This window comes from Chlamydotis macqueenii, chromosome 5 (genome assembly GCF_036417535.1).
Source record: "Chlamydotis macqueenii isolate bChlMac1 chromosome 5, bChlMac1.mat, whole genome shotgun sequence".
NCBI classification, from domain to species: domain Eukaryota; kingdom Metazoa; phylum Chordata; class Aves; order Otidiformes; family Otididae; genus Chlamydotis; species Chlamydotis macqueenii.
In genome coordinates, this window is record NC_141560.1 from 18328889 (window position 1) to 18389836 (window position 60948).

The following is a 60948-nucleotide window of genomic DNA, read 5'->3' on the forward strand; positions in this document are numbered from 1 at the left end:
AAAATCCTGTCTCAGGAAAACAAAGAATATCATCCACATTTTGACAGAAAATTACTGAAACTTTAAAAGGCCAGAATTTTTGCATGTAGAAATATTAGTGGAAACAATAAAGTACTGATGAAATTTTAAAATCTTAACAAAAGCATTTTTGTAAGTCTGAGAAGCTTTTTTTAATATCAGCTTATTTGAAAAATCATGAGATTTCAATATTTTCCTGATTAGAAAGGAAATAAAATATTTGGCCTGGTATCTGCTGGTATCTGACTTGTAGCAAATATCATTACTTTGAAATCACCTACACTATCTAGGGATAGTTGTGTTGGTTTACTCATAGCTTCTTCTGTAAAGTCTTGTATTCAGGATTTAGCCAAGAAACTGAGCTAGAATCAGTTTTCATGGCCTTTCTACAGATTCCTGGGTTGTATAAAAAGTGCAATTGCAAGTCATCTTGAGCTGAATGCAACTGTGCCTTGGCTGCGCAAATGTCTTCACTTTCAGCTTTCTCAGACTGTACGGAGAAGGTAAGAAGTAAAGGAGAAGTAACAAAATTATTTTCTCTAACTTAAATTCTGGTACTTGGCCAGACACCCAACCAGTATTAGAGTAAGAACTGCTCGAGGAAAATTGTGTTTGAATTGGACTATAAAGGAGACATTCCAAACCACCACCAAGGCTTGAAAGGCTTAATGAATGCCTGAAATAACCAGAGCATTTTTTTTCCTTAAATATAGCCATATAACAATATACAGCTTAAATTTCAGGTTCTAAGAATGAAGTATCCAGTTACAATGCTTCCAATCCACTTCCAACTTAAGCATTTCAGGTCCATTAGAAGTCTATAATTTCCTTATTTTGTCACAGTTACTGAAGTCAACCAAAGGACAGGCTGGGAAGTCAAAGGGAAGGATAATTTGAAATTGCAGAACAATTTTGATGCCTGTGAGTCCATGGCAAAACCTGGTAAATTCAGTTAAACCAGGAATCATGATCTTTAAAGGTCTTTGCATAATAACAGAAGCCAGAACTCTTTCTGAGTATTACTCTAAGAAAAGCATTCCTTTTCCTTCATACTGCTACTTTTCTGGTGTCCATGCCTTCACGATAGTTTGTGGTGGATTTTCTATGGAATTATTTTGCAATATTATCAGGAATCTTTTCCCCCTTGCCACTTCACCTGCCTACAAAAAGGATAGGCTGAACTAATTGACAAGTCTGTGTGCAGGAATCCCCAAGAAGTCACTTCCTGGGAAAACTGAGAACAGTGTTTGTAATGTGAGGAAGAAAGGGCACTACACATGTGATAAACCAGATGCTGATACATGCTGATTGATAAGGGAAGGCTTTCAAGGCAGTATAAGACGGGAAGGGGAAGGATAGTAAATATCACTGAGAATGTATTTGGCTTGAGGAGGGAACCAAGCTGTGCAGGACCTTGCAAGTACAGAGAATAGTCCTACAGCAGGGGACATGGGAAAGCAGAGATTTCAAACTAGTGATGGGTATGAGAAGAATGGCAGGTGAGAACATAACCTAAGCACAAATCATTTGGGTGTGCTGAAAGGAATCAGGAAAAATGTAGTAAAGAGAGAAAGAGGGCAGCTGCATGAGTGAAGGAGGGAGATGAATATGATTGGATTCATGGTTTCCTAGGTGAGAAGGTCAGGGATGGGATTTTAGTGCTGGTCCACAGGATATATAAAAGGTAACAGGAAAGCATAAATCATAATTCCAATTATTTTGAATTATGAGAAGTGAGAAGCACAGAGGAAAGCAGGAAAGGATAGAGACTGCAGCTTTACTGACTGGAATTAGTTTTGTTTTCCTTTATCTCTAGTTGCCCTAGAATTCTCTCATGCCTGCAAAGCACTGTGAGATCTTTAGGTGACCAGAGCTCTAGGGTGGCAGTGTCTCCAGTTTCAGGGGACCTCAACAAATGTCCATTGGCAGCTGGAAATGCTATTGTCCCTATATGCATTAAATTGAATAGCTATGGTACCATGTATTTGAAATACTAGAGAATGTCTTGAAATCAGTGAGCCTCAAACACCTATGGAGGCTAACAAAAATCAGAAAACCCCAAAAGTCTAATAGGCAACAAATGGAAGTGAGGAAAAAATAAGGTCCACAAATTTTCTGTGCACTACTGCAAGAATGTGAAGAATGCATCTGACACCTCCTGCTGCTCTTTATATACTATGTTCACCAAATGAGTCGGGGGTTAGGTTGTTTATCCAGCTTACCTTCCAGTACTGGACTCCCTAGAGTATGACCCCACACAGCTTTCCTAGCATCCTGAGCCAGCTGCTGACTCAAAGATACATGTCCATGGCTACTGAAATGTTTCAGTCAGTATGAACAGCACCTACAGCTGCCGGCAAGGAATTTGGGCTTGTTTCGTAATGGGTCTCAAGACTCCAGCACTGATGGTGCTCAGTCAGATTGAGCTGGAGCCTATGAATGATGACTCGGGTACGGACCCTGAACGACACGCTGGGTTTTTATTCTCTTTCTTGTTAAGCTTCACTTTATATATTTGGACAATCTCTCACAGTCAGCAGCTTGCTCTACTGACCCTTGAGCATTGTACTAGAGACAGGATTCCAAACAATCCCAAACGCCTCTGTCAGTGGTGAATGTAATCTGTCACCTAATGGGAGACAGTGTGCAGTGCCTCACAGGAATTCGTTAGGGGAAAAGTTAGAACAAAAGAAATTAAATGAACTAATTCTCTTTCCCTGTCTCTCTATGAAACCATAAACTACATTATGTGTATTTAATACATCTGGGGAAAATAAAAAATTTGAAATATTCTTGAAGTGGGTTTGTTTTTTTTTTTTTAATCTTAAAGGTATTGATGAAGCACCAAGAATGTTAAAAATAAAAGACTATTCAGGAAATATACTCCAGACTACTGTATATAATCCAGACTCTATGTTCTTAAACATATATGTAAGTTTATAATTTCAAATTTAAATAAGTATTATTAACAAAAATTAGTATAAACCACAGTTCCAGTACTAAACACCATTTGCCTTTGAGGCACTTTCAATATGAATTGAAATATCTTTTAAACAACACATTTATAATTTCGGCCCACATCTAGATGAGATAAATTGGGGTTTATATTTTATGCATCATGTAATCTTTTTAGGTGGTAGTCCCAGTGACAATGAAGAAACTTTTGATGAGTCTTTTGTGTATGAACCTGTCTTTGTTTTGGCTGGGATGGAGCTAATTTTCCTCTCAGTAGCTGATGTGTTTTGGATTTCATATGTGAAGAATGTTGAGAAACAAACTGATGTTGTTAGTTGTTGCTAAAGGGACCAAGGACACCCTCCAGCTTCCCAGGTTTCACTAATGTACAGGTGCAGGAAGCTGGGAGGGATACAGACAGAAAAGTTGACGCAAACTGACCAAAGAGTATTCCATGCCATAAACGTCATGCTCAGTACTTAAATCGGGGGTGGGCTGGTGAGCTGGCTCTCTTTTTCCTCTTGCTGTTCAGAATCATTCTGGGATTGTTTATAGGTGTTTTTTTTTCATTCTGTGATTGCTGCTCAGGACAGGCTGTACCAGTCATCAGATGGTGAGAAATTGTGCACCATTCAGGGGGGGTTTTTTTGTTTGTTTTGGGTTTTTTTTAGTTTAAAAAAAAAATTATTATTCTTACTATTGTTTTTTTCTATTACTATCATCATTTATATATATTATTATCTTTTTCTTTGCTGTCCTAGTAAACTGTATTTATCTCAACCTACAAGTTTTCTTTTCTTCCCGATTCTCTCCCCCATCCCTAGGGGAGGGGGAGGGTGATGGAGCAGCTGTGTGGTACTCAATTGCTGTAGCTAAACCACGACAGAACCTTTGGAATAAGTTGCTTTAGACATCTTGTTAAAAATCTTGCCTTTTTCAACTAACCAGTTTATTCTATACACTGTCACCTAGATTTTTTTGCCTTGGAAATATGACTTATTAATCTGTGTGATTATATTGACATACAAATTTTAGAAGAATAAGTATGCCTTATTTGAGTGAATTGAATTATACTAGTTGATTTCAAATCCCCTAAACATCTCTATGGAAGCTGTCTTCTCCTCATGCACTGGCTTATGGGAATCATAGTCTGGGCCCACATCCCCTGTTTAGAGCTGGGCTGCGATGATAAGACTATATCTCCTGCACTGGAATGCGGGCCTGCTGCCCAAACTAGGAAACAGCACTTTTATTTTGATCTGACTCATGAGGAAACCTTTCTTATTGATCAAGAAGAAACAAGATATGTAAAGAAAACCGTGACCCAGCTTTCGGTCTGCTTCATAGCAGACTTTTTGTGAGCACCAGAATGCAAAAAATACCCACCACTAGACAAAATTGCTAGTCAACTGAAGGTCCTTATTTAAATCTTGCTTAATTGCTTTTAAAAGCAGCATAGGTACTTTCCTTCCTAGCCTTACTTTTGCTCGATTTTATATTCAAAATTCAGCAGTTCTTATGGAACTGATTGAAAATGGTGTCAAATGTTTCTGTTCAGCAAAGCCTACCTCTTTTTTCTGCAAAACAAATAATCTATCAATGACAATGTTGATTTATTTTAAAAGGCTTTTCCATTTCAAAGTATCAACTATTCCTGGACTTTCCCATTGTCACCTGTCTGATGAAATTTCAGGTACCATAAATAGACTCTAGTTGACACCATTTATAGTAACTCTATGTCATTGTGTCACTATAATTGAGTGTTATTTAAAAATAACAATCATACCATTTCACATGAAAAATAAAAGAGTTACATCAAAAACTTGACTTGCGCAAGTCCAGTCTCAACTCTTTCGTTGAACAGTGTTGTGATCACAAGTGTTGCCACTTGTAGAATCAGTTTCCCTTGTATATTGTGCTATATAGCTTTCTAAACATGGTAAGCTGAACCCATTTTGGTCAAATTTGAACGCCATCCAGACTGCACCTGCCAGTTACAAAGAGATCTGGAACCGCTGCAGCTCTAGTGTCATCCCTAGTGCCTGTCATGGCTCTTGACCTACCTACTCTTAGCGTGTATCTCTACGAGGAGACAGTCAGCACGAGGATGGCACATTAACTCTCACTCAGTCTCCAGCCCTCTGCCTACCTGCAGAGAAGTTTCCACTAAAAGGTTCTGCTGGCCTGTGATCGTTGTGACCTCACAGAGGTTTGCACACAGAGGACCTTATATAATAACTATATATTATTGTTAAGATTATGTTTATTGATAATTAGAACACAGCCAGAAAGTGTTTTTAAAAGGTTATTATCATTATCTTTGTTGTTCAGTTGGAAAACGATAACACACCAAGATTCATACTGGGGTTTGGGGCTTCATGATTCAAGGTTTTATAAAAAAAAAAAATAGATGTAGATACAGCTCTTAGCCTAAAACACCTGTAGTCAAAGAAAACACAAAAAAGGTTGAATAAGGAACTAATGAAATGTATATAATTCTAGCTCAGCTTTTTTATTATTTACAAAATACTATGTTGCTGTAACCCAATTGATACCTACTGTGCAAAACCATCTTTGTTGATATTCTGTCACTTAAATTGCTTTCCTGTAGTGACCTTCCACCTTGCAACCTAGCAATTTTGTTCTGAAATACTGAAGCAGGACAAAATTTCTGCTGAACTTCCAGCTTGTTTGCATCTGAGAGAAAAAAATCAGACTCTTCTACCTCTGTGCTGAGAATGACTTAGGTTCTGTATTAGAAATTATAAATTCAATGAATTAAAACTTTGATATGAAATTTTAGTAATAATTGACCAACAGATATTTAAAATGTTTTCTGTTTCAGATTTATGTTGATGATGCTGTGACCTTTTCTGAAAAACATTTTATCTGGATATTGGCAATTGCATTATTAGTGGGCATTATCTTTGTAGCATCTCTGAGACAAAATTATGATGGAATCATAAAGAACAAAGAAACATTAATTTAGGGGGAACTACAAAGGATCACCATTACAAACTTCAAATACTCCTAGGTGGAGAAGCAGTCTTTTCAAATTATGTACAGGAAGATACCCAAAAGATAAATTATTTCCCTGCATGTTTATTGAACCTCTTACACATGCTTTATGTTAAAAGTAGCTCCTGATTTGATAACATATTACTAATATTCAGAAGTTTTTGTTTTCACATATGTAACTTCTCCATTAGAATTTGAGTTATCTTTTCCAAATTGTTTTTGAAATTTCCAGAAAGTATACATTTACAAGATATTTTATGCAGAAGATTTCAGAAAATGTAAAGAATTCTGTCCTCACTGTACTGTTTTATTCAGTATTAAACACTAATAAACAGGAAGAACTAAGATACATTCTTGTAGATTGTCTCATTATTTTCTCAGCTTCCATCACCAATGAAAACTGTAAACCTCATAAATAAATCCTGCACGTTAATTAGTCTAGACAATTGTGAGTTAATATTTAATAACTATTAAGTAATTTCTACAGTGGCAAGCTGTGGTGATGATTAATGAAACGGTGTGCGCTTACACTCTCTTTGGTAGCAATGTCCAAGTGTATTCTTAGTTGCATTTATTTAGGTCTATTTGTTAGCCCTGTTTATCCTGAACTACTCCTGGTCCTGTTGGCATGCATCAGCCAGCGCACGGTAGAGGCCTCAGGGCCCTGCAGCACGTGTAACTGCATTCACACTACACTTCTGTGCACTGGGGTGTGAAAGCTTCCCTACCTCCTCCGCACCTCGCTGCTACAGACCCTGCTAGCACACACACTTCTCCCTCCTGCACATCTGCTGAAAATCCCCACATGCCGCTAATGCCGTTGCCCAGCAGTCACAGAAAGTCTCTGACTGACGAGCCCTGCTTTGAGGCTACCCGCACTCTCTGCAAGAGAGCCTGGTAGTACAGTAGTACACTGGACTAGCACGTTGGACTTCAGCATCCGTGTCACCTTGCAGGGGAGCATTCTGCCACTTTCTTCAATGAGGTATGAAGAAAGACCTCTGGTTTGGACCTCTTTGTTTCTTGTTTTGACCATCCCACCCACTAGCTGGACTTTTTGCTCCTCAGTTCTTGTACTGGAGAAGACATTAAACAACTGACCCTTGCTGACCTTCTTCATGCCTTTCAAGATGTTACAGACGTCTGCCACATCCTCTCTCTGACAGGAGCCAGAAAGGAGCCAACATGTATGGAAAATCAGGGGGCTAGGATGGGAACATACAATCAGGAGAATTTCAGTGTGACTATTGAGGCACACTCATTCCAAAACAATTTAAGTTGTTATTTCTAGGTGACAGTAAGAGCAAAAACTCCAGTTTTCCATTTGGTCTACCTAGCTTCATTTTTGGCTACAGAAGAGATGCAATGCGGATGTTTCCCTCCCTAAATGCCTAACCTCTGTTACTGCAGAGCTCACCCACAGATCACAGAGCCTGGGTGTCAGGTTCTCACCTCTGCTTGGTAGCTTCATCTGCAAAATGGAAGATACTAGAGCAAACTTAGATAATTAGTAAAGTAATCTCTCTAGCAGTTGGATGTGCTCCCAATCTGCCTGCTATTCCTATTACTTAGTTGCAACTTGTGCCACAATTGTTCCTGCTCTGTGCAAGTCTCGAATTATTTGCATTTTTTAAGGCCATCATTGTCACGAACACTGAAGTGACTCATAACTTTTAAAACCAAAAAATAAGCCCATATTTGAGTTGCTGTCAGTACCATGGCTAATTCTAAAGCACTTCCTTCAAAAACCTCATCTTCCTCCTTTTTTTTCCAGAACATTTTTTCAAGTTTCTGACATTTTTTTACATTTTATTATGTACAGAAGTGTTGTTAGCTTCACCAGCTTTTTTTGTCCAGGAACCTGATCCTAAATTTACACAGGTCGAGTCCAGTCATCCCAGATGACTGCTGTAATTAAAGTATCAACCTACGGAGACTCTGTGTGAGTGTGTAGGGATAGGTGCCTATCTGTCTGCGTCCACGCGCTGCTGTCTTGCTCTGGCTCTGACAATGTCCCTTCTCCCCTTTTGGTCTTTCAGGGAGAAAATCACTTCAAATCCACCTATATTTCTTATTTACACAGACTGGAAACAGCTTTAATGTTTCTCACACACACCCCAGGATGTGTCTAAAGTAATCAGGGTTTTCTTTTAATAAGAGTATTGCATTGGTTAGTAATTTTTTTAGGTGATTAGGTAGAGATATAATAGGAAAATTGAGCTACTTTTTTTCTCTTCTGGATTTCTAGTGGACTTTCAAAGCTTCTTGGAAACAAGGTTGTGACTTGGAGCTCATACTTCCTGCCTCTCTAGCCATCATTTTCTCAAAAGACCACCAACCGTATGGGTCTAAGATAAGCCTGTTGCAGTCCGAGTTACAGATAAAATACTGGAAATCTTGTATTAAAAAAAAAAAAGTTACATAGAAGCAAAAGTTAGCAATGGGAAGTCTGCCATAGAAAAAGAAAAAAAAAAGTACTCATTAACATCCTACTAACAAGGTTTACAAATACAGTCAACATGCACAACAATAAATGTCAAAATAAAAATATGCATTGCACAGGGACAGCTAGCATAATTCAGATGTCTCCGAGTTCCTCTCTCAGAAAAAGGGGAATTTTCACTCTTGGACGAATAAATGACCCAGACATGTTCTCTGGATGCCATAGCTTCAGCAGTGCTTTGAAATTCTTCAGTTTTTGATGATGAGGCCAACATATTTAGATAAGTGTAGCATTTCCAGAGAGGCATACAGGAATTCAAAACCAATGCAGCCTTTGCATGAGTATGCAGTTGCACAGAATTCTTAAAAGGAAGCTCTGCTTGGAAGATTAGGGTCTTTTCAGCACTGTGAAAACTGAGACAACAATATGGGTTGAAAGAAAAGATGACATTTCTGTTGAGGAGATTCATGTGCACATGATGTAGGAGGAAGAGTCACAGAATTTTAACTGCTGACCTACGCAGGTTCAGGTTTGTGGTTCAGGTACAAGCACAGCACTACCACTTCTAGGGGATCTGCAGCAGGATGTGAAAACTGAGCAGCGGCATGAGAGACGTGATTCATCGGGTATGCTGCAAAACAGTGCGTGCTGCAGGAATCCGAGACGTTAAAGTGCAACAAATGGATCTGCAAAAAAATGAAAGTTCTTCAGAGTGGTCCTTTTTAACTTTTTTCAGTTTATTAAAATCTGTTAACAGTGAGGACACCAGAGTTACAGAACACGGCATTAAAGCTACTTCTAGTCCTGATGTTACATTCTTCCACAGCTCGCTAGCTTACAATATACCCAAAAAGTATTACATCTCACAGACACAGTGAAAAAAGAAGTTTGTGCTGCATTTCTTGTTTACTATGCAGCCTAGCTTCTTTCAGAGCTGCCTTGCTATTTATTCCTATAGATGTGATGTTGTGTTCGGTTGCATCTGAATGGTCCCATACAAGAGGTGTAAGTCAGAGCACAACTAGACCATCCCTAGCTGGCCATGGTGCCCCCCACCCTGGCTGCCTGAACTGCTCATCCATCACCTCTTGAATCCACACTGTATAAAACTCAGAATTTTAAGTGAAAGTGTTATTGTTTGCCTTAAAAATGCAGTGATGACTGGGAGGTGCTTATGAGATCACAGACATTTGTAAAGCTGGAATAAGCCAGAAGGAGCTGCCAGTAGCCTTCCCAGCTGTTCCAGGCTAAGCCATTCCTTCTCCTCCATCAGAGCCTTCAGTAGGTGAACCTCTCTGTTTCTGACCACTGTCCTCAGCCATACGTATAATTCTTCCAGAATCTCTGGAATCACAGTTTTTATTCGTAGAGAGTTTGCATTGACTTTCTAATCATTACTACAAATCCTAAATAGCATCAGTCCGACTCTCTATTTCTGCACAGCCATCTAGAATCATCTCCCCTGGTTGATAACTCCTTTCAAGCTATGCCGGTCACCTCATTATCTGACCCATGCAGTGCCAGCTTTCTACATAGAATACAATGTTAACTTTCTGGAAAAACACCCGAGAACTATGAAAGTATATTATATCTGCACCATTATCCTTACAAGCAACTTTGTAATTTAACAAGAAATTAAATATTTTTTTTTCCATAAAGCCACATCAGTTGCTACTGCTGCATTCCCATCTTGTAATTCCTTATTGTGTCCTGTATCAGCATTTATTTTCTGTGACTGATGTCAGAGAAATCTGTCTATTATTATCTGTGTTCTCATTTGTCCCATTTGAAAACTTACAGTCAGGCTTCATGTCTTGCAGAATTTCTGCAATAATTTAAGCTTTAGTAAAAATTAATTTGGTTTCATGCTTCCTGAGATCACACATGCAAACACCTTTAGGATTCTCAAATTTCAAATTCTTTAGAACCTGTATACTTTACAATGTTTCTCTCTAAGAAAAGTTGTTCAGTATCCTTCTTAATAATGGCCAAGAAAGCACTTAGTCATCATCATACAAATTCTTTCTAGTATAGAACAAACTTATTTATTAAGCAGTTCTACTTATTTTTTGTATCAACATTTAAAAAAAAAATCTAGATAGATCAGGCCTATAATATTGTTAAGATTTAGAAAACTTGAGCTGCTCCTAAAACTACCTATGATGCATATTCCTTGATTTTTTCATCCATTTTTCTATGCTTTATAATTTGTAGTGATTGCTAGGTTTGTCTTTTTTCTACTTCTTGAACATACTTATTTCAAATTGCTGTGTTCACTTCTCCACTGAACTAGAAACTTATTTTTCTGATTCTCCCTTCTCTCTTCATCTCAATATCCTGACTTATGTCAATCAGTTTCTTCTTTATAGACTTCTTTTTCTATGTAATTTTTCTTTTCACTCAGTCATTCTTTTTCCACACCTGTTTTGAGAACAAGTCCAAACATATGTCTTGGCAACAAGAAGACACAGCCCGTGTCCATGTGTGTATAGTATGGGTTGTAACCTTGTTGGCACACACTGAGCGTAGCCATATCTTAACACTCAGGCAAGCACTTTCATTCTAGTAATTATCTTTACCATAATATAGTCTGAAGCTGTTAATTTCCCTAGTATGATTTTTTTTGGTCAGAAAATGATTAGCTAGCGTTTTTAGGAACTCTAATAATGGTTTAGTGCATAGCTCCAAGTTATATGTCTGATCTGAAGTTCCTCATAATAACAATGTAATTTTCTTTCCCAAAATTATGAAATAAAAAGTTATCTTGTTCTCCAGTCTTGGCTGCAGTGCAAGAGGCCCTCACTGGTAAACCCAGTTTAGGCTTATTCCTATTTCATTGATCCATATGCAGTTACTTTCCTATGAATATGAGAAGCTGAAAACTGTATTCAGTACTCCATTTCCTCATTTATTACTCGGTTCCTGGTGGGCCAAAACCTCTGCAAGGGCAAGGTACTTTATTATTTACAGGAACTAATGGAGCCTAACCTTTTAACTCTGTTAAGAATGGCCTCTCAACGATTCCTGAAGATATTTCCTTCTGGATACAGCCCGTCAAACCTCTGGAAATGGAGAGAAGGAACTGAGGTGTGACCTGACACACTTTTGCCTTCTAACTCATGACTTTAAGAAAAATAAACTAAGTATTTTTTTCATACCTGCTTTCCAGCACGGGAAGCTGCCCTCAATGCCCAACCTTTCTTCTGGAATCACTGGGGTGGAAATGTTTGAAAAAAAACAAAACGCCTTGCCAAATACAAGGAGAACTGGGATAAAACCTGACAAATGGGCACTGTTGTTGGGCTGAGCATAGTTCAGACTGATATCAAAATAATAAAAGGCCAATTAAAAGAAACTGAACCCCAAATTTTCATAAAGCAAACTATGCAAACTGAAATCTGGTTGAACTTCTTGTTTTCAATTCACAAAAAACCTGGAAAGAATCAAAACTGCAGTGAACAGCCATCTATACTTAATCTGATGGCCACAAGAGGGTACAATTTGTAAATGAGTATAGTCCCACGGAGGTTTCTCTAAGTGACATCACTCTTTTTGAAGTCAGAAAAATCCATCTCCAAAACTGCCTAAGAGAAGTCCTGGCACAGGACCTCCCCAGGCATGTCCCCTCGGGGGCTGCACAGGTTGGCAAGGGAAGGCGGCGGGCGCCTTTTTGCGCAAGTGCTGCCGGGCGGTTTCCCCCCAGCAGCGCCCATAATCCGCAGTTCTCAGACAACCGAATCTTTCCAGACCTTTCACTGCACTTGCCAAGAACACTGTATTAAGAACAACTGAGCACAACAATAACTTCAGCTACGCGATGGATGCCCGAACAATACTTTTGATGACATTTGTGTTCTTAACCAGTCCTTAGGCATCAGAGCCAGGCCTGGAAGCAAAGGCCAAACGGCGTCATCTGAGCACATCAGGAAAGTGGGTATCAATCGTGGGGCCGGACACTGTCTTGCTGATGGGGTGAGCCAACTAGAAGACAGAGAAAGCAAAGCAGGCTGGAGGCTTCCTTGTGATGCGTAATTAATTCTGGGGTGAAAGCTTGTAATTTGTGGTTTTGGCTCCAACCAGCCCCCATGTACCTCACTTCGATACACAAACATCAATCTTTGTTTGAAAGTATAAAATAAAAATACGTCGATCTAACGGAGTATATAGATTGCAATGAGCTCCCGTGTTCACAGCACATCTAGAATACATTCTGAAATGGCCTCTCTCATGCAGCGGTGTGTCTGTGGGGTCCCAAATGCACAAGTGTTTTTGCACATTTTAGGGAAATCTGTCACACATATGTTCAGATGTTGGCAGCAGTGGCAAAAGCAGAGACTCGACAGCGTCTGTTTGTGATTGCAATTATTAGATCCCATCGCTGCCTGTGGAGCTCCAACAGCTGCTCAGCCACCAGCCGCTTAACTTTTGGATCGCTCGGCAATGCGTAGACAAAAAAAACGCAAAGAGAAAAAACCCTTTTGCGAGAGGGCCGGTCCAGCTGTGCTCACAAAGCAGACACCCGCAACGCGGTCCAAGGTGGGACCCAGGGAGGTGAGGGGCGGGGGCAGCCCCCCCCACCCCGAGAACTCCTCAACTCTGGCACCCGGGGCCGCGCTTTTGCCGCCCTCGCGCAGCCCCGCGGCCGCGCGGCCTGGCAGCTTCGGTCCCCGCGGCACCCGCTGAAGTCCGAGGCGCGGCGCAGGGCCCCACGCGTGTCCGGCCCGCGCAGCCTGACAGAGATCCCGGCAGGGCGCTGTGTGAGGTGCTGCCGGGGCTGCGTGGAGCTTCGTGGGGCTACTGGGGCGCCGTGGGGCTACTGGGGTGGCGTGGGCGCCGTGGGCTCGTAATGGGGCCGCTGGCCCTTTAAATGCTGGCGGGCGGCCCGTGCCGCCGCTGGCTGGGAGACCCCGTGCCTTCAGTGAGAGGTGAAACCAAGATGGCGACCGCGCAGTGAGTGAGGCGGAGCTGGGGTTGGAGCCGGTGGGAGCCGGGCTGGACGGGCCGCGCTGTACCGCGCCGTCTCCGCTCGCCGCTCTGGCAGGGCAGAGTAGAGCGCCTCTCTGCCGGCCGGGCTGCCCAGTACCTGGAGTGCAGCTGCGTCGCTGGGTGCGTTGAGGAGTCGGGACTGAGCCGCCGCAGCACCGGGAGGAGGAGGAGGAGGAGGAGGAGGAAGAAGAAGAATAATATGGCGGCGGAGTCGGGCTGGGAGTGAAGCCGCCGCCTGCGACGGGAGCCCATGGAGGAGACGGGGCTCTGAGCCCGCCTGCCCGCTTCATCCCGCCCAGGGACAGGCAGTGCCCGCCGGCCCCCGCCAGCCCCGGCGCGAAGGAGGGCGGCTCCTCGAAGCTCCGCGCCGACGGACGGCGAGCGAGGGGCTTCGGGCCTGGGCAGCTGCCGCACAATAGAGCCGAGCTACAGGCTGGGGCGAGCGGCCCCTCTCCCGCCTGCCTCCCCCGCCTGCTTCACCCCGGCCTCGCCAGCCTCCTGCCTGCTTCCCTCGCAAGGGCCCCGGCCTCCAGGGTCGCCTGCTGCTGTCACCCCGGGCGCGCCGCTCGTTGCCGCCCGTGCCGTCTGCTGTCCACCGCTGCTTCCACTCCCGTGGATTCGCTTCTCCTCCAGGATCCTATATAGCTTCACCGCGTCTCCTGCCTGCCCTTCACCCTGCAAAGAGCCTCTCTCCTCTCTGTGGCTCTCTCCTGCGTAGGCTCGCTCGCCTATTGTGCAGTGCTTGACCGGAGCAGCTCCTCTTTCACATCTTTGCCTCTGTTCTTGTTCCCCCTCTTCCCCTGCGCCCCCCAGTCCTCTGTTACCCTCCATAATGAGGATCCCGTTGGAGCACTAAAGAGGAGTGAGAAAAGGTTGCTTGGCGTGCCCGTGTGGGGCTGCTACCTTCTTTCCCGCTCCCCTCCTTTGAGGGGGGCCTAGCCCCCGACCAGCCTCCTGCTCCTCCAGCAGTTCCAAGGCAGAGTGGTGGCTGTGGTGTGGCAGGCGGCAGGATGACTGACACCCGGCGGAGGGTGAAGGTTTACACGCTAAATGAGGACCGCCAGTGGGATGATCGAGGCACAGGGCATGTGTCCTCTTGCTACGTGGAGAGGCTGAAGGGCATGTCCCTGCTAGTCAGGGCAGAGAGCGATGGTAAGTGTGTATGTCTGAAGGTACAATCTTGCCTTATTCTACCCAGAAAAGTAACTGGGCTTAGCTTTGTGTCTGTTTCCTTCATGTTTTGCTGCATAATTCAAGTGTGATTCCTGAAAGCAAGTAGACACTAACTGTACTTCGTTTGTGTTAGGCCAAGTGAAGGAAATGGAAGATTGCCATCAAGTGCAAGCATAGTAGGCACTTGGTTCGTAGCGGATTTGCAGTGTTGCACACAAAATACAATCAGGTCTTGTTGTAAATCTTGTATGGGTTTGGATATCTAGTGGTGTATCACTCCAGTGCCCAATGTACTCCAGTTTCAAAACTAATGTCCTTAGATGATCCTTAGATGTTTCTGGAAACGATCCCCTCGTGAAAGGAGTTTTCAAAACTTTGATCATTTTTTTTTTTGCTATACCTTTTTAAAAGGTCATTGGATGGTTAACACCTTTTTTTTCCTCCTTTCTCTCCCCCTCTTTTCTTTTGTAGCAAGGATTGTACAAGAGATTCTAGAAGCTATCAGCAGTTATCAAAATACAGTTGTTACAGTAGTAAAGACAGTGCAATGTAGAGAACAGCGTTTTCAGAGATGCTTTTTTAAATGGAACAGTAGTTCTGAGTCCTTCAGCAGTTCTAGATATTCCTGTAAATAAACTTAAAACTATACATTATCAACTTCTTTCACATTTTCTGGCAACATATGACAATACTGTAGGTTGAGTAGTAGTATCTAGCCCTGTAGCTATGTGTTTGGACTTGTCTTGGTTATTGGTTAAGTGAGTTTGTGACTGCTGTGATCAGAGTAGATTTTAAAATGTATACTTTGCAATATGTAGCATGTACCATTTTGCTAATAAATTCTGTCAGTACGTGACTTATTACTTTATTAGATATATAGCTACTGTATTTAGTGACTTGTAGATCTAATTGTAGCTTGTGACTGTCGACAGACCTTGTAATTTTATTTGACTTTTTCATTGTAGAAACTAGGATGAAAGCCACTTGAAAATCATTCATTCTTACTGTGTGAGAAAGTTTTGACGAACTGTACAATAATCTGTACAGCAAGGATCATAAACTGATATGGAGGAATCAAACTTTAATCTGAGCAGGATTTTGATGATTGAGCTTGGATTTCAGGGTTTTGTGGTTTCTTGTTTATACTTTTGAAAGTTAAATTGATATTTGATTGTATTTATTCTACACTGAAGAAAATGCCTTTATAATTTGGCCAGTTTCATAGTGTAAGAGAAAACACTGAGAATGGAAATAAAGTTAGTTTAATCTCAAGATGAGGAAGTGAGGTAGAAAGGTTATCACTAAATTTTTAGCCTAATTGTTACAATATATTGTGTTGTAGATGCGGTCCTTGCTGTCTGCGTGACTGCTGTACTCATGTTTTAAAACCGTTGTGTCTTCTATACGCTGAACAATTTCCTGGTTTGTGGTTATTTTTTTTTTTAAATTCTTTTTCAAAAACAAGGCAGAAGAACTGCAGTTCATAACCGGCTTGTGAGGAAATACCCCATTCAAACTAAAATCCCTTTATTGACTTTCAGTGGGATATGTATGCTCAAGACTGATTAAAACCTGAATTGGACTGTTGTTGCCAGCTTATTTGTTGTAAATGAACATCTGTAAGAAGGAAAATACAAATTGGTATAAATGATCCCAAAGCAAATATGAAGTCATTACTTTGTGTTGCATAGTTAAGATAACTCTGATCAAAGCGGAACTGTCTCAAGCTTACTAATTGCACCTAATACAAAGAAGTATATTTAATAAAGTATGCACATTATATTTCTCTCAAAGAGAGTATATGTACTTCAGAAGTACTGAATAATATACAGAGCTTAAGTTCTTAATTTAGTAGGTAGTATCAGTCCCGGTAAATGTGTACTCTATTAATAGGCTAGTTTTTCTAACTTGGTTGTGTAAGCACCTCATAAAACTTGATTTATATTTTGTTTACTCCCAGTGTCAATTGTGGGCTAATTTTGAGGGCAAATGCAGTCATTTTTACATATGAGCAAATAGTTTGGGGAAAAAAGTAACACTAGACTTGTTTTAGGTGCTGTGCAATTTGTATGTCCCCTTGCATCTTTTTTGAACGAAATGAAGTAGCTGATTTTTTTTTTTTCGTGTTATCAAAACCATACAAGTACTAGGAACATGGCCTCTACACCATTTGTCTCCATGTTTCCGTTGCATTCTTGCATTGTCTTTCTTTGTCAGCTCCTCCTCTTTGCACAATGAAACTTCTTCCTTCCTCCTTTTCTAAACCAGCTTTTCCTAGCAGTTGAGCTGAGATTCATCCTGTGCACGCTGGCATGTTCCTACTGACTTACTCCAGGAAGCTAACTGAAAACATCGGGATCTGCGTGAAATTGAGGGCTCTGTTTCCTGAGTGGGGGCGGCTGTGGGGGTTGTTAGCAGTGGTTCCTGCTGTGTATGGGAAATTCCCACTCCTGTTAAAGGGACAGTTCGGCTGTGCACAGAGCAACAGCAGAATTACCAGAGGTTCATTTGGCTGACCATGTGGGCTAGGCACATAGTTCAGCCTTCTGATTGTGCAGCTGTGACTTGGTGTAGCTGCATGGCTGCTTTACAAGCAGTTGAGATTTTATGGCAGAGTCATGGTGTTCAGATAAGGGAGCTGCAATCAGTATGCCAAGTCCAAGGTAAGCTATCATCTGTAACTGCAGCAATAAGAACCAAATAAGAGTGCCTTTTTAAAAAAAAAAAAAAAATCTATGGGAGTGTTTTTTTTTTTTTCTTGGGTTGGTGTTTTTTTTTAAACACCATCTTAAAAGAATTTATGGCAGATGAGTGTTTTGTCTTGCTATCTGAGACTTCTAATGCTCCCAGGCACTAAACTTTAATAGTCATTGTAGAGAATTTGGAGTAATCTATTGTAGTACAGAAATATCATAACCTGCTTTCAGATCAGGTATATTATGCTTTGAAACAGAGAATTGTAATTTTTTTTTACACTTAAACAACTGTTAACTTTTTCATTTAAAACCCTGAAAAATTTCTCTGTGTGATTCCTAGTTGCAGTATATTCTGCTTGAATTGCAGTAGAGCAATAACGAACTCTTTTCTTACAAATGGTCACCTTCCACGTGAGTTTCTGTGGCTAATCAGAAGCCTTTGATTTCTTACCTGTTTCTCATGTGGAATTTTAGGCTACTGTGGCCTGCCTTGTTCTTAAAATGTCTGTGTTCTTCTAGATTTTCACTGCATGGTTTCAGATTGTTTGGTTTTTTTTTTTTTGTTCTGAGCCCAGATAACTGAAGTGACCTCTAAAATGAACTTTTCTGTTCAACTAACTTGGGTTAATTTGAAGACTTAAACTTTTATTTACAGCTTACTAGTCTTGTAACTAAACTTTTTGACAAGCCAAAATGAGCTCCGACATTGGAGGCTATCTAATCACTTTTACTCAGAAGTTGTAGTTTGCCACTTCTGAATTCTGTACGTTCATGTCTTTTGCCACAGGGTAAGCATCTGCACCCTCGCTGTTTCTTTAGACTAGGTATCAGTAGCTCAGCAATACTAGCAGAAGGCTTAGCCTTTATTTATTTTTTTAACTTCTAGGAAAGCAACACAAAAAGTGTTGTGGTTATTTACTTACCTTAGGTTAAAATGTGTAAAATATACAGGGTGGGGGGAAGATGTTTTATTTTTTTTCTTTTCTCCTGATTCTCCCATCTCCTTAATGTTTGAGTTTGATCCTGCAGACATGTGTTAGCCTGAGGAATAGCCTTTTGCGAATGCAGAGCGTGTTCTTAGAACTCAGTTTGAGTAGTTTCCTAAGTTTCTGTGGATTGATTTCTGTGATTCAGTAGCAGCAGAACTGATTGCTGAACTTAAACCTGTGTGTGTATCTTGCAAAAAACAGCTCTTGAACTGAAACTTTCATTTAAACATGAAGATGTTTATACTAGGGAGGAGTAACGAGTGACACTGTACTTTTTCTCCTTTTGAGGAAGAACCTACAGAACAGATGGGGGAGGAGCAGTATTCCATATCAGCAGGTCTCCTCCATATGCATATATGCAAACAAGTCTGCAAATTTGTTTTAGACTACTGAATTGAGATGTTTGATGTTCGCTAAATATCTTTGAGAAAAGCACTATATATCTGTATGTAATCTCCTTTGAGCAAGTCTTTCCCTATATAGATGTTCCTTTTGCAGCACAGAACAGTGTTGTTATACTAACAAAAAACCCAGCTGTGCTATATTGCATTACAGTGGCAAATAACAGAATTCTGCAAATCGATGTTTTCTTCTTTATAGGTGGTTTCCGATGTTACTTTCTGGCACCAATGTTTTGCAGTTACCTTTACAAATTCATTCAAGGCTGCAATTTAGAAAATAACTAGATCTGCATAATTTAGGGGGGGGAGGGTATTAAAACCATACCCTGTATTTAGGTGAGTTTTCAGGTCTTGCCTAACTTTGAATAGAGTCATTGGGTCAATGAAGATGAAATTTTGTTGGTGTTTTTTTTATAAAGTAGACTGGATAGTCTTAACATATTCTAGGATAGTATCAATAGAAAAGTACCTACATAGAAAGGAGCTGCTTATGACAAATACAAGAGCAAGCATCTTGAACTATGTTTAGGAGTCAATATTGATATTGACTTTGAGTGGAGAACAACTTTATTTGTGGTGTATTAAATTTCTGTAACCTTTTTGTAAAGAATATATTTGTGTTACAGGCATCTGTTACTGTTGCCTGGTTCCCCAAAGCACATGACGAGACCTAAGACTGCCTCATAGCGTGGAGGAGCCTGATCCTGTAAAACTTACTGTATGAAAATAAACTCACTGAACTGACTAGTAGGACAGTCACTGATTTTGAATCCTTGAATACTTTTTGGGGAACAGATTGCACAAATGAAGCATCAGATTCTCCAGAAGGATGTATTTGAGGCAGTTATAGAGGTGAGGTTATAGTTCTAGAGTGAGGTTATAGAGCAGAGTTTATGCTTCAGTATGTTTCTACCTTCAAATTAGTATTTTTCTAGTTGTTGTACAGAATAGTGAGGAGTAAGTTGAATCATGTGGTAATGAGAAGCAAGTCAAGCCTTATAAGGCTTGATTTGTCTTTCCTGCAAGTATCAGGTTTAGAAGAGAAGAAGAAATCCTCTTTTGTGGTAAGTCTAGTAAAGAGATCATTCTCTAGTATCTGCTTGTAGCCTGGAAGATGAAATGTCTGCATTCAATTGTCTTCAAGATTACATTTTTTTAAAATAGTGTTTTGTCAAACATGACATTAAAATTATTTATGATATTCTCCTAACTTCAGGATTTCCATGTCAGTAGATCTATGTTCAGCAGTTAAAATATAATGTTGAAATTATCAATTGCTTTTATTTCTACAAAATTCTAGTTCATGTTTGCCGCTATTAAATATTTCTAGACAGTAAAGACTTTCTAGAAGTTAGTCAACCAAGTTAACAGCACAGAATACTATTCTAGAACTTCATGTAGTTGAAGCTGAGGCTTTGAAACTGAAAGTAAGATTGAAGTGAAATACTGCCTGTCACTGATGATCGTAATGGGAAAGAGAATACTGTTTTTAGATGTTTACTAGGCAGACCCAAAATTCAAAGCTTGAGACTATGGCCTAAGTACCACAGTGTATTGGATTCATCAGTAAAGCTCATCTTAGATGTTTTCTGTCTCTGTCCTGATCTATAGTTTGTGACTTTTTTTGTTGTGTCTTGTTTTCCCTTGAGGGCTATATAGTTCAGTTTTGTTGTTGGATTGTATCTTAGTTTGTAAACGGCTCTTGCTGCAAGAGCAGTTGAGGCAAGGTGATAGCTTCTCAAGCCCATTTCATTAGTGAAGGCTGCTGCTTGTAGAACAACAGACCTAGAAAATAGGAAGAAGTAGTGATCGCAGGTAAGTTACTTTGTTAATTTAAAAAAAAAAGGTGAATTAATTGTATCTAATTATCACAAAGATAGTAAGCTAATGAGTATCAAAATCCTTGGTAAAGTTTCTAAATTAATGAAGTGATAACCGTTCTTATCAGACAGCAAACTGTTCTGATATTTGTCTGATTCTTTTATGATACACCACTCTTACGGCAAGTGAATTTCTGTGATCTGGTTCTTCAGTCTCTCTTCCCTCACTTCCCCCAACCTAACATCTTCATCAGTGACCTAGACAGTGGGATCGAGTGCACCCTCAGCAGGTTTGCAGATGACAGCAAGTTGAGTGGTGCACTTGATGTGCCTGAGGAAAGGGATGTCATCCAGAGGGACCTGGACAAACTTGAGAAGTGGGCCCATATGAACCTCACGAGGTTCAACAAGGCCAAGTGCAAGGTCCTGCACCTGGGCTGGAGCAAACCCTGATAGCAAGACAGGCTTGGGGATGAAGGAATGGAGAGCAGCCCTGAGGAGAATGACTTGGGGGTACTGGTGGATGAAAAGCTGGGCATGAGCTGTCAATGTGTGCTCGCAGCCCAGAAGGCGAGTCGTATTCTGGTCTGCATCAAAAGCAGCGTGACCAGCAGATGGGAAGGAGGTGATTCTGCCCCTCTATTCCACTCTGGTGAGATCCCACCTGGAGTACTGCATCCAGCTCTGGACCCTCCAACATAAGAAGGACATGGACCTGTTGGAGTGAGTCCAGTGGAGGGCCACAAAGGTAAGAGGGCTGGAGCACCTCTCCTATGAGGACAGGCTGAGAGAGTTGGGGCTGTTCAGCCTGGAGAAGAGGAGGCTCCGGGGAGACTTTATTGCAGCCTTTTAATATTTAAGGGGAGCTATAAGAAAGATAGGGGCAGACTTTTTAGTAGGGCCTGTAGTGATAGGACAGAGGGTAATGGTTTTAAATAAGAGGGTAGATTTAGATTAGACATAAGGAAGAAGTTTTTTACAGTGAGGGTGGTGGAACACTGGAACAGGTTGCCTGGAGAGGTGGTGGATGCCCGATCCCTCGAAATGTTCAAGGCCAGGTTGGACGGGGCTCTGAGCAACCTGATCTCCTTGGAGGTGTCCCTGTTCATTGCAGTGGGGTTGGACTAGATGATCTTTGAAGGTCCCTTCCAAGGCAAACTATTATGTGATTCAGTGATCTTCTGTTAGTCAGTAGCAGTCCTTCAGGAAGGGAATATGAGGGTTTTTTTGTAAATGTAACCTATGAGATTGAGGGTGATACTTAGTAAACAAACATTGATTTGGGGGTATTTTTTGCTGTGGATTTTATAATTGGTGTCCTCTTCAGACAGTGAAAACCAGCTAGTCATTGTTGATTCTCATGTGAGATTTGAAATGCAGTTTTCAATTCCAAGTATGTTTTTTAATCCAAGTAAATTGTTTTCTTTTTCTGTCTTCGGGTTATCGGGCTTCCGTATGAGGTGGTTGAAGTGTTTTAATTTTTCTTTAGTGTAGATTTTGTGTGGATATTTGGCAAATATTCTAGTAATACGAATACAAGACTGCCTTAGAAGAGTGCTGTAGCCATGAAACTGAGAAGTTTGGACTCTTCTTAAGGAATAAATTTAAGCAGGAAAATTAATGCAGAAGTGCCTCTTTAAAGAGGTACTTGCAGCTGTATGTTTTAATTACAAGACTGACTATGCAAGTTAATTATCATACTTCTTTATGTGTGTTGAGTGAAGCTATGCAGATATTTAAATTTAAGTCATGGCTGTAGAGAGTCTTTCATGCACTGACATTTGTGCAGCTCGGCAGCAAGATGGATGAGAAAAGTGATTGGACCAAAAATAAAAGCAGTTTTAAGGGTTGTTTTCACCTAGATCAACCCTCTGAACCATTTAAATGTGACATCTTTTGATGCTAACACTTAAGCAAAAGGAAGGGCAAGAAAACACAGACATGAAAATAGAATTGTGTTCTATGTCTTAAATCAGTATAAGCTGCTCTGAAACCATTGTTCCAAAGTTTATCATGTCTGAAGTTTTTTGGTACTGGCAGTCACAACGGCTACCACTCTTAAGTATTAGTTTCTAGGTATGCTTTCCGGCAAACTAATGTAAGTGTTTTAGCTGAACTTTAAGAACAAATACCCCATGATTAGCGAATTTTGTACAAAACAACTGTAGGTGATCTACAGAATGCATTTGTGATGCTTTTTGTGTGCTGTTTTTTTTCAGATTTTGTCATCTCTAAAAAAAAATTCCATGAAAAAGTCATTATGTAAAATAAGAAAGAGGTTAAAAATCCAGTCCTCAAAACACTCTTAAATGTTCTGTACTATATGAACAATATATTTGAGGGAAAAATGAAATAAAAAGATGAGGAATATACATTTAATGGGTTTATTGTTGGGAGGAAAGGTGTTAATACCTGCTTGAGAAAAGAGTGATTAGAAAATTCATGTTGAGGTTGAAATTTTAGTACACATGTAATTAAGTGGAACTTTTTTTTCCTAGGCTCTCTTCTTTTGGAGTCCAAAATTAACCCGAACACTGCGTACCAGAAGCAACAGGTAAACATAATTCTTTTTCCTCACGTTTAAAGGCACATTCTTTAACTTCAGCAATACAGTCTTTTTTTTTTTTGCCTCTGTTGCAAATTATATTATATGTTCTTGTACCAAAAATAGGAGACAAAGTAGTTGTCAACATTTTTGTGCATTTCATGGTACATATGCATTATTTCTCTGCATTTGTGAAGTTGCATAGATAACTTGCGCTCTCTTTTACACCAAAAAATGCTTTGGGAGAGATGAGTAAAGCATAGTTGTGAAAATCACAAAGTAGCTGATGTTCCTGAGGTTTCTGGTATCTGAAAATTTAATATCACCTGGCTTTTTTCTTCTTTATATTTCAGGTACTACAACTTTCATTGTATTTTATTTAAGAGAAGACTAGAAGGCTTTAACGCTATTTAGACGTTTACCTTTGTTTGGCTTTTACTTGGAAGATGGATATGGGTTATTACTGCTTCAAAGCATTCTGTATACATAAAAGCAGCTTCTTGCCTCTAGTTTGCACCTTGCTTCCATTATTTAAGCCAAACATTGTGAGCCTCTAAAGAATGCTGCTGAGATGGGTGAGAAGTATACTGTAGGTCTTGCACTTTGTTTGCTGTTCTTATCTCATGGATGCTGAGAATTACCTTTAGAGGTTTAGAAATGTTAAATCACATTGTTTCTTGTTGCCTGTTGGGTCGCCTCAGACTTGCTAAAATCCCGTCAGGTACAGTTAACGTATTAAGCTGCCGACTGAAGCATGTTGTTAATAGTTTATTATAAGCATAGACATACTGTGGTCTTGCTAACAGGCAGTCCCAGTGGCTCTGCAGCTGCGGTTGTTTGTAGGATTATATATTGAACTGAATGGACAGAACCAATCTGGGTTAAAAATATCCTTCCTTGGAAAATTTAACCCATATCTGCCCCTTGATATAATGCATTATGAATTATATAAACAATCTGTAGTGAACAACTGGTAAGGCCATTGTGGGCTGGAGAATCAATTGCAGGGAGTAAGAAAGGATAAAAACAGCAAAAATGCTAAGTAATCGAACTTGTAGTTGTAATCCTCACTAGCTTGAGGTCATGGTTCTAAGATACAGTAAGTCCAGCTTTAGGACTACTAAAATGACATTAAATATTTCACAGCTCTATGATATAAAGGGCTGATCTAGTGTAAACTTGCTTTGCTAGTTCAAATCTGTTCAAAGAGCACTAAGAGGTAATCTTTGTATCAGTAGGCTTTATGCCAGATCAAACATGAAGCCTGCTTAAAGTAAGCATTAAATTGTGAGATCGGTGCAAACCACCGCACATGCCTGACAGTGCAACAGCGTTTAGTATTTGTGCTCATTGCTACCCTGTGTCAGACACATATTGTAAGCTAGCACTGCACAAATCCAATACTGGTCATTGTGAAAACATGGTTAGAGAAACAAAAGTATTAAACATTAATCTGTCCTGTTAGAACAGCACTATATGTTTTCTGTGCTTGAGAAGAAAAAGTGCTGTTCTTAAAGCTTTCAAGTGCTGCATAGACAGAAACTTGTATTTGCAGGTGGATTGTTCATATTATTTAAGCAAAGTAATCTCTAATACAGCTTGAATGTAGGGCTCTACTCTGAGCCTTAGAAATACCAAGTCTTTCTTGGCGTGCTTATTAATCCTGCTTTGCAGCGTTGTCTTTCAGGTGAGGCCTGTTTATCTTTTCCTTTATTAAAAGGCAAATTCAGAGTTTAAACCTGATTCTCTATGAGCTAAGCTTGGGGCTTAGGAGCTGAAAGGAAGAGTTGTTTCTTTCCGGCTCTGCTCATAGTACTCTCACCTGCCTAAACTCACTAAACCACAAGAAAATTAATGTGGTACTCCAAATACCTCTTCAAAAACTGGTAACTCTAAGTCAGCAGAAATTTCAAGCTACCTTACTCAAGACCCATTTGTGGGACTGTGGGATAGAAGAGTGAGTGAGATCTTTCCTTTTTGGCTGCAGAATGCCACTTTGGTTACCTCAGGTGCTAGTGAAATTGCACACTAAGATAGAAGACTTACTTTTGAGTTTGTCTGCAGTTGTCAGTTGTGCTCATAAAATTTCAAGAAAAATCTTCTAGAAATGTGAAATTTAAAACTTCAAAGTAACTTTCCACTGTTGTGGTCTTAACAGCCTTATATCTCAAAATTTTGTTGTAAGGGTGAACCTGCATTCCCTTTTACAGGGATATACAGCAGTACATCAGAGCTAGTTTTCCTGTGACATACTTGGTGTGTGACTTGTGGGCACCTTGGGTATCTAATGGAATAAATGGGTGAGTTCTGACTTTTGTCCAGGCTGACATGAGGCTTGTGAGAAGAAACAGTCTTTTATTGGACCAACTAATAAAATCTGTGATTGGAAGAAAGGAGAGATTTGTGATAGATTAGCTCTTGGGGAAACTTGCTGTGCTGGTTGCTTTGCGTTCTTCAAGAAGCCCATAGATACCTTTGTGATAAACCGCAGAGTTCTTCCACTGGTGAAAGAACCTTCTACCTGTACTGCACTACTAGTGCCAGTGTGAAACAGATTGCATAATTTGTGATATCAAAAATTAATGAGACAATCTCAGGGTATACATATGTATATTGTAATGATAACTGTCACAGCTTAGATCATTATTTGTCAAAATAATAGTATCAAGACCTGAGTACAAGTCTGCTGTGCTGCCTCTGTTCTCTTGGCATGTAAAACATCCATAGAAGCTACAGGAAAAGAAAAAGACAAACCGACAAAAGCCATACCCTGTGAACCTGAGCCTCAAGTAAAATTTTGACAGATTGTCTGCTTTAGATTTTTTGGGGTTAAGGATGGAATGCAATGACTGCCCTTTATAGTGGATTAGTCAGATCTCTGTGTGCGTGTAAATGTTGATCTGGTTGTTGGTAGATATAACTGTCTGCTTTTCCATTGGAGAGGAAGAATACTTCGCAGTTCTTGAGACCTGCTGGAGGACTCTTTTGGTTTTTTTTCTTTTTTTTTCTTTTTTTTTTTCATACATCGACATGGTCCTGAGATACTTCACCTTCTACAATCTAGTCCCCAGTCTTTCAAGACTTTCCTGCCATCTAGAAGCTTGAAATAATTCCTTAAAGCATGAAACACATAGGCAGCTTAACTACATTTTCACTAATCAGATAGATTAGATCGGCCTTTCTGTCACACATTCAGCTGTGTGTTCAAAAACACAGATATGTCTGTGTATCTGATTCTGTAACATAGAATTGCTACCAGTGGAAGCTTTTGGATGCTCTGAGCTGTGTACTTCCTGTCAAACTCATCCTTACCTATGCTATTACTGGAAGAAAAGAAAATGAGGAAAATAAGATGGAAAGAAAACAATTTGAGAAACTAATGTCCTGTGTCTTGGAAAAAGGACTAATATTTCTTATGTTAAGGTAGTATTTGTGGGCAGAAGACTTCTGAAAAAGCAAAATCAGCATCAGTACAGCCACTTGGCCTCCTGACTTGTATTCTTATTTAGGGCTACATGTTAAGTTTTATTGGTGGTATTATTTTTAAATTTTACAGTAATGGTCTTATAAATTTGATATGGAATATACTGGATTTAATTATGGGTACGTAGTACACAGCTTAAAAGCAAATTTTGTTTAGTAAGTGGATTTTAATTATACTGTGGTTTGCTGGACCACTTGGTTTTCCTCTCCTGGTGTTAATTGTTTTCTTAATACACTAGTAAAGGTAAAAGATGCTTTAATTGTAATGTTCTGGTGAAGTCAATTTACATACTTCAATCCATGCTCTTTTGTGTTGGGTTGTTTGGGTTTTTTTGTGTGGTTTTTTTTGTTTTGTTTTTGTTTTGGGTATTTTCTGTTGTTTGTTGGGTTTTTTTTTAAGGCATTAAAGTGACACTGTTCCAGAATGCTAGTGGTAAGAGGTGCTGTTCTTAAACAAGTGGTCCTTATTCAGAAAATGAATAATTGCAGTAGTATTTTGGAACAATGCACCTCTTCCTATGCAACCTTAAAGGAAAAATAAACTCTTATGTACAGCATTTATCTAGGGAGAAAGCTGATACAGATATGGACTGGGGTATATCCTTTTCAATATAGAATCATAGAATCATAGAATGGTTAGGGTTGGAAGGGACCTTCAAAGGTCATCTAGTCCAACCCCCTGCAAGGAGCAGGGACATCCCTGACTAGGTCAGGTTGCTCAGAGCCTCATCCAGCCTGGCCTTGAACATTTCCAGGGATGGGGCCTCCACCACCTTTCTGGGCAACCTGTTCCAGTGTTCTAGAACTCGCATTGTAAAAATTTTTTTCCTAATTTCTAATCTAAATCTGCCCCCCTCTATTTTAAAACCATTGCCTCTTGTCCTATCACAACAGGCCCTACTAAACAGCCTTTCCCCATCTTTCTTGTAGGCCCCCTTGAGGTACTGGAAGACCGCTATCAGGTCTCCCTGGAGCCTCCTCTTCTCCAGGCTGAACAGCCCCAACTCTCTCAGCCTGTCCTCATAAGAGAGGTGCTCCAGCCCTTTTATCATCTTCGTGGCCCTCCTCTGGACCTTCTCCAACTGGTCCATGTCCTTCTTGTGTTGGGGGCTCCAGAATTGGACACAGTACTCCAGGTGGGGTCTCACCAGGGCAGAGTAGAGGGGGAGAATCACCTCCCTCGACCTGCTGGCCATGCTTCTCTTGATGCAGCCCAGGATGCGGTTGGCCTTCTGGGCCGCAAGGGCGCATTGCCTGCTCGTGTTAAGCTTCTCATCCACCAGCACTCCCAAGTCCTTCTCCTCAGGGCTGCTCTCCATCCATTCTCTGCCCAGCCTGTATTTGTGCCATGACCCAGGTGCAGGACCTTGCACTTGGCCTGGTTGAACTTCATGAGGTTGACACGGGCCCACCTCTCCAGCCTGTCAAGGTCCCTCTGGATGGCATCCCTCCCTTCCAGCGTGTCGACGGCACCACACAGCTTGGTGTTGTCGGCGAACTTGCTGAGGGTGTACTCTATCCCACTGTCCGTGTCGCCGACAAAGATGTTGAACACTAGCATATACTTTCAATATACTCCGTCAATGCTTTAGCAATAGAACCATAAGGACTTATATCCTCAACTTTATTTTATATACATCTATGTACATCATGTAACTCAGCGATGAAGTATGTATTGCATTCTTTTGTGTACCTGAAACAAGGAAGACTTGAGTGAGTTACAGCTTCCAGCTACAAAGTCTGGCTATGCACTAGAAACTTCAGTGTCTCATGACCTCTGCTTTTGTGGTCCCTTTTTCAGTTCCTCACAAGAATACAAAGCTTGAATTCATCCAGAGTACCATCTACTAGCTATGTAGCTCAAAGGTGGCTATCCTTGAGTGATAGAGAGCAGACTTATTAGTAAGAAAGCTAAATTTTTAAAAGATAGAAAAAGGCACTGGCAGAATGCTCAAAGATTATGAACTTCCTACCCCTCTATCAGGACAAGCAAACCAACAGTGAAACTATTTCAATAAAATTTGTGCCTGTTGTAGCAAAGATAGTAAGGAAAAGTGTGTGATTTCATCGGGTGAGGAGAGAAGGGAAGTGACTGTGGTTGGTTTTAGGGTGAGTTGGTTCATCTGTTTTAAGTGATCACACGTTCCTTTATCTTCACATGAATTTTCCTGTGAAATCTAATTTTTGTTGTTTCTGGATATGGTCACTAGGCCAGTGAACTGAGGTTCTGTTACAGTACTAATAAACTGGTTTTATTCCATGTGATTTCTGGCAGTGCAGCTATGAAATTACCAACTGAAGAATCACATATGATGGAGCTTTCATAGAAGCTAATAGAATGCATTCTGCCAACAGACTTAGTGTGCCTTTGATATATTAACCCAGTTTTGGGTATAACTTGCTAGCTCATCCAGATATCTAGGTGAACAAATACACAAAACTACATGTGGAATTGAAACTTTATATTACATTACTGGGGTGAATTTTTTTAGCCTTAAGATTCTGCTGCAACCTACCATGATAACTATATATGTTTAACTTAAACCTGAGTAGTGCCAGTAGTTTATTTCATAAGCAGAAAGCTGCTTATGAAACTGAACTTTTGACTGTGAATAGTTAGCTAGCAAGATGCTGAAAGGTGGCTTGGCATTTCCAGGGAAGTGTTTTTAACTGTAAACAATGTAAGGGCTTAGATAAGGAACACTAGCAATCAGGCAGTCCAAGAGGGGGAGAAACAGACATCTTCTGTGGAACTCCCAGTGGGAGCCAGGAAAGTGTCATGGGCCTAAATTGTTTGAGGGCTAGTAGGAAGAGATTAATTTGCTTCTTGGGTCTTTCATAAATTCTTGCTTTCTGTCTTATCTAATTTGGGAGATTAGTACTTCTTGAGAGTAGCCTAAATCTCATAGGGATGCCAAGAGAGTATTTTGAAGCCATAGAGAAGACTAGTATTCTCCCTGGACATGAACACCTGTGAGAGATCATTGTCAAACAATAACAGTTTTCTTAATTTTATCATGTTAGGAAAGAAATCTTAAATCAATTTTGCAGCAGAATCAAATCCTGGGTACTAGTTGCTCTGAAATTGTTCATTATGAAATCTCAGGGCTTACTTTGGAGATTGTATGAATGCTAATCAGCTTGCTAATAGTTAAATAAAATTGATTTAATGTCTAATAAAAAAAGCATTACTTCTGGTGACTGTTACAGTAAGAACTGGAGACTGATAGTGTGTATGCAACAACCTTTCTGTTAAGGAAAGCAAGCCTTTTGAAAATAATTTCAAAAAATGAGGAGAAATCATGTGGTAGATACTCAGCCCTGTCCATGAAAGTACAATTGCCACTGCTTGCTGGCTTAAACTAATGGAGTAATATTTTTGAAGGTTAGCTTCTTAGGAATGAAGAAGCTGTAGCACACAGTAGTGCTTCCTTGAAAACCTCTAACTAGAACTTGTTCCATGTGAACTTGATGCAGCCAACAAACAGCAGAGAAATGCCTGATTGTGTTCTGAAGAAGTTCTACCTCAAGCTGTATCTTTATATGACTGCAGAAAGTTAACCTCCATTAGTAGAAATGATAAATATCTCTTTATGGAAATGTTCAGTACATAGATCTTCTAAAAAGAGGCTACGCTCAGAATTTTTGCTTAAAATTAAGAGTTCCTGATTATATCTGAGCAGTCATAATGAACGATAATATGAAAGAAGACAGGTGTGTATAACAGTCTTGGAGAAACAGCAAATTTTGTATGGGTTAGGGTAGCAATGGCACATCCAGCTGGTACTATTGTCAAAATAATTTTGCAAAGCAGCAAATTATTTTCAGACTCAGAATAAAATAATGAACTCTACATAAGTAGTTTCCTAATTATCGTATTTAAAAAAGATCTTACCAAGAACTCTTAATACTTCTTGAAAAATGTGAGGAGCTAGAATGTTCAGATTCTTGTAGAGCACTCAGCGGAAGAGCCTTCAATGATAAAATACTCGTCTGTGTTTATGACTCAGTTCACACAACATAGCTATGATTTAATACTGCAGTTTCATATTTTAATTGTGTTTAACGACAAGGTAGATGAGGACAAATTTTAGATGTTAGTTTTAGTCATCCCATCCAGTTCCTTGTCTGGAGGCTAACATTTTGTATGTAATATTAAGAAAGGCTGTGGTTTTGATCAAACTGAGCCAGAACTGCTTTTATGAATCACGTAAGATAGAAGATTTTGCACTCGTAGAGGGATAATGTGGAAGACTCCTCTCCTTACCTCTCTGACCAGTGCCTACTGTTACTAAGCAGATTTATTCACACTCTTGTTTCCACTTGGAATGGAGGAGGCAGTCTTTCAGTTGCTTTTTTGAATTGCAAGAAATAGCGTTTGGCATTTGGAAGCAACAGACAGTCCTATTCAATAGCTGAAAGATCCGGAGTAATCAGTGGATTTGAATTACTCCGAGGAGATTTCAGTTCAACACATAGAAAAATTCCTTTAAATAAAACAAGCAGAAACTAGACTTTACATCTAGAATTCCTTTCAGTCACTTCTTCCTACATGTATAGTTCGTACAGCTCTTCTTTTTGATGATTGTGAACTTTGTAGGATTAAGAAAGTAAAATTACATTAATAACTCTCTGCATTTAATAGTGAATTTAAACTTTGACTGAACTGTGTATTATGCAACAAAATGAAGTGGTTTTCTCAGGGTTTTTTTAATGTTCTCTTTTTAAAAGCCCTTTGAGGCAAGAAAGGATGTACAAACAAATACTTTCTTACTAAAGGTCTGGAGAGTAGCAATTGACAGATTTCTGTTGAGGCACTGACATTAATCTATAATACAAAATCCTTGTGTGATAAGACAACACGTAACTAATCATTTGAAGTTGTTAATGTTAGCAATTGGAAAATATTTTTTAGTGTTAATAAACCAAGCTTGAAGATTATTGTTGTGGTGCTCAAATAATTTCTTTCAACAGTTTTTTGTTTTGCTTTCCAAAGAAGAAACAATTAAAAAAATAATTGGAATCTTTAGAGGTGAAAAAGTACTGTCTGGATTTCCATGTATGATAGTAGATGATCTTGTATAACAAGAACAATTGCTATACCATGGCCAAATACATGTCTGTCCATCTGTGACTACAGTTTTCAAAAGCATCTTTACCTTTGTGTCTTCCCTTCCATTTTTCCTGTGCCTGCCTTCCTCCTTCCATCCCTCCTCTCCCCAGAGGAAAAAACCAGACAGACCTGTCTTGGTTCAGTGCTAGATTTTATTCAGAGACTTAGAGCTTTTGTTTATTCAACTTACTGTGGTTAATGTAAATAACACTGTCCTTATTTGTGTTCTTTTGGTCATTTCTGTATTTGTTACTTATATTCTTCACAGAGAAGAAAATACATTTGATCTGCTTTTGGAAATGACTTGCTTAGAAATCTAACTGCTTTCACTTAAATGGAAATGTAATCGGATAGGAATGTTCCAAGACCTGCTAGGATCTACTTAAGATTTAGTGTTAGGATTTCTTATTTGGATTTTTTTAACCAAAATAAGCACGACTCAGTGGGAAGCTGATGAGACAGTGGCCTTGAAAATTACTGCAGTATAAATACTAATTGCAGAGATTAATGTTTTCGATTTTGAACCTGATACATACAATGAATACTGCAGTAAGGTACATACTGTTTTTAAGAAATGGTTAAAAAAATAATCTTTTGTTTTTCTTTTGAACTTTCTAAATATTTGTAAACTTATTTTTCTTACTCTATAGGAGTCAGCAGTAACAGGTGCTGTCAATCTGTTATTACCAGAGTATTTGCACCATGACCTGTCTTGTAGAGAACAAATTATTAATTGTGACTTTCTTCTTCCTTTTGTATTTTGGAGGTGGTCTTCCTAAATCCCTTTCTTCTGTGTACCACCTCTTCCTCAACCCTTGGGAAAAGGAAAAGGTAAACTATTTGCCATTTGCAAGGTAAAGCCGTTAGTGCCTCTGAAGCAGTATAGCTGCTCTGGTAATGGCAAATTGATTATGTTGTATAGCTTGACTGAATCCTAATGGAGCTAGCTGATCGTGCTGTTTAGATTATAGTTTAGTTTAAGGCGTTGTCTAGTACATGCATATCAAAATCTAAATGTAAGATTTCTCTTTATTCACAGTGTCCATTTTCATGTTTCAAATAAATTAAGCCTAATTAATAAACTGTTTTAAACTTTATACATGTCTGTCTAGTGCCTTTGGAAATATTTGAGATTAATTCGTTTAGGAATAATCACTGTAAGCAAAATCTACTTAATGGGTTCTCATTGAAATATAAGTAGAAGAATTTTCATATCTCTTGTCCTAGTGAGTAAATGCATGTTTTAGCACTTAACTGAAATAATGCAGTTTCATGGAGCTGTATATATTTGATGTGACCGTATTTCAGCTAGCTTTTATAGGAAGGCAAAAGATTGTTAAAATAAAACTTGATTCAATACGTAAGTAGTGCAGATTATATTTTGCTTTTTTTTTTTTTTTTTTAATTCTAACAGTTATTTAGCAGACTGTCTGTAAACTACTGCATCAAATACCTTATCGGTGTGTGATACTGCTGTTTGCAGCCTCAGCTTCCACTTCCATATATTGCTTTTCTGTGCAATATGAGGGCTCTGATAAAGTCTTGAACTATTCTAATAAGTAGATGAGAGCTTAAGTGTCTGGGTAGTAAACAGCTAAGCATGGTTTCAACTAACTTCTAGAAATCTAGGGCAAAACATCCTTTCAGAATGGTAGTTTGGAATGCATAAAAATGATGTGCATGGTTCAGTGTAACAGGTATGCGTACTCTTAGGGAGCTAACTCTGCATATTCAAGTTTCTGTTCTTGTTTAAAGTTTGTAGGCATCTTGAAGCTGCTTTTTAAGCCGCTGTTCTGTGCATTAGCACAGTGTGTTCTGGGGTCTATAAAAATGAAAAAAAAAAGTAACTTTGATCCTACAAAAGATGTACAGTTTTACGTGGTCTAATTGAAACATTTTAAAGAAAACTGTTGCTTTTGTTACTATATTTTATCAGAGAATGCATTGAGGTAGAAGTACATATTCTGGATCAATCTTTTTGAGATTTACAATATTATTGTCACATGAATGAAGAACTAACATTTTCAGTATCTTTCTGGAACTTCCTTATTCTGATTTATGCAGAAATATTTTTAATCCTGAGAATCTCAGAACATAAAAATCTTACTAAGTATGATTATTACATTTGTATTTTAATACTGTCGTGTTGTAATTAGGTGTCAAGCTGTTTTTATTTTTAAAATTTACTGTTTAAACACTGATCAGGTTTGTAAAGTCTGAAATACATTGCCTGAAAACACTCTTCCTCTCTTTAAAGGACACCTTGATTGTGTGGTCTGAAGCTGAAAATTATGATTTGGCACTTAGCTTTCAAGAAAAAGCAGGATGTGATGAAATATGGGAAAAAATATGTCAGGTAAGTTTGACAAATGTAAGATTGAGACACCTATATTGTCTTAATGTTTGTGTTTAAAATTCTTAGACTGTTCTAAGAGGCGAATCTGAACACGAATAGGCAGAAAGTAAAAACTATCATCTTAGCCACCTCCCCCAGATTTCATATGCTTGAGTTTGAAAACTTTTTCCTTCCTCCAGAAATTTGATATGAACTTAAACTATGTTTGGGGTTTGGGTTTTTTTTAGCTCTATTATTGCCCAAAGAAGTTTAGCTCAAAATGAGTGTTTAAAAAGTTTCATAACAATCAATTTCATAATTAACTTTTTCCAGGTTTGCCAGAAAGGAGAAGATTATCAGTCCAAAGTTTTATTGTAGAGAGAAGAATGTATGTGAGGTTTTGGTGGATTTTATAGTGTATTTCTCATGGGTTTAACAATATCTTACCCACATTTCTCTTTCTACATTTGTCATTCTTTTCTTTCTCTTACCTAATTCTTCTTTTTCAGGTGAGGGGAATATTGAGTTTCTCAACAGAACTTTTTTTCCATGTAAATCTGTCAGTATGCTTCTGTTGAGTGTCAGGGTATGAAAGACTGATCTAATAGTTGATGGAGGAGATAGCTCTATCCCTGTGTTATCACCTCAGAGCTGTAATTCTTACAGTTTAAAGAAATCTTGTATGTGGCATGTATATATTTTAATAATAACTCGTTACGTTTTATCACTGACCCGATGACTGTATCGTCTGAATCAGTATTGTTTCTGCGTAACATTTGGTCTGTATCGTCTGAATCAGTATTGTTTCTGCGTAACATTTGGTCAGGTATTAACTATTGTCCAATACCCAGAAGAGTTTAGTCAGTATATTCACTGATGTTAGTTCAGTTTGGCAGTTCTTGTTTGGTTTCTTCCCTCCATTTCAAGCATGACAACTCTTAAAAACTTCTGTGCTACATTAGGTGGCATTTCTCTGAGTTAGTCTACTCTCTCTATGTGCTCTCTCTTTCTATTCTTAACAAACATGTAGCTCTCTCTACTCTGTCTTTTGGAGTTTGTTCTCACTGATTTCAGCAATAAAGCAAAAGGAATCTGCTTTCATAATTGCATGTGTATAGATAATTCCTTTTTTTTAGGAATGAGTTTTTTCCACAATTTACCACTTACAGAAGCACAGAAACATTTCCAGGAACCTTAGCAGGCGAAAGACCAGAAGTTGGGGACAGAAATAAAATGGGGGAAGGGGGAAATTGTGTTCTTGGGAAGCACCCAGATAAGAAGCCCAGCTTCCTCAGCTTCATGTAAAGATCTAATATTTTTGTAAGAAACCAGTGTCTTTACATCCTGTTTTGGGGCTATGGTATTGTATTTGTGTCTAGTGTACTTCAAAGATCTCAGACATCCTTGATCGTTAAAGCTTCTTCTAAAAGGAAAACTTTGACACCACTTATAATGGAAGCGGTTGCTGATATATAAGTAGAACAGTACATCGGTTTTAACAGCATTCTGGATTTTAATATTAAGTAAAGGCTTGCTGTTATCCATGAATAATTATTTCTCCCAGACTTTTTTTTTTTTTGCCGATTTTCAAGATTAAAAAGAACAGTACCTTCTACTGTTCTCCACAGCAGTGCCTTTCTGGATTTGACACATGAGACTCGGAGCAGATACTACAATTAAGATGTCATTAAAGCTGTACTTTCTGCAGTTTCCTTATTGTATCTCTAGAGGGATGTTTGCAGGTCCTGTGCTGTTTTTCAGACAACTCCTGACTTCCACTACTCTCTTGTTCATGTTTCTTTGAGTTTTTCTGTTCTTAAGAGGGGATTCTGTGCCTCTGTTGAGTATTTAGAAAGTCCATGGTAACAGATTTTGACTTAAAGCTCTCCAGAACTGTAAACAACAACTAAATTAACAGGACTGGCCTCTCTCCTCTGTTTGAGATAGCAGAAGCTTTGGAAAGCATCAAGAGCCGTTAAATAGCCTATAGATAAATGTTTAAAACTGGCCCTGCAATAAGATAATATTGGTTTGCATTTGAAAATCTGTCTGCAGAAAATAAAGACTGCAAATGTATAGCTTACTTCAGTGGTATATTAAAAAGTTGTTATACATACTAATAATTATGAATTTCCTTTTTTATTTGAAGTACTCAGAAATAGTAGCATTTTTCTTTATTCTTCCTCGCTGTAATAGAAAATAAATAGAATTAAATACCTAATGTAGAAATAATTTTGTAAAGCCTTCTCTTTGAAGACATCTTTTCATTATCTCATGTTTTCTAAACCAGCTGTGCTCAATGTCAAACTTACTTGAGTTTCCACAACTTTGCACTTCTGTTTCAGCCATTCAAAGAAAAAGAGTGTGACATTTGAAACTGTATTTTTTAAAAAGCATTCAAGTGGCAGTAAACATTTTTTGAACACATCTTATGTTGTAGGTTCAAGGCAAAGACCCTTCTGTCGATATTACTCAGGACCTTGTCGATGAATCTGAGGAAGAGCGTTTTGATGATATGTCATCACCAGGTCTAGAATTGCCATCTTGTGAATTAAGTCGTCTAGAAGAAATAGCGGAACTTGTGGCATCTTCACTACCTTCACCATTACGTCGTGAAAAACTCGCACTAGCACTGGAAAATGAGGGCTATATTAAGAAGCTCTTGGAAATTTTTCATGTGTGCGAAGACTTAGAGAACATTGAAGGACTACACCACTTATATGAGATTATCAAGGGAATTTTCCTTTTGAATAGAACTGCACTTTTTGAAGTAATGTTTTCCGAGGAATGTATAATGGACGTAATTGGATGCCTAGAATATGATCCATCTTTATCACAGTCGCGGAAACACAGGGAATTTCTAACTAAAACGGCAAAATTTAAAGAGGTGATTCCTATATCTGATCCAGAGCTGAAGCAAAAAATACATCAGACATACAGAGTACAGTATATTCAAGATATGGTCCTACCCACTCCCTCAGTTTTTGAGGAAAACATGCTATCAACACTTCATTCTTTCATCTTTTTTAATAAAGTGGAAATAGTTGGTATGTTACAGGTAAGTTTCAGAATTTCGCAATCTCTTTATTTGTGCTTTGGTGGGAGGAAGTTAATACTTTTTCTTGGAAAGATTGAGGTGCTTTGGTGGGAGTTTCACTTCTGTGATTCTGGAAGTTATTTTGAAGTATGACGCAAAAGGCATGGATTTGAGTACAGAGCTGTTACGTATATGTTCTTAAATTTCAGGTTTTGGACTAGATTCTTTGTAACTGATTTAAATGGAGCAAACATACAGAAACCTGGATGAGGTTGTTTGGAATGAATAGTACTGTTTGCATTTTGAAGGGTTGATTTTGTTAGGTTGGGTTTTTTTCTGTATTTTGGGACTTTTTAGGCACTACAGTTAAGGATAACTTTTCTCTTGTTACCATGACAAGAAAAAAAAATGACTTCACCTAAATTTCACAAATATAATATTGTACGAGGATATAACTGTTTCTAATTTTGAAGTAAATTAAATTAGTTATTTGGAAAGTACAGGTTCAGAACATAACATTGCCTTAGGTGCTTGAATGTTTTCTTAGTTTGTCTTATAACTCCCTAAATAATACTGCTTGGAATTAAGTTTTTCACGATGTATGTCTTCCTGTAAATGTAAAGAGATTATATTATGCTTTAGATATCTTACCTGCATGTCTTAAGTATTTTGCACCAACCCATGAACTTCTGGAACTGTGTTGAAATAGGTGGCATATCTCTGTAGTGAGAGCCTCCTAAAGCTTTCAACTAACTCAAAAAAGTGTTACAGCACATCTATTATGCTTTGTAGAAGTTAATTATCATTATCTTAATTCTCCTAATGTTTAGTAAACGAAGAGCCACTGTCTTTGTAGAGGCTGCGTGATCTGGAGAAATGGACGAAGTGATAGATGCTACTGATTAACGTAATCATTTTTTATCAATCTCAGAATGCACCCTGTTTAATGGAAAATACAGCAGAGTGAAAATTCCTTTTGCAAGCTCACATGGCAAGTCATGTCAAAACGAGGCCTCTTGACTTTTCATCCACCACACTCAGTTGGTGAGAATGCTGATACTATTTAACCCACTTTTGTGGAGCTTTAATCTGTAATGTCCACACATGGAGTATTTGATAAGCAGTGAGATGTGCAAGACATCAACCAGGGCCTGTCAGCTGAGGCATGTGCCCTGTGTACAGACCGTCACTTATTGGAGCAGCCAGTGGAGGCCTGGTAGAACACCTGGGGCATCTTCAGTAGTACCAGACCCCAGGTTACACCCGACTGAACCAAACTCATCGTGTCTATATGTGTGTCCTTGATAAAGTAAAAAATGTGTATCTGAAACAGTCAGAAAGCCTTAATCATTTTGGAGTGGCCAGTTTAACAAAGCTTAGAAGCCTGACTTTGAGAGAGTGCTGAAAAGGGTTCAGTTAAGAGGTCTCAACTTGTGAGTATCCAGTACAACTAGTGTCTCTAAAATATCTTGACCTCTTTGCAAGGGTTGCTGAAAGCAAAGTCCTGAGGGTGGTATATTTTGGCTTGAGGAGGAGGAGAAGGGGAAGAATTATTCAGAAGTCTTACTGTCATTGGCTGGTTCTGAGAGAGATCTTGAACTTTGAAAAGAAGACTGGGCAAGGAGAAAAGAGACCTGATCCTGCAAAATAATTAAGGGCATGTTTGCCAGAAATCCTGAGGTAACTTCACTGAGGACTTAGTGGCTGCTGAGTTCTGTTTTTCTCTTACAAGCTGTGTTAGGTTAATAGATGTAGAGTAAACTTGTGTTGGAATATCCAGGTTTAGTGTGGTTGAGAAACTTAATAGTTGCAGTTTACACTTGAAATAGAGGCTCAGATCTGATTTTGATTTGTTATGTGACTGTGAGTTTCCGAACCTTTTCGTCACTTCTCTTGCTGTTGTCTGTGGTTGAGAATAAAGTATACTCCCTATGTGGTGGAGCCAGAAGAATTAGTATTGCCTAATTTTCAAGGTTTGATAAATATTTCAAATTGTTCAAGTGCTTTCTACAGCTTCGAGGAGCCAAAAGTGGTAGCACACAAAGAAGAAAATATATCCTGTGCTGTACTGCGTTTCCTATACGGCGGCTTTATAGCATTGAGGGGGAACTCCCGGCATTTATAAATAAGAATGTTGGGAATTACTTGACATTGATGATCAGCTCTTCGGTTTGAGGGAATTAAAAGAGGCTATCACAAATTATATGCCCATTGCATTTCTAAGAGATTAAAAGTCTATATTGATTCATTCATTTTTCAAGTTCTCACGGTGCAGCTCTAAGCCAAGATTTAAACTTCCTTATCTGGCATTTGTTCATTTATTTATAGAGCAGTGTGTCAGATAGCACTTTTCTGTAATCTCTGCCACCTGAAGTTTCATTCTCCCCCTTTTTTTTTCTCCACCTGCCCATTCCCACAGTCCATGTATGAAATGTATCATAGTATTTGTTCATATTTCTTTAGGCAGAATAAATAATGTTCTAAGAACAAAATTAAAAGACTACTTCTATTGATTCACTTCTGTAAATAATTCTTAAGATCTTTCTTCCATTAGTGCATGGTTTAACCTGTGTTTCTGTAGACGATTATATCACAATACTTTGGAGGGGTGTGTGTTTTTTCATGAAAGATTTAAAATCTGTAGTTGGACTTCCTGGTATTCATTATTTTAGATCTTATGAGATTCTGGTGCTCACTAACCTTGTACTTAAGAAACTTTCTTTCATAAGTCATTATTAATTGAAGAGTTTCTGGAATGCTTCATGGTAGTTTATTGGGAGCAACGGATGAGTCTCAAGTTTTTAGTTGATGCATAGTACAGGTTGTTATGCTTTTGCTATTGACTTTAAGTGTCTCTCCTGGACCACTGAGTGTGTGACAAAAGAGCTATCTTTTTAGGAGATTTTACTTCTCAGATTAAAAGTAAACTCCATGAGCAGCTGGTATCCTGTGACAAAATGCAACTATTGTGTATGCAACTGAGTTGTTCTATAATCTGTTCTGTTCTCTCTCACTGGCTGTGAAGGAAGGGAGAAGAAGAACTGCTACCTCCGCCATGAAAAAAAGATGAGCTCTAAAGAGCCCTTTTCGTGTCAGGCTGTGTATTAACTACAGTGGCACTTTGCAGTACTCTCATCTCAGATCAACTCCATAGCCGTACCTTAGTTACAGAAAAGTGACTAGAAATTTGTACAAGACTGTGCGGCTTGTGCGTATGCTTTTTGACAGGCTGGGTGACTTTATTCAAAATTACCACTGTGTCTTATTTAAGATAGTTGGTGTCAAGGTAGGATATTTAAAGTTATTAAAGGTCACTGACATTTAAGGTGAATTTTTCAGTTATAACTAGTGGCTTCTGCAGATAAGAATGTGTTGATTCTTAAGAATTCTGGCTTTATTAGGAGAGATTTTTGATGTCTTTTTAAAAAAAAAAAATGTAGTCATGGAAGATGCCCGATTCTATGATTTTGCTTTCCTTGGTAGGTAAATAACTTTTGCCCATTCTGTGGTAAAACCAAAAATAGAGAATGAGTCACCTTTGGCACTTAGGCTTATAAACTGTATTCCTTCCTCCTTCTTCATTAAGGTTAGCTTTTTCATAATCTTTATATAAATGCTTACACTGATGGGCTTTTCTGAGAAATGGAGGTTAGTTTACTTGTGATTTAATTGTCTAAGATCTGTCATTTTAAGTAACTACATCAGGATCTCACTAAACTGTTGATCGTGATGGATAGTAAACCCACAATACCAGCATTTCCAGTCTACAGAATTAACTGCTGTGGAAACCTATTCAGCTACAGGTTTTATGATTCGCTATACATAAGATACGAAAGAGGTATATAACATTTTTTTCCAATTTCAGCCCCTCCTAATATGCTCTTACTGCTTGAGGTCCAGCCTGTTGTAGTCTTGAGATGTCATAGCCACCAAGAAACCTTGCTGAAACATGGAGTTCGCCAATTTTTGAGAGTGGGGGTGGGACAGGTAAGTGGTGTTTCTTACTTTATATGACGCTCTTTTGCAATTTTAAAAATATATACTAGTGTTCACACTGGAGGCCGCCAGTTCTTGCCCTTTGTATTATTAACTAGTTCTTAAAAACCAAAAACTTGCAAAACTGCGCCATAGAGTGAGCAAACACTATTTCCTCCCATTCTCTTCCCCCTTTCTCATTGGCGTGTTCTTTTTGCCAGCAAGATCCTGCGGTGTTTTTATCTTCCAGAACACAGAATATTGTTAGTACTTTCAAGTATATACATTTAGACTTCAGTGTCTTTTGTTTTCAGGAAAGTCCAGAGTTGGAAGGGGAAAATTTGATACACGTTAAAATAATTTATGTGCCTAGTAGAGCAGTGATCACATGGCAGTACTGTACTGGTAAATCAGCTTTTTTAAATACAGAAATCTTATTACTGATCATCCCTATCCCTCTTTTCAGTAACTAAAATGTTGTAGGCATTTAGGTGTATCTGTACATTTTACTGGATTTATATATAACAGTAGGCTGTTTTTAATTTTGAAAGTGGTTTTACAAATAATTACTTAGTACGTAAATACTTAATAGAACCCTGTGGATGTTACTGTAATTATCTGTAGTTGTTTTAGAGGAAGAATTGTGTCAGTGGATTTTGGTAGTTTTGCATAAGTGTATTAGGGTTGGAATGTTTCCTGCAGGTTTGCTGTTTTGCAGTAGTTGGCTCAGGAATAACTATGGAGATTTACTTTCAGCAAAATTTACCTTGCAGTAGAAGGATGCCATTTTGTGGGGGAAGTGACTTAGTGAAAGAAGCTTGCAAGTGGTGCGTGCTAATGATTTTTGATATTAACTTTGTCATTTTAGAAAATTATTTTAAATGTGTACGGAAACTCCAAATGTAATCAGGTGGATCCCGTTGCTATTTCAGCATCTTGTCTCAAGTGGAAATAGCTTATTGATAGCAAATGAAGGCATGTGTGGGAAGGCAGTCTGAGATAAAGGAGATTGAAACACTTTAAACTATGACATCTTCTGTGTGGTAGCAGCAGCAAATGTATATTTGAAGCTATAATTCTCTTTGCTGGTAACATTTTATGAAACTTTCACTTTCTCAGCTGAAATACTATTTCTGCCTAAAATTAATAAGGAGGTAGAAAAACAGGATAGAAAGTACACTCCTTTTCCAGCTTAGGTGGTGTTGAGTTTCTTGGAATTTTTTTGAGAAAGGGATGTTTTTCATCATTTGTCTGTAATCGCAGACATGAAGTATCTGATAGCTGGAAGTTAATTATATTTGAGAGGCCTGCTTTTGAAGAATGCTTTAAGTGCCTTTTGGGAGGAGAAGGATGACTACTTTGAAAGTTGAATCACAAATGCAAATAGTGTCTTTTTTTGTGATCGTACTTCGTCTATGGGTTTTCTTGTTTTTAAAGTCATAAATGATTGAGTGAGTAGATGGCCTGGCTTAATAGCTTCATGAACTTTGAAAGGTATTAAATCCTAGGTGTATCTACTTGGATCTTGCAAAAGCATAAATGAACATACTTAGTGTTTGGTATATGCGTAGTTTAAGTAGTGTGCATTTAGTAAGTTCTGTGCATAGAGAAAATAGCTAGATTCTACAATTATCCCTTAAACTATCATTTGCAGTTCTGTTTTCTTGGAAAACAGTTGTGACCTTCACAGCTTCTAAGATACTCTAAAATGGATTTTGATACTTGTCTGCACGAAGAGGCAGAAGAATTACGCATTTGCATTCTGTTCACAGACATATTTTGGGGAGTTTTTGCAAGGTGGGAAAAAACCAGAAAACATATAAGCTTGTATAATTCTAGCATTTGGTGTCAGTGCTTTGTGACTTCTTAAATATGTGAATGCTACTCTCAGTAATTTTACAGCTTGAGAGAGAGAATCTTGTATTTAGAATGTTCATTGCAGTCAGAATTTTTCTATAAATGTGAAAGAGTTGAGGTTTTTCCCATCAATAATAACCTACCTTTCCTTAAGCATGTGGAATGAGAGAGTGCCTAAACACATTTCAGGGCTGAGGCATAACTGCAAAGTTAGATATAAGTTGTTTTATTTTCTTGGAATAACTGCCATTTACTGCATGTTATCCATGTAAGCGTGGGATCTTTCTAATCACTCGGATCCGTCTTAATTCGTCTGATTTTAAGTAGGTCACAGTTGTTCTGAGGCCTAGACATTTCAGATAATCCTATTAATTTAAAAATAAAATGTACTTAATGGAGTTTGGGAAAGAAGATGGTGTGGGAAATGCTTCAATATTTTATTTTATACAGAATTGTCAAATACTGTATTATAGTAAATATGTGGAGGGTTGAAAAATGGTTACATACTGAATTTTGACAAACTCATCCTGAAACATCAAGTGTCAGCACTGGAGTCCACATGACTTCCCAATGTTAGAAAATCCCCTCTACAAGTCCCAAATGTTTGCAAGCTCAGTAAGAGGTTGAGTGGGTTGGCCGCTGCCACGGATGGCCACATCTTGAACTGGGCTGGGATGTGGCAGGATCTGGTCAGAGAGAGCTGAGCAGGGGTCCTCCCTAGCGAGGCCCTGCCTGCCATGTGCTGCTGTGTAGTGCTGGAGGCACAGCTTCCCCAGCCACCTCTGTCTCTGGGGCTCTGCAGTGGGTCATAAATGAGACCCAAGTATCACCAGCAGTGCAGGATCTCCTCCTCCCCTTCCACAATTTTACTTTAAAAAATATATATATATATATATATTGAGTAATATTCTGTATCTTTTTTTATGCAGAAGCACACTGTTCATGGCTCTGACATATTTAACTGCTGAAATTGCCATTATTTTTTTCCCCAATTATAATTCTGAGGTGTTTCTGTGGTATTGACTTGCTCTGACTGCCAGCTATTATGAAGGAGGTAAAAAGTTCATTTCATGGTGAGAATGGAAATAGGGGTTACACTTTCCAGTTGGGGATCAGCAAACACCATCTTCATAGTTTTGATAGATTAGATTAGTTTTACATCTTGATCAAAATAGCAAAAAGATAAATGAAACTACTTAGCCTTTTCTTAATTGCACTAGTAATAATGGAAAATAACTTTCATGTTCTTCAAAAGAACTGGGTTTTATGTTTTATTTTTTGTGTGGTTTTTTTTTTTTTTTAATTTCAGTAAATGAGTATGTTAGTATCTCTACTGTGGGTTAGTTATGTTACCTGTAGTGTCTAATGAGTTAAATATTAGAACAGAAAACTTGCCAAGCCATATAACAGGCTGGCTGGATAGCAAGTAGACAAACGTCATTGTATTCTTTCATTGCAGCTTAAGTTATGTTTCTTGAGATCTAAGACATTAGTGGTAATTTTGAACATGTTTGACTGTTGAAATCTGAAAGTCAAACTTTACATTTCCAGTGCTTGATCCTCCAGAGTGAATTTCAGTAAACTTCAGATGAGGCTATCCTATCTCTTTTTGGGTTGATTTTGAAGCAGTCACTGAAACAGCACCTGAAATTGCGTCCAGCAGTGATTCTTTGTTCATTATCACTGGACTGTTGCATCAGGTTAGAAACACAGGACAGCATCAAACAAGAGGAAATGTGACGTATCCTAAATATAGGGTTTAACTTATAGTGTGGTGAAATGCCTTGTAGGTTGGTATCTCATGCCAGCCTATGTATCTACATTGCGCAGTGCCACATGGAGATCCTCGGCTGGGTTGTTACAGCATTACAGCTGCATTAGCATGGTGTGCTTTCAGAACGGAGGTGCTCATTTTCTCAGCAACCTGGCTGAGGTTCCCTAGATAATCTGCAGTATAAGGAAATTTGTGTGGATGTATCTGAAGTACTTCCATAGTTCTGCTTTATGCTGTGTAAACATAAGCAAGGCAACTTGGGCTTCTGCCACTGTGGTTTTGGGATGGAGGGCTATTGCACGTGGTGTTAGTGACTTCACAAGAAACAACACTCTGGCAGCTTTTTGAAAAAATCTATTTGTATCTGATGTACAGGTATCTTTTTCAAGCAAGTACTGTCTTATTACTGTATAATATTGGGGAAAGGATGGTGGAAGGTTTATTTCTGTTTTAATGATCTTCTAATTGTTAGAATCATAGAATGGTTAGAGTTGGAAGGGACCTTTAAAGGTCATCTAGTCCAACCCCCCTGCAAGGACCAGGGACGTCCCCAACTAGATCAGGTTGCTCAGAGCCTCATCCAACCTGGCCTTGAATGTTTCCAGGGATGGGGCATCCACCACCTCTCTGGGCAATCTGTTCCACTGTTCTACAACTTGCATTGTAAAAAATTTTTTCCTACTATCCGATCTAAATCTGCCTCCCTCTATTTTAAAACCATTACCCCTCGTCCTATCGCAACAGGCCCTGCTGAACAGCCTCTCCCCATCTTTCTTGTAGGCCCCCTTGAGGTACTGGAAGCCTCCTCTTCTCCAGGCTGAACAGCCCCAACTCTCTCAGCCTGTCCTCATAGGAAAGGTGCTCCCAGCCCTCTTATCATCTCTGTGGCCCTCCTCTGGACCTTCTCCAACTGGTCCATGTCCTTCTTATGTTGAGGGCTCCAGCACTGGACACAGTACTCTAGGTGGGGTCTCACCAGGGCAGAGTAGAGGGGCAGAATCACCTCCCTCGACCTGCTGGCCACGCTTCTCTTGATGCAGCCCAGGATGCGGTTGGCCTTCTGGGCCGCAAGAGCGCATTGCCAGCTCACGTTGAGCTTCTCATCCACCAGCACTTCCAAGTCCTTCTCCTCAGGGCTGCTCTCCATCCATTCTCTGCCCAGCCTGTATTTGTGCCTGGGATTGCCACGACCCAGGTGCAGGACCTTGCACTTGGTCTGGTTGAACCTCATGAGGTTGGCACGGGCCCACCTCTCCAGCCTGTCAAGGTCCCTCTGGATGGCATCGCTCCCCTCCAGCGTGTCGACGGCACCACACAGCTTGGTGTCATTGGCGAACTTGCTGAGAGTGCACCCTAACCCACTGTCCATGTCGCCGACAGTTAGGACTGTAAAGGTTATGGGAAGCTAAGTATTGCTGCTTCTTTCAGTCTAAATACATATGTTTGTGATGTTTTTGGCTGCTGTTTGTAGTTTTGCTAAGGTACAGCAGCATGAAAAGTAACAGAATGGTTTTTGACTGCTGCCAGCCAGAATGCCCAATAAATGCTCTATGTAATAGGAACAGCTGTTTTGATTTGGTTTCTAGAATTCACTCTTTTCACAACATTGGGGGGAAAGAATCTCACCTCGTTCCTGCTGTTAGGCAGGTCTCCCTTCATCATGTCTTTGCTTCAGTTCTGCTGCAAAGATCTCATACCATTCCAAAGATACATGTGTGTGCAGGACTGAGTGGGAGATCATGTTTATGAAAATAGGTAAACATTGAAGCAGGGATATTGTACCATAGTTTAGGGGGATAGGCATATGACAAGGGGGAAGGAAGTCAGAGAAGTCATAATAAAAAATATGAGAATGGCAGTAGAAAATAGAAAAAAGGACAGCCAAAAGGCAATACACGATACATCATAACTGAGAACGAAGTGTTGGATGGTGGAGTGGTGTTGAACATGATAAAAGCTCAAAAACAAGATTCATATTAATTTGTTTGAAAACTGAATTAGAAAGTTGATGCTGCTATGATTAAATACAGCACACAAACATATGTTCTTTTAATTGCAGGAAGCATAGTTTAGAATAACTTTGTATAATACTTGAATGCCTTTTGTTATTGTCAAATAAACAAATGGTTTTGTTTTGTCTATGTAGGAAGATGAAAAATTTCTGACAGACTTGTTTGCACAACTAACAGATGAAGCCACAGATGAGGAGAAAAGACAGGAATTGGTAAGAAATCTGTAAAATGTATGTGAAAGGGACAGTTAGTACAAAGTGATACATGCATCTTTTTAATTACTAACTAGTATATTATTCCTGTTTTCCAGGTAAATTTTCTGAAAGAGTTTTGTGCATTCTCTCAAACACTGCAACCTCAAAACAGAGACGCATTTTTCAAAACCTTGTCAAATATGGGCATACTGCCAGCACTAGAAGTCATATTGGTAAGTCATCTCAGTTTTATTTGTAATTACAATTTTGGTTATCTCCAGAGCGGTTTTTAAAAAAAGTAAGTATGCCAAACTTGAGTCACATGGTTTTCTGAAGTGTTTGCTTCGTTTGTCTTGTCTTACCTTGAGATTCAGAACATAAAAAAATAGTATTTTAAAAGTAGTTACAATATTACATTGATAAGTGCCCTGGCATTCTTACTTTTTTTTTTTTTCCCCCTCATTCACTTTCCTATCTTTACATGCTTCTTGGTGTACAATTAAGTAAGAAAATAGGGAAATAGAACAAAGGGCAGAAAAACTATAAAATTTGTTTTGCCCAACAGTAGTCAAATGTGCAAAAAAGCAGTTAAAGTCCATTCAGTTTTAGAATACAGTTCTAGTAATAGGTATGACTTGTAAGTAGGAATTAAAAGCTATGTGCTTTCTGGTTTTCATTCTACTTTAAGCCTTTTCTTTTAAGGAAACGTGAATGATTTTTTGACTTTTCCAGGGTATGGATGATGCACAAGTGCGAAGTGCAGCCACTGATATATTCTCATATTTGGTTGAATACAACCCATCCATGGTACGAGAGTTTGTCATGCAGGAAGCGCAGCAGAATGATGATGTAAGTAGAGGGTCTCCAGAAATGCGTGTATTGTTTTTTTGAAATTACTTTTATATTTACAATTCTACTAATGATATGAGCCCTAGTTCTGAAGTAGTGTGGAATATGGTAATGATGGTTACAGGACACTGAACTACCATGTTTTTAAAAGTTCTGTTAGGTGAGATGAGTGTTTGCCTCTTTACATGTTCTGGTTCTGTTGCGTGTAAAGGAAAACAGGTTACTAAAAACCACCATTCTGGTTAACATTAGCTGTCATACAAGCAAAACAAAATGGCTTTGAATGATGGCCTACTTAAAATGCAAAATATAAATTTGTCTTTATCTTAGCATGTACATGTATTTTTAATTTACTTATAAGAAACCTGTGTTCAGTTTACTGTCATACATATTGAAAGTGCAATTCTGGTCTTAAGTGTTTAAAAACACTTTTTGACAGAGATTTACATTTCCCAGAGATCCTCTGCAGCTGATTAATACAAAATGTTAGCACGTAACTAGTAGAAATGGAGGTATTTCAAAGTGGTATTCAGTGGAGGAAAAAACATCATGCTGCCTTTTGCATAGAGGAGATGTTTAATATTTTTTTCTTGTATATGCTGCAAACATGCCAGAGAATAGGAACCTGCTGGTGCTGCTACTTCTGTACTGGAAGAAAGGGGCAGCTAGGACAGGGAATATCACTGGTGGTTCTGGCCCCTTGCATCGATCGCTGTCCTGTTTTATAGGGGGTGGTGGTAACCAAGCAACTTTAGTGTAGGGATTCCTAAATGTAAATATTATTTTCTACTTTTATATGTTATTCTTGGTTTCTACAAACACGTGTGGGTTATTTTTAGGTGAAAATTCAATAGCATGATAAAGTTTACTCTTGTGTGTTTATGGAAATAAAACTTGTTGTGTGTTTTCTAAAGGAGAATATAAATTAAAACTTCTGTACTCTGAAAATGCTTTCAGAAATCAGTTGAATATTGAGACTCTTAAGTACCTGCCTCTGAACTTTTTATCTTTTGACATTTCAGTTCAACTAAATTCTAAATTAGATTATTAATTTCAGAACCACTTTTAGTTGCTTTGAAAGATTCTTCTCCACTGTTTGCCTCTTACTGTTGAACCGCTGACCAGAATGTGTCACTGGCATGTAGAGTTAATTTGTTTCTATTAAGTGTGGAGTATTTTTGTTTGGTGGTTGTCTACATTTTACAGAATTTTGATAGACCACTATTTTTAACCAGGCAGTAACCGTTTTAGAAGATAAATTCAGATTTTGGGCAATGGAGGAGCATTAGAATTGATTCTTGCTTTTTTTTTTTTTTTCCCCCCTCCTTGTTAGGATATATTACTCATTAACCTCATTATAGAACACATGATTTGTGACACAGATCCAGAACTTGGAGGGGCAGTGCTACTTATGGGTTTGCTTCGTACTTTAGTTGATCCAGAGAATATGCTTGCCACTGCCAATGTAAGTAAATACCTTCAAATGAAGTTCCACTTGTTTGATTTTTTTGTGTTTTGGTGGGGGCTTTTTTGGGGTGGTTTTTTTGTTTTTGTTTTTTTTTGGTTTTTTTCAGATTATTTGGTGGTATGTGTTACATGTGTAATTTTTTTTTTTCTTTAGAAAACAGAAAAGACAGAATTCTTGGGTTTCTTCTACAAACATTGTATGCATGTTCTGACAGCCCCTTTATTGGCCAATACTACAGAGGACAAGCCTAGCAAAGGTAATGCCACTCTGGATGTTGGGCACATCAAGGCTGTTGAATGTCAATGTTTAAAACACAGTAACTGTCAAAGGATGTTTTCTGTCTGAAAGGGAATCTGAGACTATGATACATAGTTCAAAGTAAAATGTTGACTCATGATTTAGTAATTTGAATAATTTAAAAGTATAGAATTCAGCAGAGATAACTGATTTAAGAAGTGGACAGCATTTGCTGCAGCTTTTGCTTCAGCAAAAATTAAAATATTTGTGTAATTTTTAGTAACTCATGGGGCTGTTCAGTGACATAGACTTTTGAACAAGCATAAATGGTTTTTAAGGTCAGAGATTACTAGAAAGGATGCAAAATTGCCCCTGAGAAAGTGTATGTCATAATACTGTGCTGAATTTGAGGGTATTGGTTCTACATCAGACTAAGAAAGCAGAGACCAGTGATGAAGTAACTGTTCTTGCTGGCTACTAGCAGCAGTACTGTTTGTTTATTAATAGTATAACACATCCAAAATGGATGTAAAAGGAGGTACATAAATGATACATAAATGTTCTTTAAACATTTAATTTATTGTATATTTTTCCAAGAGATTATTTAAGTTAATATTTTTATCTCAACTGGCTTCTAGATAGATGGAGAGGGAGATTCTTACTGTTTCAAATGCCTGTGTTCTTTAATGGTCAACAATCTGGCAGTATGTTTAAAAACATAGCACTACGTTTAAAAAAATTATTTAATGTATTATTTGCTTACTTAAAAGCAAGATTTTAGTTATATTTTATATATGCTGATATTATTACATCCTACAAGTATTAAAAGAGCCCAAGATATTTCTTGTATAGTACTTTTGTTAAAAGGCATAATAGATTATGGTTTTGGTACAAACTTAGTCAAAGTACCGCATATAGGGCAATATTTTATGATATAGACATGGAGACATCATAATGAGAATTGGCTAAATAAGCCTGACCACTTGCATTAGTGTGAAGTTCTGTACTCTCTGAACATTCAAACACTGATTTAAGACCAAAAAAATGTATTTGTTTCTATAGTTTAAGAGAGTTCCCTGCCGTATCTGTATAAATAGAGAAGACTCAGTCCATAACAAGCTTTCAGTTTCTATTGAAAATAGAAAATATACTAATATATACAATCCAAGATGTTCCCTAAACTATGGGAAGGTAGAAGAACTTGGAATTGTTTACCAGACTGCAGTTGGATATTTGAAGTTAGCTTCTGAAGGCAATATCCTAGATATGTTTAATTATTTTGGTTTTGTTTTTATTATAGATGATTTTCAGACAGCCCAGCTCTTGGCATTAATACTAGAATTGCTAACTTTCTGCGTAGAACATCATACTTACCACATAAAGAACTACATCATTAACAAAGATATCCTGCGAAGGGTACTCGTTCTCATGGCCTCAAAGCACGCCTTCTTGGCATTGTGTAAGTTTGAAAGCTAATGAATTAGTATTTTGTGAATATGAAGTGTTACATATCTTCATTCTGCTGGAAGAAAACTGTTCACAGATCGCGACAATTTGTGACTGAATACAGAAATTCTACTCTTACACTCTGTGTTTCTCGTACTGATTTATAGATGTGTCAGCTAATATTAGTAAATAATTTTGCATTTATAGGTGTCTCTTTTCTAAAAGGCAGAAGGATTATTTTTCTTAATCTCAGTGTAGAGGTGAAATGAAAAGATAGTATCTCAATATTGTATCTCCTAAGAGAACCATTGTAAGTTTTTATTATTTTTCTCTTTAGTAGAAATTATCAGAGGTATTTAATTAGAGATACAGTTATCTGACTGCTTTAGACAGCACGGAAGTTCAGTGTGCTGCTCTTCAAACTCTGGTTGTTTCTTGACCACGCTCAGCACAATAATAGCACAGCAGTATGACGTAATTCTGGAGGCAAGTAAGAGATTTTTTTTCGCATAATTCCATTATGCACATGGAGTAAAACAAAGCCTAAAGTTGACTGAGCCGTACCATACAATAAGAATTACCTTTAACATTTGTAACTGAATCCTCAGTTTGCTTTTAGAACCCTTGAATAATCTTTTTTTCGTATACACCTAGTTGCTAACCAAAATGTGCCGCCTTATAGCAAGATGATACTCTACTTTCTGTTGATGCACGGACATTCACGTACTTGTGTGCTTCGGAGTTTCAGAAAGAGCTTTAAACTGGATGTAAATTAAGTCTTTGCTTTACTATGTGTGTGAAGAAAATATCATTGACCAATTTTAAAATGAGGTAGTTTGCATCCTACTCAAATAGGACTTAAATGTAAGTTTCATTACATTTAATTGAATAATAGGAATGATAAGCAAATTTCCTAGTTCTACTGAGAAAATATTTGACCTTTATCATAAGTAATTTAAAGAATTGAAAACACACCTTTATATTAGCAGTAATGTAGTTACAGTAGTATATTATTTCTTCAGTAAACAAGTGGTTTCTCTTGTACAATTATGATGGAGGATTTATTTATGATAAAACAGATAAGAAATCTTCAGCAGTGTAGTCAAAACTATTGAGAAGCAGAGAATAGCTGAATGTATTACCTGGTCCTAATTATGTAATGTTGTATAAAAACTGAGATTGCAGATTGCCCTAACTAATGCTGAGTAGTTTCTGGACTTTATTTTAAATTTAAAAATTCTTTTGACAACACCTCTGTTTCAGGTGCCCTTCGTTTCAAGAGAAAGATAATTGGACTAAAGGATGAATTCTACAACCGCTACATAATGAAAAGTTTTTTGTTTGAACCTGTGGTCAAAGCATTTCTAAATAATGGTTCCCGCTATAATCTGATGAACTCTGCCATAATAGAGATGTTTGAATTTATCAGAGTGGTGAGTGCTGTTATATGCTGAAGATAATTACTATATTCTTTAATCTTGTAGATCAAGAAAACTTTTTTTTGCTTGTACCCTAAATTATACTAACATAGTGATGTGAGCATATGATACTATATTTAAATGAACTTCCTTATGTATCAGTTACATATTTATACATGTTCTTTCTTTCATTCAAACAGTACCATGCCGTGAAAATTAATTTCACTTGATATTCAGTGTGCTCACAATCCCCAGATTTGCAAAGGCAGCCCTAATCAAGTTTCATCATGCAGATTGGACGGGCCTTTACAACAGGAATGTCATTTGAAACTACAAAAACATTAGACTTGGTCGTAATCTGTAATGTCAATTCAACAGAGTATGGAAACGTACACTGTGATGGTTTAGCCCGAATTACCACACAGTTTCTCGCTCTCCCTTCCCCTCCCTAGTGGGACTGGGGAGAGAATTGGGAAGGAAGGAGAACTTGTGGGTTGAGATGAAGACAACTTACTAAAATAACAAGGGAAAACTACAATAATAACAGAATATAAGGATATTAAAATATACAAAGTGAACAATATGTGTTTTCTCACCACCTGATGTCCCAGTGACCAATACAGCCTGTCCCAAGCAGCGATCACAGAAACAAAACCAAGCGGCAAGCAAAGGAGCAAAAGGGAGCCAGCAAGGTAGAGGGAACGATGCCAGCAAAACGAGGGAGAAAGATGGATGCCAGGAAGGCAATACCCACCATGGCCAGCCCCCACTTATATACTGAGCATGACGTTTATGGCATGGAATGCTCTCTTTGGCCGGTTTGGGTCAGTTATTCTGTCTGTCTTTCTCCCGGCTTCCTGCCTCTGCAAATCAGCGAGACTTGGAAAGCAGGACGGTGTCCTTGGTCTCATGAACAACAACTGGTATCATCAGGGTGTTTATCAACATTCTTCACACACGAAATCCAAAACACACCAGCTACTGAGAGGAAAATTAACTCCATCCCTGCCAAAACCAGGACATTATTTATGTTGCTTTGCTTGTCCTTAGTAGGTGGTAATTCAGGTGTTTATTCTGCAGTGTATTTCAGGGGCTGTGCAGTGCTACAAAAGCCAAACAACGCACAAGAGCAGTTTTCCTGCTGCAAGATGCAGACCTGTGCTAGTCCAAGCTGTCTATGTGGCTTTGGGCAGCCACAACACTAAAGTAACATAGCATATCAGTTGGGAGGTTTTTGTAAAAGACCTTGACCAGCATTATATGACCACAAAGGAAAAACTTGATGTTAGTTTCTGATAAAAAATATCTTCCTTCTTCTCATCCTAAACAAATGCATTGAATAATTAGTTTTACATAAGTAATTTATTTGCAGCGAGGAAAGAAACAATATGAATGCTAAGTCTGTATCTTGTAAACGTAAGGCTGATCACAACAGGTATCAGTTAATCTATCAATATAAAAATATTTCTAAGTTACAGTGGGAAAGACCTTTTAGAGTTGGTTTTGGTATAATTTTCTATCAGGGTTTTAGGTTTTATTCATGTGTTTTGAAGGAAATATTGCTAGAAAATTGCTGCTATTATACCGATTTTGCTAATCAAATATTTGAAGCTCTAGATTTTTAACCATACTTGCATGCAGAAAACTCATTTTTGTGTGAGCTAATTAATACGATGCTTCCTATGGAAAGTTCAAAAGTAATCTCTCAGTTACTTCTCATATTGTATTAAATAAATTCATTTGAATGAAAATAAGTCACTTTATGTTTGTTCCTATAGGAAGATATAAAATCATTAACAGCTCATGTAATTGAAAATTACTGGAAGGCACTGGAAGATGTAGATTATGTGCAGACATTCAAAGGACTGAAACTACGATTTGAGCAACAAAGGGAAAGACAAGATAACCCAAAACTTGACAGGTAAAATGCACTAAATGCTCTTATGCTTTAATTCTTGTTTGGGAATATTGGTGGGTTGTGTGATAGTAGGAAATGTAACTAACTTAGACTTCTGCTTGCATCTCAGGCATTGTTGCATTTACTTGATTAATAGTGTGATTTCCAGATGGGTTGTTTTCACCAACTAATGTTTCAGCTTTCAGCTAACATATTAGTTGCTGGACCTCCAGTAATAATTCAGAGATGTCTTAGCCTGAACTTATGTAACACTACTGTAATGAGGCTGGAAGCCTAGCAAGTGTCTGAAGTTTATTTGCTTGAATAACAGATTCCCACTGTTTGGTTTGAATGATTGTTCTAAGTTATTGTTCACATGTCAGATTTCCTTTTATTTTACTTAGTTGTGGGAGTAGATGTTTAGATAAGCTCTACAAAAATAACTGAGAAATAGAATATATTAAAAAAAATTCAGAGGATGCTTTGTTGTCACTGATTTTTACTCCATCAGCAAATCTGACAATTTGATAGAACACTGGAATGACTACTCCTGTTTGCCAGAGCAAAAGTTCCCTTTCTTAGTACACAGTTACTCAAGGTTAGAATGTATAAAAATAGGAAGTCTAGGACTTTTTACTCCATTTATTTTTGGCAAATGGCAATACTTTTATGTGTAGTTTCATTCAAACAAAATGGACTGCTTGTGTGAGTAGAAGAGTTGCTCTTAGGAACTGGTAGCAAGATCTGTTGTTGTTCTGTTGTTTTGCAATAGTTTGAAACCACTTTAAAAAATTAACCCAGATTAGTCAGACTAGGACATCTTGAAATTTCAGAGTTTTAAGTTATTTTATTTCCTGCCACAATATTTCTTAACCAGTATTAAAATTTGAGACTTGTACTATTAAAATGAGAGTATAATTGTAGATTTGTTTTAAAATGTTAAAGCACTTTTAAGAGTATGTGTGGGATTTGCAGTTTTGAGTACTAGTGTTTTACAGGTGAGATGTTATTTTTGCTTGTGTCAGCTAAGCTTATCACTTAAACAACTGTGAAATTCCAGCCTAGGCTCTAAATAGATTAAGCTCAGATTGTATTATTAACACTTTGATTCCAGTAATTCCAGTAACAGAGGCTTTATGAAAAACATTACATTTCAGACTTACATTGTGGACAGTGAATTTCAAACAAGTGCTACAGAAAATTTGTCAAGGGTTTCATGCTTTTATTGGAAATTGACTGTTAGACTCAACATCTAGCAATGAAAAGAGTGTTTTCAACCTCTCTGCCACCTCTCTCCTCCACACTGTTCTTCAGGGTGAACGTCACTGTCCCTCTCCTCCGAGGTCATAATACTGCTTCTGTGAGAAAAAAAACCAAAAAGGTGGAGCTGAGATAGACAGACACTTATAATAGATCAAATGGGGGGGGAGAAGTAGCACTTTGTATGCCCTGAAGAATGGAAAATACTGATATTGACAAAAAAATTGTAACAGGTGGATGCGGCAGAAAGATAGCTCTCTTTTTAATGTGTCTGCTTTAAATTGAAGTCATATTTAAGTTAGATTTTGAGTTGTGGGTTTTTTTTCTTTACCACACTGAACCCCAAATACTGTCCAATTATAAAGTATTTTCAGAAAAAAAAAAAAGTATATAGTTTCTAAACGTCTTTGTTTACAACTTTTTATTTACCAGTGCAAACTGTTAAACCAAGCCTGAATGCAACACTTTAGTGACATTTATTAAAATTACTTTTAATAGTGCTGTTTGTAAGATGCAGAATTTTGGACAGAGTAGTCTGTGCTATTAGCAGAGCTGTATTTTATTTGATGCTTTATAAAGAAATTTTTAACATTATATTTGCATTGAAAATACAAATATTCATGTTACTGAATTACTTGCTGGTGTTTTTATTGCTCTACAATATTGCTACAATTGCTCTCTGTAAGCTGTGAGGGTAAATGTCGAGTAGAAGTTTTATTATTAACATGAGTTGTTTTTTGAATCAAAAGTTTTAACACTTACTGTTCTGCAGCATGCGCTCCATTTTGAGAAACCATAGATACAGAAGGGATGCAAGAACCCTGGAGGATGAGGAGGAAATGTGGTTTAATACTGATGAAGATGATATGGAAGATGGCGAGGCAGTGGTGCCCCCTTCTGACAAAACTAAAAATGATGAAGATATTATGGACCCTATCAGTAAATTCATGGAAAGGAAAAAATGTAAGCGATGAGAAGAATAATGCAATGTGGCTTATGCAGAAGCCGTAACTGGTATTCTTTAGTCTTACTGCAATGAAGGATTTGCATGTATTTATTCTGAAGTTTTTAGATTTTGAAATTGTGACACCAAGTTGGTAGACGACTCTTTCAAAATAAGTTTTATTGTCTCTGAAAGCAGAACGATACAAAATATTGTTGATTTCTTAAACCATTTGAATGCCAATCTTAGTTGATAGTCCAGTTTTCCTGTGTTTTATTCAGATTTATAAGTCAAATTTTTGATGTAAATGTTCAGGTGGTATCATTGGTAGAATAAAAGTGTTCATTCCTGGCCAATGACAGCTGCTATGTGGTATAGTGGTATGGAAAAAAAAAATCTATGATGACTCACTTTACTAAGTTGTACATAAAGTATTAAGCCTTTTCACACACAGTAAAATTATTTGTAATGAAACATTTTGCTCAGTAATACTGCTTTACTTTTGGACTTTTTTTTTTTTTTTCTCCTCTTCAGTAAAAGAGAGTGAAGAAAAGGAAGTTCTTCTGAAAACTAACCTTTCAGGTCGTCAGAGCCCAAGTTTCAAGCTTTCCTTTTCCAGTGGTACAAAATCTAACCTTACCAGCCAGTCATCTGCAAGTAATCTGCCTGGGTCCCCAGGGTCTCCCGGATCCCCAGGGTCCCCTGGCTCTCCAGGATCCGTTTCTAAAAGCCCATCTCAGATGGCAGCTATTACAACTAAGGTAATTTTGAATTGATATAGGTCGATCTAGGAATTTGCTTTAGCATCTCTCAAGTTTGCGTGAATTCTGACATGTTAAGCAGTAATGGACTGTCTGATTTGTGTGTACTTTTTGTCTGTCCTTTCACGTTTTTAAGGAGATCTGTCATGTATATAAAAAGAAGAAATAAAAGCTCTTTTAATGCCCAGATTCTTAAAGTGTGAAGCATACAACCTAGCTACTGTTTGCAGCAATCTTTACTGTGAGATACAGACAACTTTTTACTTCTCTGTTAAATTGCACAGGGATGTTTGGCAGGTAGAAATATGGAAATACTTTGGAAACATTGCCAAATATTGCCAGATCCACAATGTCCCACCACCCTCACTGATAGTTCTCTGTGACCATTTTCAGTATTGTTCAGAGTGATATAACTGGCACATGTGAAAGAAATTGTATTATGGAGGGGTGGTTGCTGGAAGCCAGAATGTAAACAAATTTTAATATCCTAGTATGACTTTTTAACTGTTTGATATATATATATATTTTTGGGTTGGAACATACTGAAGAGTCAGTATAACTTAGTGAATATCCAAACCCAGTACTTTTAAACACACTTTATGATGCTGTTGGATTTTATTGGATTTTTGGATAAAACTCTATTTAAACCAAGTCAGGGAAATAAAGTGACTGCTGTTTTCTCAGCACTGGGGGAGAGAGAATGTAGTGTCGTTATAGCGTAGTTTGGATAATGAGAATTTACTTCCATAACAAGTGTTTCCATTTCTGACGGGTCAGGTATGTATGTCAGTTCTCAGGTAACCTCAGAATCACTCTGATTCATCCTTGCTTTCTAATGCCACCATAACTTCTAGTAAATGGGGTTTTAGGTTTTTTTTTCCTTTGTTATAGTCAAATGTGTTGTAAGAGTTTGTGTTTGGACTACCTTCTGTTGAAAACACCTGAATGAGAAGAGTTTGGCTGATGGGAAGAACTAAGTGACACTTCCTCTAAATCCTTCTGTGGAGGACGGGGAAGCAGATTTATTTCATTTATGAAAAAATACAATAGTTAATCAAGCACTTTCTAAAAGGGGTATAATTGGCTTGGAATTTAGTTCAGTCTCTTCTGTATTTCTGCTGAAGGTTTGTTCTCTCCCAGACAGTATAATTTCTTGAGTCTGAAATGGAGTCTTTACATATGGAGCATATTGCATCCAGTATTGGCTCCAAAATTTCAAGTCGTGGTGGCAAAAGAAAAATGTTTAGGTTACACTGAATATGCAATGCACTGAAAAACCATTTGTGGATGCAGGCATAGGCTACCTTCTGTCAGTGTAACGTACACTCTTTATAAATGTGCCAGAGTCGCAAACTAGAAAGTGTTGAAAACGGGTTTTTCAGAAATTATCTGATCCTGTTATTTTATGTGTAGAAGTCTCCATGTTACATTGTATGTGACTGTGCAGAATGTATGTAATTGTTTATCGAGTTGTATTTTGGCATACAGTTGGCTGAAAATTTCCGTTTTGCACGCCTGTCATTAGACACCTGAATAAGTAATATGATCTTCGAGTAAAGTACCAGTAGCTGCCACTGTAGTCAAATGCTGGTTAAGCTTCAGAAGTTGCAGTGTCGTTCATGCCACTTCTTCATGGGTCCAGAGCTGCCTCATCTTAAAATTTGTGGTTATTTGCAATACGAGGGAGTTTATAATATTACTGGCTATGCTTTAATCTTTGGTTGCCAAGTAGTTTAAATTTTGTAACCTGTATACTTAATTCAATTATATTATACAAAAAAAAATATTTTAAGTTCCTACACATTTAAACTAGCTTTTGTGAAGACAGACTGTGTTCTAAAAGCATCGCAATTCAAAAATTCAAATTGAAGGATATTCTGTATTTGTTTCTGAAGTGCTTCCAGGTTGCTCATTGATGCAGTCAGCTGTGCTTAGTAAAAAAAAAAATCTTTACAGATAGAGCTGTAGATTTTTTTATTTTCTTAAATTTCAACTGGAAATATTTCTATCCAGTTGGATAGGCAAAACCCCATTTTGCATTTCTTCATTTAAACATTTTTCAGAGAATGTCATTTTCATTTCATTTCATGAATGTCATTCATACTGAAGGATTTATTTTTGTTCTGTTTTATTTTATTCAAATCTTCGTGAATCAGTATGCTTATGGCAATACTCTGTGCAAACATCACTTTCCAATACACACATAAAGTATCCATGTGCAAACATTTTCTTAATTACAGTAACTTTGTCTTTGTAGGGAGGCCTTGTTGGGCTTGTAGATTATCCTGATGATGATGAAGAGGATGATGAAGATGAAGATAAGGAGGAAACTTTACCTTTGTCAAAGAAAGCAAAGCTTGAGTCATCATAATGGCAACTGCTGAAGAACATTATCAGTTGGGGGAAGGATATTTTTTCCAAAAACAAAACCACAACAAAGCAGCAATCTTTTGTGAATTACTGTGTATGACACAGATCAACCTATACAAATGGATTTCTGCCAATCAAGTGCCAATTCAAAGGAGCAGAAGAAGGAGAAATATTTCATTTAGGGGGAAAGACTTATGCCTTTGAGCTCTCCAGCTTGGACCACACATTGCCCTTTTCTCAGGGAAGGAAATGGAAAACAAACAAACAAAAGCCAACAGGGCAGGAGTTTTGTTAGTGGAACTCTGGATTGGCTGGTCAGTTGCTACAATCAGAATATGCTTTTTGGACCATGTATGAGACTTCTGAAGAAAAGGCGGTTTTTGCCATAATTCTTCACTAGTTAAGAATGCCAGCAGTTTCTTTGTATAAAAGAGACCTGCCTTTGAAATCGTACATTCTGAACATTTTAGTCAAGCTACAACAGGTTTTAAAAACCTCTATGGGGGAGGGCCGAATATAAAGTTTCCTCTTTTTTTTTTTTTTTTTTTTTTAATCTGTTCCCTTTGCCCTTTAAACTGCAGAATTTTTTTGGAGGTGGGGGATTTGTTTGTCCCTTCTTGATTAAAGATTGAGTGGAATTCTAGATGTGGTCACTTTTGTGTCATAATTTTTTTTCCCCCCTGAGTGTATGCTTAGTTGTTGAGTATATATTTGGGACCATTAAAATTTTTTGATGTAATATAATCTCACTCTTGTGCTGGTACCTGTTTCACCCTGTGTAATTTTGTTCTGCATCACAGTTCCTAATATGTTTAGGATTTTATGGAAGATGGTATAGTTTTTATTGGAAGAAAAAAATCTTAACCACAATGTGCATAAAAGCAATACTATTTTGTGACTAAATATTTTATATTAAATTTTACATCAGCAACTGTCTTCAGAAAAAAATTCAGGGAAATAGGATGGAATTAAAAAATTGAAACCTATAAATATGAAATTAGTATTCCAAAGAGACTTTGAAATTTCATAACTGAGAACAATGATGGTAGACTAATCATCAAAATGCAAGATGGATGATTTAGGAATACCAATATATTGACTCATTTGACTTAACAAAAATAAAAAAAAATAATTAAAGCTGAAGGAAAATGGCATTAGTGGTATTTTTTTAAAACCTCTGATTCCCTTTGGAATACCAGTTTTAGTTGAATCCAAGATGGTCATAGAATAAACTCTTTATAAGGCTACCATCGAACTCCATGTCATATCCTGCTTCCTTACTGCTTTTACAGAAGCTGGCTTTGCACAGCAGTGCTCCCTGTGAAGGGGAGTTTATTTGGTTCCTTTGCGAGCAAGAGACCCCTGTCTTACATGTATTTTTCAAGAGTTTATTTCCTTTTGGACAGTCAAAGCACTACTGTTGCAACAATCGTGAAGTTGCACATTAACGTATCACATACAAATGGAAGTAAGAG

General features: G+C 38.1%; 1 protein-coding gene across 1 annotated transcript; it reads left to right on the forward strand.

The window, feature by feature from the left end:
* The first annotated feature begins 13365 nt into the window (after window positions 1-13365).
* PPP4R3A (protein phosphatase 4 regulatory subunit 3A) lies at window positions 13366-60728 on the forward strand. The gene is made up of 15 exons (XM_086748193.1): window positions 13366-14572; window positions 22998-23053; window positions 33898-33996; window positions 36416-37033; window positions 46765-46842; window positions 46941-47057; window positions 47557-47673; window positions 49007-49138; window positions 49295-49397; window positions 50679-50837; window positions 52088-52257; window positions 54021-54163; window positions 56172-56362; window positions 56877-57103; window positions 59361-60728. Exons 1-15 carry the CDS (start codon window positions 14431-14433, stop codon window positions 59472-59474), a joined length of 2466 nt encoding a protein of 821 aa, XP_086604319.1. The 5' UTR covers window positions 13366-14430; the 3' UTR covers window positions 59475-60728.
* Window positions 60729-60948: the final 220 nt, after the last annotated feature.

Excerpts from the sequence above, each read along its gene's own strand:
- PPP4R3A (XM_086748193.1), top strand. The coding sequence starts at position 14,431 with ATGACTGACACCCGGCGGAGGGTGAAGGTTTACACGCTAAATGAGGAC. Across the intron at positions 23,054-33,897 it reads CTGCGTACCAGAAGCAACAG|GACACCTTGATTGTGTGGTC; the intron begins GTAAACATAATT and ends CTCTCTTTAAAG. Across the intron at positions 33,997-36,415 it reads TATGGGAAAAAATATGTCAG|GTTCAAGGCAAAGACCCTTC; the intron begins GTAAGTTTGACA and ends CTTATGTTGTAG.